This window comes from Aulonocara stuartgranti (assembly GCF_965226115.1).
Source record: "Aulonocara stuartgranti genome assembly, chromosome: 10".
NCBI classification, from domain to species: domain Eukaryota; kingdom Metazoa; phylum Chordata; class Actinopteri; order Cichliformes; family Cichlidae; genus Aulonocara; species Aulonocara stuartgranti.
The window spans coordinates 10,018,477-10,071,547 of record NC_138946.1 but is presented as its reverse complement, the minus strand read 5'-3'; the positions used below and the strand labels follow the sequence as shown (position 1 = coordinate 10,071,547).

Genomic DNA, 53,071 nt, shown 5'->3' with positions numbered 1-53,071 from the left:
TTTTGCATATTAAGTAGCTACTACCTAAAAATGCCATTTTATTTTACTTATTTCAGTCACATGGAGGTAATATATTCAAAAGTACATATTGCTTTTTTGATATTTCTCAAATATTGATAGTGCAGTGTGTTATTGGTGGACGCCAAGAAAACAACGTTGAACTAAAGAAATGTACTTAAGGCGTTAAAATTAGTAGTACTCAGCGCAATTGTAGCTTTTAGTTCCTTTCATTTTTTTTTTAAGTTTTGCCTGAAATGTTTTGGAGTTTTCACTAGATTTTTAACTTTTTTTTTGTTTAATTAAAAATGATTACAAAAGTGAACAAGAGTTTTGCTAAACCGAAAAAGTGCCCCTGTTATACTCATTCCTTTTAAGTTATGTCAACTTATTTCCATGGGAGACATGACTGAAAACTTTAAGTACCAGTTACTGAATATTTTTTGAATGTAATGACTAAACATCTTAGTTTTATTGTCGTCAAAATATATTGAAGTTCCAATAAGCTTCAACTTTTAATAAAAACATTAAGACAACCCGTTTCCCAAATTTCTTTAAGTTGTGCTAACATCTTTGGGTTTACAGTGTGCCGAAGTTGGTAATGGAAAAAATAGAATACTTTGTGTGCCGTTGGACACCTGACATTACATTTAAATAATTTTGGGCTGTAATTTCTTTGTATCATGACTGTAATGTGTTTCTCTAATAGTTATGTTGTTAAACACAGTGATGTTTCCACAAAAAAAATCACCACTGTTTTCTTTGTGTATACTTTACCTTTGATCTGCTCCTCAGACTGAACATTGCACTTGAAGAACAGAGATCTCTTTTCTCCATACTGTTTGTTGAGGGCTTCCTCTAAAGTCTTCCCTGCAGTTTCATTTATATCCAAAAGGGTTACCTGAACAGGTGAAGGCGAGCAGAGATAAACACCTGTGGCTTGCTACATTTGGAATTGTTTATAGTTTACAGATCAATTTTTTTTAATAGTTAATGTTCATTCAGCATTTAAAATTTCCACCCTGACCCACTGCAGCTTGGGGTTCAGATGGTTGCAGTACATTGGTCCAGTGTTTAAAGCACCGAGTTCTGAAAAATAAGTGCCAGCCAAGGACCAACTCAGTGAAAAACAAACATTTGGCCTTTTTTTTTATAGCATATGTTCAGTTTCAGAGACTATGCAAACTGTATTAATAATTTTCTTTGAAGTTTCAAAATAAAAATAATCCTAAGGAGTGCAGTCAAATACTGTTCAACTTGGATATTACATTTTAAGTAGTTTTGTTAATTTCTGTGCCACAAAAAGAAAACAAAACAATGTAGATAACCACAAAAGATATGTGAAACTTTGATATAATCTTTAACGGGATAAAATGCTAAACAGAAAACTGGTTAGCACTTATGTAAAATCATTTCTAGCTTCTTTTTTCCCCTCTACAAAGATATACAGGCGTCCAACTTTACCTTGGCACCATTTTGCAGAAGTATCTCAGTTATTGCTTTTCCTATCCCCAGCGCTGCTCCGGTCACTACTGCAGTTTTCCCATTTAATGCCATTTCTGCTCTTCAGTAAGATGACAGTCAGAGGTGTGCTGTGTGATATCCACATCTGAACAGAGACAAGTCGGTGTGCTTTTATATTAAACTACTGCAGCCTGCTGGGAAAGCTGTTTAACCCTTTAAAGCTAGTCGGAGCTGGCATGCTCCGTTTTGCGTAACTATTTTTAAATCCCGGTAGAACTGCAACTTGAAATGCTCCCAAAAATGGTACTACAGCATGTAAAAAATATAATATAAGCTCTGGCGGAGTTGATTCTATGGTAGGTCTTAAAGGGTTAAACATCAATAAGGTAAATTCTAGGGCAGGGCTGGACCTGGACACAAAATCGGCCCTGGCATTTTTGGTCCAGGTGGCCCATCATGATTGCTTATGCACAGAGATGGGCAGTAACGCGTTGTTACTGTAATCCGATTACTTTTTTCAAGTAACGAGTAAAGTAAGGGATTACTATTGCAAAAACGGTAATTAGATTACCGTTACTTTTCCGTAGGAACGCTGTTTTTTTTTTTTTTTTTTTTTTTTTTTTTGCGAGAACGTCTCATGACAGTGACGTAAGCGAGTGCGACGTTCGTGACAACAGTGTGCAGATCAACAATGGATAATATATCGAGTGCGGGAGAGAGTATGAGCGTGCAGCGTTTAAAGCGTGGAAGTACTGACCTTACTTTGAGTTTGATTCCATAAAAAGTGACAAAAACATTAGCGTCCGTTCTGCGTGGGAAGAAAACTTCTTTTTACAGCGAAAAACCCCCTAAACTTCCAAGCAAGCACCGAGTGCGCTACGACGTAATGGGAAACTCACAGAGAAACTCGCGGATTCTTCCACTGACCGCTGCGGCACACCTGCACCAGGGTAAACCTCTGCCTACCCCACTCCTGCTTTACAGGTGAAAATAGAGCAACAGGACCGCTGAGTCTTTGACTTTATTTATTTTCTGCTGTGTTTTACTTGCATCTATTTGAAAGAGTGAGTGTAAACACACACAAAAAAAATTATTTTATGTGCTGGAATGTGCAGAAAATAGGTTTAAATATTAAACAAATTTCTTCCAGTCAGAGAATGTTGCATATAAAATTTAATTAAATTTTTGCTTATGCATAAAGTTAACAGATTAAAACTAATAAAATAAGTTTTAAAAAGGGACTTTTCCATTTGATTACATTTTGTATGATGGATTATGTAGAAAAAGTAGAATTGGGCTGAAAGATCTATCGCTTTATCACCTCTTCAGGTTGTAAATTGTGTTTATAAAAAGTAACTAAGCAGGGCTCTAGACTAACTTTTTGCCATGGGCGTACCGGTACGCCTAACTTTAAAAAGTTAGGCGTACAAAAGTTAGGCGCACACAAATTTTATAATAATTTATGTAATATAATGTGTTTGTCTGGATACACTGTGCTTTTTCAGCATTCAAAGATTGATGACACCGTGTCAGAGCACTGGCTATGAATTTCAGAAGGATCAGGCCTTAACTTAAGAGAAAAGTTAGCAATAGTTCTTTTCCTATTACAGCTACATCCACTTCTGTCGTGCCTAGGCGGCTCACTAGGGCTGGGTATCATCACTGATTTCTATAATCCATTCGATTCTGGTTTTCAAAGTCCCGATTCGATTCAACTTAGCCAGAAGAGTCAGAAATATTATAATTCTGATCACTTATCAGTACTGACTTCATCAGAATTGTGAACATCACAGCAGATGCCTTTGTGTGAAAGTAACTGAGAATAAAACACAGAAAAACATGAAGGAGATTTTCCTGGTCTGGCTTTTTATAGCAGATAACCTTAAAAATATTCTACAATGTTCTGCATATAAAGTTTAAATTTCTTCAGTATTGAACAACAGAAAAAACAGGCTTTCTTGTCCGAGGTCATTTAAGTGAAAAAAAGAAAAGAAAAAGACAGCAGCCACAGCGCTGTAAACAACAGTAGACTGGTGGGTAATAAGCGAATGAATAATACAGAAAACAGAGATTGGAGACGGGAAACTGTTCTTGAAGTACAGAGAGAGAGAGAGAGAGCTAGCTGTGCATGGAGTGTGATTTTAATAGTCGTGGAAGCAAAACAGCAAAATTCATGACGACATTGATCAAATGTGAAGCGCAGTTTGCTGCTTCTTTTGCTGCTGGCTCTGTGAATTTTGGCTGGAGAGACAAAACCTGCAGCTCAGAATCAGCGCAAAAAGACGTAATCACAGCGCGGACCGGACGCATCAGGATCACTGAGCTCCGACAGCGTGTCCGTCTGCGGGCCGTCGGGTGAGAAAGCCGAGAAAGACAAAGTTGATTCTGATGCGTCGGGTCCGTTCTGTGTTTACGTCTTTGTGTGGAGTCCGTGTACCTGCTCTCATCTGCTGTTAGGTTGTTGTTGAAATGTAGTGATGGGACGTTCTGTATCGAGGCTTCGGAGCGTGTGTCGAGTAATGGAGGGGGCGTTTCCGCGAAGCGCGTATCGAGGCTTGCTTCATTTATGGGAGGAGCTGAAAATGATGACGTCCGAAGCCTCGCTGCCCGGCTGTACCACGTGACTGGTTCATGAAGTGGTTCGAACTTTGCCGCGAGATATGACAGCGATATAAACCCCTCAGACTTCATTCAAAATGTGGGTGTTTGATGGAGAGTTGCGGTTAGTGAGAGTTTGGAGACCGTTTGGAGGTTTATGAGAGTGAGGAGAGAAAGTCAGGAGAGAATGGAGCCAGCTAAGAAGAGGAGGATGTCCTCCCCTGTGTGGGAACATTTTGATCTTATTCCTCCCAACAAGGTATGTAAATTTCTACAGAAGATGTATTTTCATGATACTGATGGTGCGATACAATTTATGTTGAGCTGTCTTGACTTTTGTACAAGGTGAAGTGTTTTCTATGTGCCAGGGAGCTGGGATATAACAACAACACCTCATCCATGCTTAGGCACTACAGAGCTTTGCATGAGAATAAGGGGGACACCGATTGTGGAGCAAGACCAGGTGAGCCATCAAATGCAATGATAATATAGGATGCAGTAATGTTACTAAATGATATAACAATATTATACAGCTGTTATAAGTTACGTGTGTGATATTTATATTTGTGCTTTATCTTTATTGTCTTTCCTCAGGAGAACAATCTCAAATAGATGAAGACCTGGTTAGCATGGTGATTGAGGACTCCCAGCCATTTAGCATTGTGGAGGACAAAGGATTCAAAAGATTTGTTAAATCATTAAATCCTAGCTATGTTCTCCCCACTAAAAAGGTCATAAAAGCAGTGAAAATTTAGTTTTTACAGAATAAAATGTGAACAGGCAGTGTGTAGCTGTCCATACCTCAACGTTACAAAAGCACAACCACTGTCCACACCCCAACCACACCTCACCTCACAGTAAATGATCATTTCCATTTCAAGCATTTCCAAATAATCATTTCCCATACTGCCACTATAAATATACACAGTATACTGCCATCACTACAATATACATGTTTTACACACTCCTTTTGTTGTTGACATTTACAGGCTGTGTGCAAAATGCCACACTCTTCAAATTCATGCCAGCTATTATTTTTACGTCCAGTAGGTGTCCTGCTAGAGCAAATGAAGCTTCATGAAGCTTCGCGTTGGGGTGAACCAATTGGATGAAAAGCTTCAGTGCTTCATGGGGCTTCATCTGCCCATCACTATTGAAATGGTTTTGTGAGCTTTAATCTGAGAATCTGGCGTTTCTGGCAAAACACAGTTATATTTAAAAGTCGAGTCAGGATCTAATGAGTTGATATGGCTTTATTCAAGCTACTCACCGCCCACTTCCACCTGCACTTTCAACTGGACCACGGCCAATCAGAGAGGTCCCGCCCCTTACTATCTCTGATTGGTTTAGTCCACGATAGGGGCAAAATGTGTGTCTGTTGACCACAGGGAAGGTTACAGATTTTTTTTTTTTTTTTTTTTGCTACCGGAACATTTGGTCGCACAGGTGCAACCAAATTTTTTTTTTTAGTCGCACCACTGAAAAATTTGGTCGCATTTGCGACCAAATTGGTCGCACTCTAGAGCCCTGCTAAGTAATTAATTACTTTTGAAAATAAGTAATCAGTAAAGTAACGGGATTACTTTTTTGGGGAAGTAATCAGTAATTAGTTACTGATTACTTTTTTCAAGTAACTTGACCAACACTGCTTATGCACTGCAGCAGTGCAGCACGTGACAATTAAAAGCTACAATTAACGCTGTTAATGGTGACTCACTCATTGTACTTGAATCCATCTATTTTCTTACCTTGTTAAGGTGACCTCGCGCTGTCTTGTCCTCACTGTCTTCTTGGGACTGCTGTCCATCCTCCTGCACTTCTCCATGGAGCCACTGCATCCCTAGCAGCTAACATTTCGGTTAAATTCACACATTTATTCTGCATTTATTTTCAGTTTTTTTTTTCTGTCATGGCTCTAAACTTCTTCAACAAGCTGCATGAGAGCAGAGCGAAGGTAGGGGAGGGGCCGTTGGCGTTAAGTGATTTGATTAGGTAATAGTGTCAGCGATGAAAATGAACATTTTTTTTGTGTAATCAATCTCTATCCGGCTTTAACTGTGGATCCCAGTTTCTGTGGTCAGCTTTTCTTCTGAGTAAATCTTCCTTGTTAAGTTGCTCCTTTTACCGTAATTAACCTGAGTGACCTTTGCACATGCCCATCGACAAGACATTTCTTTCACCCCGGACCAAAACTGTTTCCGCCCGGTTTCGAACCGGGGACCTTTCGCGTGTGAGGCGAACGTGATAACCACTACACTACGGAAACCATGTCGTGATGACTTTCATCCCTGACCATTAGAAGACTCAGAAGTGCGAGAGTCGCTGTGTGCGATATTTTACAGTTATGAAGTGCATCTCTGAAGAAACAACGCACACAGTTTGAGTGGCACAGACCGTCTGATAAACTGGCACGGTAAGCTGCAGTTAAGTTTGACTGAATCCCCTCTGAACACAAACACATTACACTGAAATTGGCATAATTTAAATAAAATAATATCGCTGCATTCATGTGTTTGCAGGTTCAGCTGATGTTCATTATTTGTCTGTGAAGGTTCTCAGTCATCCAGGTCATCGTAGTCAAAGGAGCTTGCAAAGAAAAGCGTCTGGACTTCTTTAAGTTGCTTGAAGACGTTCATTAAGATGTTCATTATTATTGTGTCCAGTTTCTGCTGACGAAAATTCAGCAGAAACTGTTTTTTCTGTGGAGTGACTGTTACATATGTAGTATATAACACATATACAGTACATATTTTGATTGTGATTACGTAACTCATAGTACTTGCACGTCACATCTTGATGCATGCTCAGTGGTCCCGGTAAGTAAATCCCCAAAAGTTGATTCTGTTCATCTGGACGTAGCGTTTTCAGTGGGAGATACGTTTCGTCACTCATCAACGTTATTTCTTCAGTCTCAGCAGGTTTCCAAAATCTTATAAACAGTATATTTGCATAATGAGTGAAACTAGCACCACTGAAGGAACAATGGGCTGGGAGGTCAGTGCCTTGATCATTAATATGCAAATTCTCATGACCATTGATCAGTGGTCAGTCATTATGCAAAAGTACTGTTTATAAGATCGGGGAAGGATAAGAATGAAGAAGTCACTTGGATGAGTGAGGAAACGTGTCTACAAATGATACGCTACGTCCAGATGAACAGAATGAAATTTTGGGGACATTTTCACATAAGACTTTTGTATGTATTGGTATAACAATGAATATACTGAAATGTAATATAAATGTGTTTCCGCCCGGTTTCGAACCAGGGACCTTTCGCGTGTGAGGCGAACGTGATAACCACTACACTACGGAAACTACTCGAGAGATGTCAAAGGGTCCTTTCTCCAAAAACTGAACTATAGCTAGATCACTGAACTCAAAGACATCCTACAACGACAAGGACGAATGAGCGAAAGTAGTTTTCAGTAGTGATGGCCCGCTTGAAGCTGAAGCTCCGGTGCGTGTGTCAAAAAAATCAACACACTGCTTCAGAAGCACTGTATCGAAGCTTGATTCGTTTGGCCAGAGTCACGTGATCAGTGACGTCCGAAGCTTCATTTAGAACCTAACTGCTTCGGTATCTGATTCAATGGTTTATAAGGAAGCGAATCATTCACGGGATTTGTGGAGTGTTTTGATGGTGACAGATAGCGAACCACTGATCATTCCACTGAGAGATTTGGAGCCAGCGAGGAATAGAGGAGGTTCTGTTGTGTGGGAGAATTTTGAGTTGATTTTTGTCAATCGGGTGGGTTTTACAGCTTTGTGTTCTGGCCGTTTACTTTTGTTTTGTGCGTGTTTATTATATCTGAAAATGGGAAAAAGATAAAATGTCAAAAATCTGCCTCCATAATATAAATATCATTAAATAACTTTAGAAAAACTTCCACTTGACTCTTTACATGTAATGTTGTAAAAATATATATTTTATTGTTTAATTAATCTGAAAATGTTAGTCTGCCAAATGTGCAGCAATTGAATTTATTTATTCTCTTTAGCTGATAGTTTGTGGGGCCCAGGTAGACTGTAAAACTGCATCTCTACCAGTTTCTCTGCACTCCAGCCTCCTCTGGGCCATGTGAAGGGATTTTCCTTAAGGCAGGATAAATGATCTCCACCAAAAGGAACAGGTTCGGCCATCGCACATTAGAACAAATTCTCTTTTTAAATAAAAATGAAAAAGGGTTACCTTAAATGCATCATGTTTTTAATTTGCAATTTCATAAGCATTTTTCCTTTCCATTTCACAATCAATTCTACCCACAGGTCAAAAATATGTCTGGGAAAATTTCCCTAATATAATATTATTTATAAATACACCTGTCTAGCGATTAATTGCATAAGTGCATGGAGGCAGGACCTCAGGGCAGAAGCATACTCCATAATGTGTTGTACATTATTATATGTATATATTATATTGTGGCGTGTTGGGGGAGCGGCTAGTTCTCTCCCATCATGCCTTGGGACGCGTGCTGCTGTTTGGATGTTCTTGTTTTGTTGTTTATGGTTACACTACTTTTAACTGTTATCCTGAATGTTGTGTTTGTACTGTGGTTCAAAGGCACTTACAGTTGTTGTTTTATAGAATGAATGAAACCATGGGTGAGTTCTGTTATGCTGTTGATGACCCTCGAAGCACAGTGTGGCATCAGTGTGTGTTGTAATAAAGAGCTCCCCCTACCAGCTTGGGGTTGAATAACAATCTCTCTCTGTGAGCTTCTTTGTAAATTTTCCTCTGCATGCCACAATATGTAACGTGGTATTTTTCAATTATTGTATTTACTAACATCAAGAAGTCACAAGCAAAGGAAGACCACACCATGGTGCATGTTTAAACAAGGACACCTACACCAGGAGATGCCGGACTAGAGCAGCGCAGATACTGAAGGACCCGTCCCATCCTGGCAACAAACTGTTCCAACTTCTGCAATCTGGTAGAAGGTTCCGCATCTTCCGGGAAAGGACAGAGAGACTCAAGAGGAGCTTCTATCCCCAAGCCATCCGTGCCCTAAACACACACACCCGCCCTCTCACATCATCTATAATTGACTGAGACAGGACTCTTCCAGACACTAAACCAAGGCACAATGTACATTTCAATTCCTTTAATTTTAAATATGTTTATATTGTCTATCCTGTAAAATAGTCAGATGTCTATTCATATTAATGTACAGAATTCACCTGCTTGCTGCTACTGCTGCACATTCACCCAATGTATATTGGGTGAATATATATATATATATATATATATATATATATATATATTTTGCACATGTCGAGGAGCGTGTCAGGCTACATTTCATTGTGTGTTATACTTGTATAACTATGCATGTGACAAATAAAGAACCTTGAACCTTGAACCTTGAGAGTTTACTGGTAAAAACTATTTATTAAACAAATAAAACACATTTTTTTAACCACCAAAAAATACACGTTCAAAGCAACACAACAGCGGCCCAATATCAGACAAAACTCCACTCTGTAGAGTAGGCAATCGTAATGAAGCAGTTGGTTTTATTTTGTGGATTCAAGCTGCTCTTTGTATTTTTGGCCACCAGATGTCACCAAACAGGACTGTGTTGAAAAGCTTCGAGTAATGAACCGTTTTTCAATACAAGCTTCAGTGCTTCAGAAAGCTTCATTTGGCCATCACTAGTTTTCAGCATTGTCTTCTATTGTTATTCTATATGTAACAAGTGTCACCTGGCAGTTTGTTGCTCTGCCAGGTGATTGGCTGAAGAGCTGTGAAAAGGTGCCTTCCTCCTGCTGCAGAGTCGGGGCGGTCTGCCTCCCCCCACCGTAGGGAAAAGGGTAACACCACCTGGGTCTGGGTGCAGTTCCCCCCTCCAGGGGCAAGGGCACCTAGACCCGGTTTGTAGAGTACGCTTGGGGAGTGTGATCGTGTGTACAACGTCTCTTTATGTCTGTCTCCACGTTGGGTGAGTGTGGAGTAAGTGCATATGAGAGCATGAGGGTGGGAATGGATGTTTGTGTCTGTGTGTGCCTGTATGTCTGTGTCTATATGTCAGGTTGGGTGTCAGGCGCCACCTCTCTGGGAACATCTCAGGCCCTCCAAGGTATGGAGGCCTATCTCCCCCTACCACCACTTCCCCTGCCAGTGGCGGTCCCCCTCGGACATCGGTGCGTTGGTGGCTCTTTGTGTCCGGGGGTGGGCGTCCAGGTACACACCGGCTCACTCCTTGGCGGCCGCTTATCGGGGCCTGGAGCCTGGGGCTCGCTCGGGCCACTTCGGAGGTGGGGTGCCCCCGGCCTCTCGGCCTGGGGCTCGGTCACTCAGGCGCGTCACTGCAACTCCCCCTGGCTTCTGCTCCGCGGCTGCTGGGTGACCCCTCATCTGTGGCTCTCCTCAGCTCTTTCTGGGACAGTGGCGCGGCTGCCCCTCTGTTGGTCTTCCTTGGTCTCTTGTGTTCTGGGGGCCTCTGGATGTCTGGAGTTTTGATCTCCTCCATACCTGCTTCATGCCCTGAAGGACGGGGCTGTGGCCCCCCCACACCCTCTAGCAGATTATTACATGAAGGAACCTTTTAAAAAAAAAAAAACAAGCGCGTCCATGCTCACAGGTGTATACACGGGTGATCACACCCACAAACTACACCCTTTTTGGCTCCTACCTCAAAGCACACTGTGTTCTGTTGATCTTATGTGCTGCACAATAATGTTTAACATTTAGTATTTACTGTCATATTCCCATATATCATTGTGATGTTGTTTATTCTATTACTCTTGTTCTCTTCTGCTTGTTTTCTTTTTTCTTTCTCAGCAGGTGACCCAGGTGATTGATATATGCATTTTTTTTCTCTGCCCGTTCTGTTGGTTTTTGTCTTTTGCCCTTCTCCCCCGTCCCTCTTCTCAGCTGTTTCTCTTTCCCTCTTTCTTTCTCCCCTTCTTTCCCCCAGTCAAGTCTGTCCCGTATTCAGTAAGTGAAAATAAAATAAACAATAAAAGGTGAATCAAATGGACCATTACGGCAAGGCTGGGATGGTCAATTTGGTAAAGTAAATCCATTGGGCATCTTTCTTTGCCTTTAGACAACAATTCTGATGGCAAAAGAGCCAAACGGGACAGGCAAAAAAAAAAAAAAAAGAAAAAAAAAAGAAAAAAAAAAAGAGCTGTGAAAAGGTAGTGGGTGTGTGGAAAAAAAATCAGAGGCAATTAATTCACTCAGGTGCGAGTGGGTATACTGTCGGTAAGAGACTTTTGCCATTTTTGTTTGGATCGTTTGCTATTGCATGTGCCTATTTTTAATGTGTCATTGGACTTTTTTAGTGTGATCACGAATTTTAATAGAAGAATTGATCAAGCCCTGCCCTAGATCGACTGCGCGCAGGGAAACTGATCAATATTGTAGGTATATTGAGTGTTTGTTTTAGCTTCATGATTTTGAATGGTTTCCTAAAATTGATATTTTATTGGGTAATATTTTAATTGATAAAGTTGTTTGTTTTTCAGCTGTGCTGTCTCTGCTGTCCTTTTTTCGTTCTTTTGATTGATTTGTAATTTTGTTTTGGTTAGTCTGTCCAGCCGTAAAGGCGGTTATTGATTGAGAGTAAGTTGTGTAAGGGCGGACTAACCTCCCTTTTGTTTGTTTTTTTGTTTAATTGTTTGTGCCACTTCCCTTTATTTCCCAATCGCAGGCCATGCATAGCACTGATTCCCAGCTGCGCTGAGACCCGAATTGTTTCAATCAATCAAAGCTTTATTCGTCACATGCAGGTTGCCCTGCAGTGAAATGGGACCCCTACCCACCCTTACACATATGGCACAAACATTACATGGGGATACAGGTCGGAGATTGGTAGAATCAGAGGGAAAAAAACATTGAAATGTACACTACAGTGGGGAAAGTACAAGAGGAAAAAAAGAGACCCCTACTCATGCTGTGCTTCCATGGTAGGACAGCACGAGAACAGGAAACAAAAAACTCCTCTGCACAAAAAAGCACATAAATGTCCACAGCACAACATTGTGAAGACATGACAAGCCACAGGGGTGGGTGAGGAGTAATCCGAAGCGAACACAGAAGCCCATTCCAGCGCGGCACATGTTTGCAGTGTGTGCCACGATTGCAGTGTCGCTAAGCGGGGTGTGACGGGTTGCAGTGTTGTTATTTTCGCACAGTTTGTGTGGTAAGTCTCATGGACAGCTGGGATATCAGCAGGATGTGTTGTAAGTCCTGTCTGGAAATGACTGGGAATTTGTATGTCTAACTCATGTAATAAATAAATGATCAATTTATTTCTTTGCCCCGTTTACTCATCCCTTGTCCTCGGTTACATATACATTATACATTCTCACTCAGGAGAGTGCACTTTCTTTATATCGTGACTGTAATGCCTTTTTCTAAAGCTTAATGTGTTAAACACAGTCCGGTTTCAACTAAATCATGACCCGCACCGAGCCAGCAGAGCTACAGTACTCTGACAAACGAAGAATGTGGATGAAAACAGAACTGACTCTCAAAACACCCAACCCTTCAGATAGGGCTGTGCGATATAACCAAAATCTCATGTTAATTTATGAACACAATTCCCAGAAACGTCTAATTTTAAAGATAAAAGTGTTCTGCCAGTGGAGATGCTTTAATGTATCAGATTTTTGAAATTAAAGGTCTACTTTTTTTTTTTTTAATTTAATTGAACCTCTGACAATAAAAGTATCAACTGCTGTCTCTATTCAGATTTGTTTGGCCAGCCTGTTTGCCTCCTCTTTTCAGCAGCAAGCCACAGATCAAGTGTGGCAGAAGCAACATTCCCACCGTAATTTCTGTGGAAATTGTGAAGTCTAATTTATTTAGCAATCTTGCAGCTTTAGAATAAATGGATTAAAATACAAAGCACATTCTTCACTGGCAGCTCTAAACAGCCCAAGAAAGTCCACCCCAAAATGAGTGCAAGCCATATTTGGCTCAGTTAGACTATAGTTGGCCAAGCTGTGTTCTCCAGAACAAGACAAGTCTGCTGACTGTGGTCCATTGATTTATTGACACATTGTTATTGTTTGTACATTCACTTGCTCTCTCTTGCATGTCAAACGTTAGAACCTGCTAGTCTTCCTGATGGGTGGTGACAAATAAAAAGCCAGCAACTTCTCTTTGTTTCACATTCTCTTATTTCTTTGCAGGCATACGGACGCTGACCTTCTCAGTCCCTTCTTCTACTGAAATGGCTCTGAGCGGTAAAACTGCAGTAGTGACTGGAGCTGCGATGGGAATAGGAAAAGCCATAACGGAGATTCTTCTAAAAAATGGTGCCAAGGTACGTGTGGCATTGTAGGCATTGACTGAAAAGGTAGACACATCATCATTTAACAGTGTAGGAAGAGATATTTATTATATATAAGATAACTAAAGATAACTAAGCAAGTTGCCTGGATTCAGATATTTTTACACTAAGTTACAGCTCATATGATCAGCTCAGGAAAAGGGCATTGGGGATCAATATTAGTTTTCTTCATAGATAAAGATATCATCTTATTAAACTAATCTCAACTGTACGTGAAGATGCTGCAGCTTTATTGGTGGTGTACGTTTCCACAGAAAACTTACCAACACCCTTTAGTTGGAAAAAACAACTAAGAAAGTTGTTGTTGACATCATGCCAAAAGCGAGGTGAAAAGTAAAAAAGTTGATTTAGTGGTTGTCAACCTGCGAGGGTGCGGGTGGGGGGTGGTGGAGTTGTGGTGCAGTTAAATTAAACTGAATGATTTTCCCAGAGAAAACAACCAAACAAGAGTTTGTTTTTTTTATGATATCATGCTAAAAGAAAGGCTAAAAGGCTGAATGTGATTCTTTACTTCTGCGATAAAAGAGGGACATGGCCTCAATCTAGTCTTTAAATCTTTATTTGCCTCAAGCAGTTCAAACAAAACAAATACATGGATTCTCCTTCAATCAGAAAACCAGTCAGTCTGCAAGCAGTTCACTGTAGCCAACTTCCTGAAAGATGAACCTACTTATTATTACACAGGATTATATATAGAACTGTGCTTCTTTCACGTAAGTCTAAAGTCTTATGTGAAAGTAAGAATTGATTCTGTTCATCTGGACGTAGCGTATCAGTGGGAGACACGTTTCGTCACTCATCCAAGTGACTTCTTCAGTCTGATCTTTTCCCAATCCTACAAACAGTACATTTGCATAGTGAAAGATCAATTGTCATGAAAATTGGCATATTAACTTACCTCCCAGCCCATAGTTCCCCATTTCTGTACCGGCCTCGCACTGGTCTGCACAAACAACTTCTAAATATACTCAGGCATAGCGTGGCCAAATATATGTGTGCAATAAGATTCAGAGATGTAGGTGTGAAATCTAACTATGTGTACGTGCAGAATTAAACTACGAGCAACAGTAACAGTGGCCTGCATGCCCAACCCGGGTTTCATCACAGCTCACCAAGCTACAGGCAAAATCACAAAAATAAAGTAAGATTTATAAAAAATGGTCGACCTCACAAGGCGGTGTCGGAACTTACCAACACCCTTTAATTACTGCAAGTCTGTCAAAGTAGTTCATATGTTTTCAAATAGCCTAGATGGGTACCTAACAAACTGACAGCATATCTGTCCTTTCTGTCAACAGGTTGTACTTCTGGATAAGAATAAAGCCGCAGGGGAGAGTTTGGTCGAAGCCCTGAGCAAAGAGTACGAACCAGATCGAATGCTGTTCAGGGAATGCAACATACAATCAGATGAGGAGTTCAAAGGTAAAACACATGACATTGGAAATCAGATTATAAATGTTGGAGGTACAAAGGTTAGCATAATTGTAAAGCACTGTTTTCTCCTCTCTCAGCTGCCTTTCAGAAAGCCGTAGAAACCTTTGGAGGAATCGACATCTTGTGCAACAATGCCGGCATGTTCGATGAGTCTGAGTGGGAGAATATGGTCTCCACAAACCTTGTGAGAAAGAGAAAGCACAACAATTAATTATATTTCTAATACCTCAAATTTATGAATTGCTGATTCATTCAGAAAGATGTTGTTCCTTTTATTAGTTAGTCTGAAATAAACAATTGGCAACCTGAGAAAGTCCAAATTTAGTAGGCTTGGGTTACATTATTCTTCCTGTTATTCATCACAATGTTTTGTATGCAGATGACTGTTTGAAGTGTTTACAGAGAGAAAACAGATTTTCACTGTATGAACTGATGCCAAAATGACGGGGGTTTTTTTTCCTGTAGGTGGGCTCTATTAGGGGAACTTATTTGGCTCTGGAGCACATGAACAAATTGAAGGGAGGTCAAGGAGGGGTCATCATCAATGTTTCATCCTTGGCAGGTAAATACTGTATATTCAAATTGGAGACAAATTGGAGACATACCAGACTAGGATTGTAAATGTCATTACATTAATAACACTAAACTTAAACCCTGTACAATGATTGATATAACCCATCCTACAGGTCTTGGACCTTTGCTTACAGCTCCTGTCTACTCGGCTACTAAACACGGGCTGGTCGGATTCACTCGATCCATTGCAGTAAGAGATTCTCCCATGAGATTGTTTAAGAAGATTTAAAAAAAAATCTATCAAATTTCTGCAGAAATTAATTGAAACTAGAGCAAATTTAATACTAATAAAATGTTTGCCTTACTTTTTCATTTTTAACTTTATTGTTTGGCATTTCCTGCACATTGACCTCACAGTTCAGTCTGAGCCAGCGCTCGCACATAACATCAAGTGAAAAAGAAAGCGTTCACAGGACTCTGCAGTGAAAAACACCACATTATTCAACAGCTTGTAGAGCCACCGTGTAGCAGCAATAATATCCAGTAACCATCCACGTATGACTCCCATTGTTGGGGAGAAATTTTAACTCACTCTTCTTTACAACATTTTTTCAGGTTTATGGAAGTTTGCAGGTATTTGTCTATGCACTGATCTCTTTGACTGCAAGTCCTTCATTACTTTCTGTTTGGGCCATTCTGTTGTAGATTTGCTGCTTGGGGAGCATTGTCCCGTTCCATGAACACATTTTAAACAAACCTGTACTGGTTCTGGACAGACAGCCTGAAATTTGACTCTGGTTTTACGTCTACACTGGCAAACAGTTTGTGGTAGTTTGTTTAATTACTTTTGTCTGAAAATGTTCCTAAACGGTTACTACAATTCTTTGGATGGTTAAATTTGTAATCCAGTGTGGAGGTGTAAGAGGCAAAATTAGAAAAATGTGCAAACATTGTGCACGTGCACGATATGTGCAGAATCTTTCAGACTTCATCTTTAAATTTGGAATCTTTGGACACTGAACTTCAAAAATGCAAATGTTGAAACAAAGAGCACTTGTTGTTTATCCTCACACTACGCTTTCTATGTAGATGAAATGTAACTTAAAAAGCCTAACTATGTGTTGTTGTTTTTTCCAATAGGCTGCCTTTGCAGCATCAGACTATGGTATACGGGTCAATGCTATTTGCCCAGGTTTTGTTCAAACAAACCTGATCTCTGAAATGAAATCTCAAACGGGCCAATTTGCCCACCTGGTAGATGCAAGACTTCAGATGCGAGAGAATCTTCGGGTGTTAACGTAAGTCTTTGTTTGTAGTAACCCCTACAACATCAACATTTTGGGGGGTTTCCCCCTCTACAACTGGATTTAAAATCATCTTAAAATGCATATTGTATCTTTTTGACGCAGTGCAACCGAGGTAGCAGAGTGCATCCTTGAGCTGGTAACAGATGAGACCAAAAATGGAGAGGCCCTCGTGGTCGTAAAGGACTCAAAATTTTATGTGACTTTCCCAACACTGGATAAGAGCAGTGACAAACCATAAAATCATCATGTCAGTATCTGATATCATTCTTTAAGTATACTTGAAGTTAAAACACACACACACGCACGCGCACGCGCACACACACACACACACACACACACACAAAAGAAATACTGCTCAAACTATGTTTTGTTTTGGTTTTGTCCCCCTCATAAGATTTTTGGTATTGTGTGTCATTATTCTGTACCTTGAAAAGTTTTGAATGAATTCTGGTAAAACTTTGTAAGGGTTTGGAGTGGGGTCATGTCAACAACCTATTAAAATTTGGCTTACATCCAACAAGGTTTTCATGGTCAACTTAACGATTTGTTGGTTAAAAATGGGCAAAAATCCTTATTACTTAGAGCACCTCATAAAGATTTTAAATATCATGTCACATTTGATGTCTGACCTCTCCTTCAAGGTCAAATAAGGTTAAAATATTCATAAAATGTCTTTTATCTTTAAACTATGCTTAAACGACTGTAGTGTGGTATCATGTTCACCTTACACAAGAAAGTCTGGTTTCAGATCAGTGAACTAACAATCTTCATGAACAATGAGGCTTCTGAACTGTGTCCTGATTCCTATTTGAGAAAAGAGACATATAACTGAAGGTCCATAGTGCGTCAAAACAATGATTTTATTAAAACACATATATGTGGTGAAGATGGGCTCTTTTTATAACATATGATGACCAGTAATCTGCATCACTGCAGATGCATGTTCCAGTAATTCCAGGTAGGAGATATTCTAAAAAAAGAACAGCTACTTCCTTTGTTTCTCCAGATGCTTCCTGTTATTCCACCCTCTGCACTTCAGAACAGAACTTGAGCATGCCATTTACAAGCAAAACAAGTCTGTGTGCAGGCAGACTTATGTCTGTGTTTTAACCTCAGTACATGACCTCACTCAACAAAGACCTTTTAGAAGTATACTTCCTGACTCCGTTTGAGTCATCTGTTACCAGGCAAACTCAAATGCAGCAGGCTGCTGAATGCACCCACACAGGCCTTTATTCCATCTCTAGACAACATGTATAATATGTGGTAAATTGTACTGTAAACATGTAGGCAACCTTTCAATAGCTGTACTTGGCTCCATTGATCGGCCAGACATCGCACTGCCCGTAGCTTCAAACCATTAATTAACTTGACCTAGCTTCAACTCTTTAATTAGCAATATGTGTATAACATGATTACAGTTGCACCTGCAATGAAAGATTATGTGCTTATGCTAACACCTGAAATACAGACTTTAATGTAACATCAACAGTTTCAATAAATGTGTCAATGAAATGATAATGATAAATCATAAGTGATGCAACAATAATAATAATGATTATGAATAGTAACAGTAAAATAATATTTCATCTCTACAACTGCTTAAAGTCCTCCGATTGGCCTCCCTGCTGCTGCGGAGCCTGGGATGGTCTGCTTGCCTCCACCCCGGGGGGAAGGGTAACATCTCTTGGGTCTGGGTTCTGTTTCCCCCTCTGGGGGCGAGGGTACCTGGACCCGGGGTATAGAGTATGTTTGGGGAGTGTGATTGTGTGTACATGTCCATTTATGTCAATCCTTACGTTGGGTGAGTGCTGAGTGTTTGTATATGTGTGCATGATGGTGGGAATGCATGTTTGTGTCTGTGTGTGCCTGTTTGTCTGTGTCTGTGTCTGTGTGTGCCTGTTTGTCTGTGTCTGTGTGTGCCTGTTTGTCTGTGTCTGTGTGTGCCTGTTTGTCTGTGTCTGTCTCTGTGTATGCCTGTTTGTCTGTGTCTGTGTCTGTGTGTGCCTGTTTGTCTGTGTCTGTGTGTGCCTGTTTGTCTGTGTCTGTGTGTGCCTGTTTGTCTGTGTCTGTCTCTGTGTATGCCTGTTTGTCTGTGTCTGTGTCTGTGTGTGCCTGTTTGTCTGTGTCTGTGTGTGCCTGTTTGTCTGTGTCTGTGTGTGCCTGTTTGTCTGTGTCTGTGTCTGTGTGTGCCTGTTTGTCTGTGTCTGTGTCTGTGTGTGCCTGTTTGTCTGTGTCTGTGTGTGCCTGTTTGTCTGTGTCTGTGTGTGCCTGTTTGTCTGTGTCTATATGTCAGGTCGAGTCTTAGACTCCACCTCTCTGGGAACTCCCAGGCCCTCCAAAGTGTGGAGGCCTATCTCCCCTCACCACACTCCCTGCCGGTGACTGATGCCCTCAGGGGTCGGTGCATTGGTGGTTCTTGGTGTCCGGGGCTGGGCGCTCAGGTATGTACCAGCTCACTCCCGGTGGCTACTTGGCGGGGCCTGGCGCCTGTTGCTCGGTCAGGCCTCCTCTGGGGTGCAGGGGGCCCTCAGGGCTCCGGCGTCTTGGCCTGCGGCTTGGCTCACTCTGGCACAGCTGGCTGCCGGCAGAGCCGGCGGGCACGCCGGTGCAGCCCCCTCTAGCTTCTGCTCGGTGGCTACTGGGTGACGCCTCGTCTGGGAATCCTCAGCCCTTCCCATGAAGGTGGCACGGATGCCCCTCCGGTGGTCCTCCTTGGGCTCTCGCACTCTGGGGCCTCTGGATGTCTGGGGCCTGGATCTCCTCCATGTCTGCTTCATGCCCTGGGGGACGGGGCTATGGCTCTCTACATCCTCTTGCAGACCATTACATGTGGAAACCATTTGAATACAAGCACGCTGATCCACACAGGTGTGCACACGCGTGTTCACTTTTGTAGACTTAAATTACACCTTTCTTGGCTGCTACTTCAAAGCACATTGTGTGCTGTCTGTCCTGCGTGCTGCACAACAACATTGAATATTTAGTATTTATTGCTGTTTACACTTAGCTAGATTAATGCGATGGTGTTGTGTTTAGTATGTTGCTTTGGGTTTTTTTTTGCTTGTTTTCTATTCTTTCTCTCTCAACAGGTGATCCAGGAGATTTTATTTTATTTTATCCCTTTCTCACTGTCCCTCTCCCCTTCTGTTTTTCTTTTCCTTCCTCTTTCTCTCTCCCTTTCCTATCCCTCACTCATGTCTGTCCCGTCTGTAACATCTGAAAATAAAATAAAATAAAAAATAAAAACAAAGGTCGATCAAATGGACCAATACGGCAATGCCACGATGATCCATTTGGCAAAATAAATCCATTGGGTATCCTTGTTGGTCTTCAGACAACAATTCTGACGGCTAAAGAACCAAATGGGACAGGCAGAAAAAAAAATCCTCTACTAATACACTATTAAGTATCATGGGAAAATAATGTAAGTTATACAAACAAACAGCCAAGACTAGATTCTTTTGACTCATTTTCAATAAAATATTATCTGTCATTGTTGGGAGAACATTTTTGCGACTTCTATTCTTATATTTTAGAACACATGACATTTTTAATGTTATCTAATCATTTTCTTCTTCGGATGCTGTCATAAATCATATTTATTTTAGAACATATGACAATTTTGCATATCATTAATATAATATAATATTGTACAATTAAAACATGCATCATATTCGCTTGTTTCTTTACATGTGCTGCATTTGTATTCCGATTGACCCTTTAGTGGCGCATGCGTAGTTTCCGTAGTGTAGTGGTTATCACGTTCGCCTAACACGCGAAAGGTCCCCGATTCGAAACCGGGCGGAAACATGTTTTTTTTTTCTTTTTTCTTTCTTCTTCTTCAAACATGGCTTCACATGTACAGCGAGAATGCAGTGTATAAATATTGTAAACTTTGTTTCAGTGTTGAGATTTACAAAAACCATTGTTTTTTTAAATTCTGTTTAGGTTTTAATCTGATTTTACTCTCATCACCTGCAAATCTGATACAGTGTACAACAGTGATAGACAGCATACATACTTCTCCAAAAATTCTCTCTTTATCTAAGTTTTAGTGACAATGGGTATTAGTACTACAAAATAAATAGTGTGTAGAAAAACATATTAAATTCCCAAGCATCCTCCTGCAATTAGACACATTTTTTGACATAAATAAACTCACCTGCTTCTTCAGATATCAGTGGGACTGGTTCAGTGTCTGGAGTGTGAGTATGGGGAGATGGGAGTGGGACAGCTAAGCCTCATGTCAATATCTGATATCATTATTTAGGTATTTGGCAGATGCTTGGAAAAAAAAAACAGCAACAAAAAACTCAAACAAATAAAACAAACAAAAAATTCCTCAAACCATGTTTTCTTTTGGTTTTGCCTTCTTTGCCAAAAAGGTTATGTTTTTGGTATTGTGTCTCATTATTCTGTATGTAAACACTTATAGAAAGTACCCCATAAAGATTTTTAATATCATGTCACATTTTACCTCTGACCCCTCTTTCAAGGTCAAATAAGGCCAAATTTTCATAAAATGTCTTTTATGGACGATCTGATTTCCTCGTGTCAGCATTGTTCCCACATCATCATAATTAATGTTGTTCCAGGTTCAACATTGCAAGTGACCAATCACCTTCTTGTGACGTCATTCCTTTGCGACTTCGAAATACCCGCCTTCGAGTATTTCGAAATACAAGTGAAGAAGCGAAAAACCGCCACCTGTCCGCCGAATTTGAAGTCAATTCGCCTGTCCGCCGAATTTGAAGTCAATTTAGGATACTTTCCTTTAATAAACGGTAAGCATTATACATATGTTCCTCACTTGGCTTGCTGTTTGTTTGCTAGCGATAGGCTACTTGACGACAGCATTAGCTAACCAGTGTTCTCTAGACCAGCGTTCCCCAACTTTTTGGGTGTTTCGTGGCCCGGGGGTTGGGTCAGGCAAAATTGCAGTAGCTTCCCTGATCATTTTACAAACATAAGTGAAGAGAATCTGGACTAAAAGGCCTAGACTTATGGTTGTGTGCTGAATCTATGAATCAAACTATCACCTGGAAACATAATTAACTGGTCCATAGCTGTGAAACTGGACATGAGTTCTTGATTCTATGGAGATTAACAGTAATCCAGAAATTTACAAATTTGTCCTGGTACATCGCGTAAATGTTGTCCCTGGGACATCATGTAGAAGTTGCCCTGGGACATCGCGTAGATGTTGTCCCTGGGACATTGTGTAAATGTTGTCCCTGGGACATCGTGTAAATGTTGTCCCTGGGACATCGTGTAAATGTTGTCCCTGGGACATCGTGTAGAAGTTGCCCTAGGACATCGTGTAGATGTTGTCCCTGGGACATCGTGTAAATGTTGTCCCTGGGACATCGTGTAAATGTTGTCCCTGGGACATCGTGTAGATGTTGTCCCTGGGACATCGTGTAGATGTTGTCCCTGGGACATCGTGTAAATATTGTCCCTGGGACATCGCGTAAATGTTGTCCCTGGGACATCGCGTAAATGTTGTCCCTGGGATATCGCGTAGCTGTTGTCCCTGGGACATCGCGTAGCTGTTGTCCCTGGGACATCGCGTAGCTGTTGTCCCTGGGACATCGCGTAGCTGTTGTCCCTGGGACATCATGTTAAAGTTGCCCCTGGGACATCATGTTAAAGTTGCCCCTGGGACATACCATATAAAAGTTTAGCTTCTTTTAGCCCCTGTTTGTTTTATATTTAATATTTACATTGTATTGCAAAAAACCCCACAACAAGTTAAAATGAATTAATGAATATTGACTAATTAAACCTTCGTTATTTTTCCACCAGAAATGGACGACATAATTAGAAGAAGTGTTCTGAATGACGAAAAAAAAAGAACTGGAAAAGACACACAACTTTGTGTGCATGTGTCACAATGCCAGGAGGACCCATTCAGTGTTGTGTTAGAAAAATTGAACTCATTAACCCTTCATGGACATTATAAATGTTTAAATGTTGCCTCAGGTAAAGACAGGAAAAGAGACTATTACAAATTCAACTGCATCAGAGCTGGGAAAAAAAGTCGAAACAGCTACAGAGCAGTGGGCTGTAAGGCCTATGTTTCATTTAAAGTACTCAAATGTTGGAAAGACCACACAGTCATCGTGCAGCGTACATATGATAAGCATGATGGGCATGATCCTTCGGACCCAAAAGACGCACATTTCAACAATATTTCCAGTGATTTAAGGAGGAAGATTGAGGAACTGCTTTCCCTTGGAACTAAGCCAGCCATCGTACTAACCGAATGTCATAAATGGGCCAAAGAACATGGACACAGAGATCTTCACAACAGAGAGCATTTTGTCACACCACGTGACATTGACAGTGTTAGAACCTGCATGATGAGGAAGAAGCACTTTAACTGTGGAGACAGTCAAAGTGTACATACCTTACTTAATGGAAAACATCAAGAACATGTTCTCTTCTATCAACCATACACATCTGACCAAGAACTAATGATTGTTTTGCAGACACCTGTAATGAAATCAAACATGGAGAACTATGCAAAACAGTTAGTATTTGTTGACACCACGCACTGCGTTAACCAGTATTCATTTCCCTTATTCACACTTGTTGTAAGAGATGATCATGGGCATGGAGTCCCTGTGGCCTATGCTATTGTCAGCAACGAAAGTCAGAAAACCCTGGAAACTGTTCTTGGAATAGTTTGTGAGCATTTCCCAACTTCCCCGAGGTAAATAATACATTGACAGCTATTGATTTTGAAATAATTCCTTTTCAAAAAAGTTATAACATGCCAGAATCTAATGCTATAGCTGCAGCATGGGCTGCAAAAAACTTTCCTTTCCAGTTGTTAAAGTTATTCCTATAGGCTGTATGCAGTATTTTATATATCTACTTGTGAGTTGAAATGTTTAATTTGGCATTGAAGTGGTGCTTTGAGATAGCAAAAACATTTTCATACTGTTTAATCTCATTTAGTGTTTTCTTTTTTTCTGTAGAGCATTTATGGTTGACAAAGACTTTGCGGAAATAAATGCTTTGCAGAAGGTTTTTCCAGAGTCAGCTATCCTTCTATGCTGGTACCATGTCTTGCAGGTAAACCACATTGTTTTCTTTTCACGTTGTCTAAGATGCACCTGAAACACATTTTTACAACAGGGTCCTGTTGTCATGATTTGCCTTATTGTGATATTCACCTACTCAGGTTAATGAATATAAAGGGATAAAATGTTGAGTGACTATGTCCATCCATTTAAGACCACAGTGCACTCATCTTCTGGTGGCTGCTTCTCAAAGCTCTTTTTGACATTTAAAAATATGTTTGCCTGGTTGATTTCTGTAATGCACAGGTCCTCTTGTCCAGTGAGTGACAAAGTTATTTTTGGACGTCAGCTTTCTTTTATGCTTTTTGTACAGCTGCTCCTCTGTCTCTCTCTCCAGATTAACTTTTTTTCTCTTACATTCACAGGCTGTTAATCGATGGCTTTCAAAATCAGAGTCCGGGGTCCATGGGCTTTCTAACACCCAAAAGAGAAATGAAATCATTTCTTTCTTTTGTAAGCTGAAAGCTTGCACATCTGTAAGTGTAATTTGTCTATTTCACATTTTGATTTCTTGATTACACTAAGAGCATAATAACTTTCAGTTGCTAAAAAAAGTTACAGAGAGATACAAAATAGATTTTTGAAACAATTTCTAAAACTGGCTTCTTATCTTGCTTATCAAAACAAGTACTTAAGCTGTGCAGAACATCATTGTGTCACCCACTGTGCAGTAGAACTTGTGAGTGGGATTCTTTCACAGACAGATGCTGAAACCAAATATGCTTATAGGTTTAGTGTTCCTTCTTAGCCATTGTAAGGGAAGAAATAATTGCTTCTTAATACAAAAACACGACATATTATTAATAACTTAAAATTCTTAATGTTATTCAATAAAAGGAAAAGGGCTTCAATACATAATATTAAAGATTTCAATAGGTCTGTTAAATGGATTGAAATATATTCTGTTGCATCCAATTCTCTTAGGAGGACGACTTTAAAGCCACATCAGCAGAGTTCTGCCAGACATTTAAGCAATACCCTTTGGTGTGCCAGTATTTTCAGAAGCACTGGGAAGGCATTGGCCACATGTGGTGTGACTACGGCCGTCGCTTCAGTCACGCTCGTTCTGAAACAAACAATGTGATTGAAAGGTATGATTTATTATTTTGACCTCATTCAATTGTATTGCTGAAAAAAAGATATTATGCTTTAATCCAAGAGGCTAAACTGAGTAGGTTCGTCATGTCATTGCCAGAACAGGTTTTAGGCAAATCCTTTAAATTCTAGCAGCGTTTTTTATGTTATCACAACAAAAAACAGAGTAGGTGGATTTGCCTAAATCAGCTAAACCGGCACAGAGCATTCCTTTATAAAAGACGTGTGCAATAGGTATTCCAATTTTTAAAAAAATAATACAGTCTTGATTAAAACTTTAAATTCCTTCAATTACAGTTACTAATCATTTCAAATAACTTTTGTTCAGATTTTTCCACCGCCTGAAATACCAGTTTTTATCTGGCTACACGAATAGGCGTCTGGATGATCTGATTGAAGTGCTCCTAGGGAAGGCCGACGACTACTTCTCAGTCATAAAAACCCTGCAAGATGTGGGCCGCATGAAAAACAGGTTTGCTGACACCTTGTCTCAAGTTTCAGACTCTGCTTCAAGACTGATGGAAAGTGGTTGGGCTCTTAAAATTACAGTCAAGAACAGCCATGGAGTTAATGCATATCAAGTCCCATCTGAGTCAAGAGAAGACATGGTGTATGATGTCTGCCCTGTTGAGTCCTACTGCAACTGTACATATGGCTTACGAGGACTTCTTTGCAAGCATCTAGTGTTACTTGCAAAATTAGCAGAGGCTGACAATGACATCTATCCAAACATGGAAACAGACATTTCTACCTTGGCAAGAATTGCAGTGAAAGAAAGGCATTACTTTGTACACTGTGAGGACTTGAAAGTGATAAAAATGCCAAGTTTGTTTGGAAATCTGTGTTTTTTTGCATCGGCTGAAACACTTCAGTGCACTTGTTGTACGTTCTCTCACTATAACACATGTGCTTGCCTGAAGGTGGCTTGCCATTTTAAACAAATGAAAAACTCTCTGAAAAGTCCTCTATCAACTTTGAATGACACTCCTGTAGTTGAAAGCACAGACAAAAAATGCACAGAAGATGCAGTTGGAAAACTAAATGCTGTTTTAGACACAGTTAAACAGTGGGCATTCATTCCAGAGGGTATTACTCCAATGATAGATGAACTGCATACAAATGTCTTAAAAACAAAACAAGTAGGCAAAAGTATATGCCAGTACGAAATAAAGACGACAGATAATGCACGCAAAATTAGGCCATTGTATTCTAGCAAGAAACGTTCGGCCAGCATCGACATTCCAACAGTCTGTGAAAATGAATGTGAACAGTCGATAACCACTGAAAGAGAGACATCCTCTGGAGAAAATGAAAACCTTTTGGAATACAAAACAAAAAAGAGAAGAGTTAAAGCTAAGTATATGCATAAGTAGACTTTTGTGTGACATTTCAAAGGGACTGCATCCATTACTTCTGTTTATTGAAACCTAAAGCTGAATAGCTGTCTTAACTTTCTGCCAAGGAACAGTTGAAAAGAAATTGTTTGGTCTCTCAAGCAGTTGTTATTTATGTGTGTTATTCATTACTTTGGCTTGGTTGCTGTTTTTGATACAAATTCATCTGTGCCCATTGTAATATTTTCATATGTTACTATTTTTATATTGCTATGCATTATAAATAAAGGATTACTTATTACTATTAAAGGTCTGCATTTGTAATTGTTGGTATTATTTATAAAATATGCGCTCTTAAGTTTTTTGCTCCATAAAACGATACCTGTCACTTTTTGGACATAGAGTATCAGCTGTTGAGAATCCTGGCTCATACAAAATAGAAGTAAAAGGTTTCAACATCCAGCCTTTTTATGATTAAATACAAAGTGTAATAACAGAGTTATTGGGGTGTGATTTTGTTAATAGTTAGTCTTAAGTATAAGTTTAATAGTAATGAGTAAGAAAATATAGCCAGAATAATGGAATGAGACTAACACCTGACCTCACACTGAGATTTGGTATGAAGTGGCATGTTTGTGCTAATGCTGACATTGGGGCTCAGAGTTCCTCTGTGTGTATATATTTGTGAACGTTAACTTGGCTAATGTCCAAGGGTTTGACTGCTTTCCTGTTGGATTGTATCACAAAGAACAGGGATAAGAGCACCAGTGGCCGTGCACACCCTCATCTCTCTCCTTCACCCGATCATTAGTGTTGGAAACCGGCATTAGCTCAGAGTAGATTAGACTTCAGTATAGTGCAAGTGATTTGATTTTATGATTATTTGATTCAGTTTTTTCTGTGTTCAAGCTCAATTACTTTAATAAAATATGTTGAATTCAAACAAATAAATAAACAAATAAACTGTGGACATTACCCTTTTAAACCTTTCTGAAACAAGACAGGTAAAAACCAGTGTATAAAAGTTTACATAGGTATAAATAGCTCTAACACTTTACTCCAGCCTGGCGTCCACACATGTGGACATCACATTTTGGGTTATTTAGACCAAAATACTAAATCTTGATCAACAAGTGCCTGATATACAGTTATGAGGACATTATACTGCAACTGTTCTATCGAAATTTCAAATTAATGTCCTCATATGTGGCTCTCATTTTTCTCAGAAACAAAAATTAGGTAAAAAAAAAACAAAACCTGGTAATTCTTTCTTTTTACATTCATCGGGTTCCAATCGGCCCAAATATCAAAGAGAAATTAAAAATGCATGCCATGGAAGATTTCGGGTCTTAGGGGGTTAAAATGACCAGACCCCTCCGGCCTGTTTTCCAGGCCACTAAATTAAACCCAGTCAATTACCAATTGAACAGAATAAAAACCTACGAGGTCCACTAATAGTCCAAAAGTCCAAATCTTTAATAGAAAAGACAGGCAGAACTCAAACAAACAATAATCCAAACGAGGAGCATATATACACACTGGAAAGTAAATAATTATAAGTTATTAAATCAGACTAATTAAATACAGTAAAACTAATAAGGGAAGACGAACACACGGGAAATAAAAATAACAGTGTAAACATACCAAAACTCAAAATAAAACAGGAAAGCTACTACAAACCGAGTGTGACACAATTACATTCATATTGAAACATATGTGATAATTTTCTTTCTTTGTAGCATTTTTAAGATATGTGTTAGAACAGTCATTATGCTGTTTGGATTAGGAACCAATCATTTTTGCCAAATAGTTAACACAAACTTAGAACAACAGTGAACAATTTTCAAGATTCTGATTTACAGAACAAACAAAAGTCACAAAAGGTTTCATTATTTAAGAGACAAGATCAAGTTTTTCACACAGGAATGAAATGACAGAATCCAGTGCAGCGGGGCCAAAGGTGTGTGTCAGCAAACTGAAGGTTGAGGAATCAGTCAGCTCATGTTTAAGATTGTGTTGGATTTTGAGAAGAGTCTGTCTGTTATTAGAAAGTAAGATTAACAATGTTACACCAATAACCCAAATACGGGGAAATGACAAATAATACCAAAAAAGATACAACTTTCATATTGTTTTACTAACTTACTTTGTCATATCAGCACTTGAATGGTCGATGCCTTTACAGACCATGTCTGTTGTGACATCGCAGGCCAATCTTCCGGCAAACCCGAGGGCTAGCTCCCCAGCCTCCTCTTCACTCAGAACACTAAACACTGTTACTTTAGTTTTGGCCTTCTTAGGCCTGTCAAGAATCATTGCGGGCAGTTTGGCTTTACGGCCCTAAAAAAGAAAAAGTGCAAACACCAAAAGAGCAGAGAGAGACACACACACGCGCACAAAGTTAAATGCTTTTGTTTACATGGTGTAATTGTGTATATGTTGCAGCAAATGCACAATTTCCAGCCACATTGTCACTTCATTGATACGAGTAACCCGGATTTATTTCAGGTGACATCAAAATCACGAAATGTATACCTACCCCAATCAAACCTCTGAAAACATGAACTGACATGTTCTCTGCATTGATTCTGCGCTTGATCTCGTCTTCTGTTATTGTGTAGGTTTTCTTTTTTGAGCTTGGTACAGATAAGCGACCATGCACTCTGTAAACTGTACTAGTTCCTTCTGAATCAGTTTGGAATTCTGTATCTGCATCGATCCTGTCAACATCATCAGCAGCAGCATTATCTGTACTCAGACTTGTGCCGTACACTTCTGTTTCTTTTTCTTTGTCTTCAGTCTGTGTACCTTCATCTCTGACTGTCAGTCTTCCTATCTCACTGTTACTTGTCGATTTGCTGCAGATGTTCTCTCCCTTAGGAACTTTTCCTTTGTCATTCGCTGCCTGATGCTTTCCCTGATGACATTCTTCACTGGCTACTTCTATTGCTCCTCCTGTATAGCCACCCACTATGCTGCACAACTCCTTTCCCTCTGCTGTGCTGCACTGTGCTGTTACATAAAGAAGAATGATATAAACAGCACTATATCAATTTAATTGTGAAGAGAAATCCCCACAATACGACACAGTTATGTCTAAAATAGTTTTGTGTAAAAAATGGATCTTGAAACGTCCACTTTAATTACACAGTCCTGGTGTGCAAAGGCAAAATTACGAAAAAAAAATTCACTTTAAACATTTTTGGACATTGTTTAGTTATATTGTGACTTACTCTCACAGAAGATACAGATGCCACAAACAGACTTTGAACAACGCATGTGCTTGTATGCACCACATTTCTGGCACTGCACCGGTGAATTAAAAAAAAAAAAAAGAAGAAGAAATAAACAAACAAAAAACAAATGAACAAAGTCCATTAAATAAACAATCTATATGGCTAAGGACATGTCATAGTGTACCCGGTCTTTGGCTGCAATCACACACACCAGCACTGACTGCACTTCCTAGTTCGATCTGCAAAATATAATTTGTTTAAGTACAAGTTACATTTTCCAATGTTAGAGAAAAAGAAGGCAGCTAATTTTATCTTTACCTATTGAGGAAAATAAGTAGTGGCAAAGTCGGGACCTGAGCTTTGTGATTTCAGTGTTGTACTCCTCCACTTGTGTTTTACCGTCAATGAGAGATTGGGCAAACTAATAATTGACGAAGAAAAAAAAAAGAACAAAAAGAACAAAAAGAATTAGATTAACAAAGAAATGTTTGTTTTGTGATAAGAACATAGTTACCACAGTCCAAGTCATACCTTCAAAAAGTATGCACTTTGTGCTCTTGTGGACCCATCCAAAATTTTTCCAGTGATTTGGCTTGGTATTGGATAAATGTGAGGGAAATTCTATAAAAATAACATAAATACACCTATGTTTTCAAGTACATTACAAAAAACGTAAACATGCTATGTCATTATGATCAAACAAGCTTTTCAACATACCTCACACTGCAAATAGATTAGGCCATCTATTACCTTATAAAACAAATAAATAAATACATATAAATAAAAACAGAACTAAGGAACACGATTCATTAAGTAAATTGTACAATAAAGTGTATTTAAAGCAGAATTTAACATTAGTTTTATGACAACATAAAAGGATTTTTATGTCAAGAGGTACCTCATCTGAAATGTTAGTCTGGTCAAACAGGGATTTCAAACTTGAAATACCAATAGAGTTTGGTCCAGCTACTCCCACAAGGTAATCTGTGAGAAAGCATATGCTGTAGTCAACAGATATCATTTTCTTTTTGCATGCTGCAACCATCATCCATTTCAGTCTTCTAGGAGCTTTGTCTGGTTGTAGTTCTTTTTTCTCCTCCTCTCCCCTCATCTATTAATTAAATTGTTTTCTGACCTTCCTAACTGTTTCCGACCTGTCTTCCCAATGTGATGTTTAAGCAATATATGTATGGTCAGAAGGGGGTGAAATTTTCATTGCAGTTGTACGTGTAACATTGCATGTGATAATAAAAGGCTTGATTGGTTGATTATTCAACATGAGTTGACATTTACCTGACATTGTGAAGGAGTCACAGTTTCTGTAAGGGTGTAAGAACATAACATGTGGATTTGTTACACTTCTTTTTCACAAGTTAATAACAATCAATAATTTTCATTCCATTATTTACAAGCTATCACACGATGTCCCAGGGACAACATCTACACGATGTCCCTGGGACAACATTTACACGATGTCCCTGGGACAACATTTACACGATGTCCCAGGGACAACATTTACACGATGTCCCTGGGACAACATCTACACGATGTCCCTGGGACAACATTTACACGATGTCCCTGGGACAACATTTACACGATGTCCCTGGGACAACATTTACACGATGTCCCAGGGACAACATCTACACGATGTCCCAGGGACAACAATTACACGATGTCCCAGGGACAACAATTACACGATGTCCCAGGGACAACATCTACACGATGTCCCAGGGCAACTTCTACATGATGTCCCAGGGACAACATTTACGCGATGTACCAGGACAAATTTGTAAATTTCTGGATTACTGTTAATCTCCATAGAATCAAGAACTCATGTCCAGTTTCACAGCTATGAACCAGTTAATTATGTTTCCAGGTGATAGTTTGATTCATAGATTCAGCACACAACCATAAGTCTAGGCCTTTTAGTCCAGATTCTCTTCACTTATGTTTGTAAAATGATCAGGGAAGCTACTGCAATTTTGCCTGACCCAACCCCCGGGCCACGAAACACCCAAAAAGTTGGGGAACACTGGTTAGCTAATGCTGTCGTCAAGTAGCCTATCGCTAGCAAACAAACAGCAAGCCAAGTGAGGAACATATGTATAATGCTTACAGTTTATTAAAGGAAAGTATCCTAAATTGACTTCAAATTCGGCGGACAGGCGGCTGTTTTTCGCTTCTTCACTTGTATTTCGAAATACTCGAAGGCGGGTATTTCGAAGTCGCAAAGGAATGACGTCACAAGAAGGTGATTGGTCACTTGCAATGTTGAACCTGGAACAACATTAATTATGATGATGTGGGAACAATGCTGACACGAGGAAATCAGATCGTCCGTCTTTTATCTTCAAACTGTGCTTAAAGGACTGCTACAAAAACATTACAACATCAAAACCAGTCTAACTATAACCCATGTCTGTGGCAGAAACTGACCCCAGAGTGACACTCCACCAGTGTCTGTAGTGTGGTATCATGTTCGCCTTACAAGTCTGGTTAATTAATGCAGTTCTGAATGCAAGAGGAGGTTCAGGTAGCAGGGTGCAGATAAAAAAAAGTGTCCGGAGTGTAAATAGAAACCATCCTGTAATAAAGAATCTTGATGTATTACGTTACTCAGGCATAGAGTTGGATGTCTCGAGACCCGCCTTGGTCTCGAGACCCGTCTCGAGACCACTTTTACGTGGTCTTGGTCTCGTCTTGGTCTCGACGGACTTTGGTCTCGGTCTTGTCTTGGTCTCGCTGTCTCGGTCTTGCTGTCTCAGATCAACATAGTGGTCAGGAGATTTGGAGTCAACAGTATCCATGACACACAGCGTAACGTTCGATAATGCATCATGCGCAAAAGCTTTAGCTCTAAGAGCCGTGCTTAGAGAGTGCTTTGTAGTGAATCAGAATAGTCGACTCCCATTGAGCGAGAGCCGGCTCCTCACTTAATTTCCTTGCGCTGCTCAGCTGTCACGCAGCGACACACAGTGGCTCAGCCATGCTCAAATCCCTCCACATTGTGGATTATAATCTTCAGTTTGATGTTGCAATTTTATCTATATATAAAGTATAACTGAAACCAGTTACATATTTCCCATTCTTTAGACAGTTGTTGGAGGTGATCGCTGTTTTGTCAGATGACTTTGGGGCCAGTCAGTACCATCATGTCAGCCCTCAAAAGCACACAAAAGTTAGTCTTTTTTGTCCCGGTCTTGGTCTCGGTCTTGGTCTCGCCTCAACTTGGTCTTGGTCTTGGTCTCGGATTAGGCGGTCTTGACTACAAGTCTACTCAGGCATTACATCTGTGGGTGTTGGTATATTGTGTGCATGATCAAGTTTGAACATGTTGCTTGAGCTCTGGGAAACCCGCACCGTTTAATCCCAGCATGAAGAAAAGGAAAAGTGTGTTTCAACTTTGACCTTTAACATGTCAGGCAAGCATGAAAACCACTACTCTATTTATGCTCCATTTAATCTTCTTGTGGCTTCTGTTCTTGAATAGAGAGATCTAGAGAGGGAGAGGAAGACAGATCTCCCAATAAAAATACATTTTTAAAAAGCAGAATGGAGTTTTGCATCACAGAAAAAAAGAAAAACATTTTTTTTCTGTCAACCAGAAATGCAATTTTCAGCTTTTTGATTTATTACTTTTGAATCGCTCAGAATCAGAATCAGAAAAGGTTTTATTGCCAAATGTTGGGCAGGTTTACAACATTAGGAAATTGCTGCGGTACTTAGTGCAAAACATACTGTAAGACAAACACTTAAATAACTCATAAAAATAAAAATTAAAAGTGCTAAGCAGATTGATATATACATGTACGCAGGTAATGATCAGTGCAAAAATGGAACAGATGCAGAGAACACAGTATAGGGTTGTGTGCTTGTGGTGGGAAGAGTCATATGGTTATTGTTCATTAGTCCAACAGCAGAGGAGAAGAAACTGTTCTTATGGCAAGAGTTTCTGGTCCGAATGGACCAAACCTCCTGCCTGAAGGGAGCAGGTAAAACAGACTGTGTCCAGGGTGAGAAGGGTCAGCTGTGATCCGAGCTGCATGCCCCAGTGTCCTGGAGGTGTACAGGTCCTGCAGAAATGGGATTCTGCAGCCAATCACCTTCTCAGCAGAACACACAACACGCTGCAGTCTCTGTTTGTCCCTCCAGCGACCACATGGTGATGGAGAAGATGTCGATGGACTTGATGATTGTAGAGTAGAATTGCATCATCGTCCGTGTTGGCTTGTTGCATTTCTTCAGCTGTCTCAGGAAGTACATCCTCTGCTGGACCTTCTTTATGACGGAGGTGATGGTGGGCTCTCACTTAAGGTACTGGGTGATGGTGGTACCCAGGAAGCGGAATGAGTCCACAGTGGTGATGAGGGTGTCAGTCAGGATGATGGGGGAGAGTGGGGCTGTGTGCTTCCTAAAGTCCACAGTAATCTCCACTGTCTTCTGGGCATTCAGCACCAGGTTGTTGTGGCTGCACCAGGACACCAGACGTTTAACCTCCCTCCTGTAGACAGACTCATCCCCGTCCGAGATGAGTCCGATAACAGTGGTGTCATCTGAAAACTTAATGACAGACTGGTGGTTGGAGGTGCAGCAGTTGGTGTACAGGGAGAAGATCAGAGGAGAAAGAACACAGACCCGGGGGGAGCCAGTGCTGATGGTCCAGGAGTCCGAGACATTCTTCCTCAGCCTCACATGCTGCTTCCTGTCTGTCAGGAAGTCAATGATCCACCGGCAGATGGGATCAGACACATTCATCTGGGAAAGCTTGTCTTGGAGATGGTCTGGAAGCATGGTTTTGAAACAAATAGGCACAAACAGGCTCCTGGCGTAGGTTCCCGGGGAGTCCAGATGCTGCAGGATGAAGTGTAGAGTCATGTTGATAGCATCATCTACAGACTTGTTGGCTCTGTATGCAAACTGCAGGGGTCCAGGAGGGGGGCCGTGAGGGTCTTGAGGTCTTGATCTCTGAAGGGGTGAACGCTCTTCCTTCAGTGGAGAAGTCAAGCTGGGCCAGTTGTATTTTGCAGAAAGGATGGAAATTACTGTGGTGAACATGCCCTTTATGAAGAAGAAGGAACACAAGGTGACACAGAAGAGTGATTGAAGGTGTACACAGGAGGATATCTTATGCAGAAGGTGCAATGTGAAAGAGATGGGTGAGAATGTATGTAGGCAGCTGTAGGATGACTTTGGAAATTGAAAAGAGGAAGAGAATAAGAGGTGGAAGAAACTGGCCTGACTTCAGTGAGGGGTTGAGACAAGTTTTTGTTAGGAGAGTTACCAGATTGATACCTTAGGTTTCCAACAATCTTGTGAAAACTCTAAGCCTTATCTTAGGGGCTAATAACTATACAACATCTTAGGAGATTTACCATTTCACATCATGGAATACTTATGAAGACTGAAACTTTACTGTAGTTCTTTCAAGTAAACCAAATAAATATGTTTCCGCCCGGTTTCGAACCGGGGACCTTTCGCGTGTTAGGCGAACGTGATAACCACTACACTACGGAAACCAGCTTAACTCTCGTGAAGGGATATTTTGAGAAAATGAATAACGTTTAAAGAAAATTGATCAGTTGTATGTTATATAGTCATACCCTGTCTGCTGTATTCATTTTCCATTTTTCATCTCGTCTCACACACGGACTGCGCAGATTTGCCTTAGTTATCGCTCTGTTAATACACTGCATATCATAGTAGGAGGCCATAATAATCACCTCACTATAAAAACTCTGTATAGCCTCGTAAAGTTGCACTATGCTGCAGAAAATATTATGCAACAGAAACTTCCAAAAGCATTTCCATTATCCAGTATATTGCCGCAGCAACTCTCCTTCGGTCTCCGTTGAGTGTTTGGTTAATAGTTATTTGTCTCCACCTAGTGGCTTACTCAGATTCAGCAGAAACACGTGTGACTGCGAACTGTGATGTGCTGTGATAGCCTGAGTATCTGCGTTCCCATGACGTGAGAGGGAATACAATTCGTGTTAAAGATGGGGCATCTACTGTCTGGAACTGTTGTCCAGTTTTGTAAACGTCCCTTGCCATCCACCCCCAAAGGTTCTCAATTGGATTTAGATCAGGGGAACACGTAGGGTGGTCCAAAAGAGTGATGTTATTCACTTCAAAGAAGTTCCTTGTGTACTGTAGAATTGTCCTGTTTAAAAACCCAGTCGTTACCACACAGGCGAGGGCCCTCAGTCATGAGTGATGCTCTCTGCAACATCTGGACACAGCCAGCGGCCGTTTTACGCCCCTGCACCTCTTGAGGCTCTACTGAAGGAAAAAGCACTCAGACTATATGGTGTTCAACAACGTACGTTCAAAAAGGAAAGGTTTATTTGCCTTGCCATCAGAATGTCATGACAGTGTGACTACCTGAAAGAAAATGACAATGAATCCACATTTTTGAACAGATTTGACCTTTCAAATGCATGCGATCCTAAACTTTTGATCAGCTGTCAAACAACCCGTTTCATTTTAAGCGTCATTTTCAATAAATTGCATGCTCAAAAAATGTTTAGTCTCACTTCCACTTCTTCTTGTTGCATGTTGAAGCTCTACTTCGAACCTCGTTATGATCCAACCATGGGTTTCAAATGGTCTTGAACTTTTGTTCGGGACTGTATCCCTAAATTTAGAGTCCCTAATCGCACCTCACACTCCTGCCTTTCCTTCTTTCTTACCATCTCCTAGCATACCTTCCTCCTCTCCTCTTACCTATTTTTAACCAGCAGTATAGTTTCTACAACACCCTGTTAGCCAGCAATAGTGGCTATTGTTGTTCAAGATTGCATCTTTCTTTATGATTTGCATGTCTGATTTGGCTAAGATTTTTGGATATGATTTTTTGACACAACCCTTCCTATTTATGCAAGATTGGGGGTGTGCTTGGAGTATACTGGATTGTGCTGTATTGCATGTGTTTAAAGATTAATGTTTAGTTTCTCATAGCCAGGCGTTGGGTGCTATATTAATATCGAGGATATTTTAAAAGGCTTCCATGAGGGAATTGAATTCAGTAAATCCCCACTGGGTGACCGTGGGTCAAATATGGCTTGTTACTTCAGTTAATAACGTAATGTTTATGAAAAGTGTGACTCAGGGAAACCAAATAAATATGTTTCCGCCCGGTTTCGAACCGGGGACCTTTCGCGTGTTAGGCGAACGTGATAACCACTACACTACGGAAACCACTCGTAAAAGCTCCAAGAGGTCACCGGGAACAGGTCAGTATAAAAATAAAAGCTCACAGTTAAAGTATTATCTACTAAACCTGTGTATTACATAGTCATACCCTGTCTGTAGCATTCATTCTTCATCTCGTCGGCACATACGGACTGCGCAAATTGACTTTATTTCTCGCAGAGTTAATACACTACTGTATACTGCTAAAACTCATATCACCGTAAAGCTGCACGATGCTGCAGAAATTATGCAACGGAAACTTCCAAATGCAGTTTCCATTAACCAGTATATTTCTACAGCAACTCTCCTTCCGTCTCCGCTGAGTTTTTTGTTAATAGTTATTTGTCTCCACCTAGTGACTGGCTCAGATTCAACAGAAACACGTGTGACTGCGATCATTAAGAACAAATCGTATAAATGGTTGAATGTTGGAGAAAATCAGACAATAAGATATGATATAAACTGTGCTTACTGTGTAGTCTCAGTATTTGCTGTGACACAGATGGAAAGCATGGATCTGTCCTAGCAACAATTTAGGACCAGTGTGGACCCAATATCTGCGAGGTGTGTTTCCAGCAACTTGTTGATGTCATGAAGAACCAAGGGAGATCTGAAGGCAATATGTACCTAATAAATTGTCAGGTGGCTGTTTAGTATTTTTGTGTTTTCTTGATAATGTGAAGAATTATAAAGAAAAAGTAGTACTGTTTCCGCCCGGTTTCGAACCGGGGACCTTTCGCGTGTGAGGCGAACGTGATAACCACTACACTACGGAAACTCGCTATGATACGACTTTGTCATTTTACAATAATATATATACATGTCACGATCTAATATTGTCACACATGATTTGGCGACAAGCAAAAATACTCACTTTTATAAAGTTACAGGCCTGCTGTTGCGAAAATACAGTCCAAAAGACATGTTATATAGACATTTTCGAACCGGAAAGTCATTCAAGTCATACAAGTCGTTACAGAAGAGGATTAGGTCCACTGGAAAAAAAGGTGGGCACCTCTTTTTTCTTTTCCAGAATTCTGAGAAAAAAGCCAGAATCCTGAAGTTAGAACTTTAACTTTAATCTCAGAATTCAGACTTTTTTTTCGCAGAATTCTGAGGAAAAAAAGTCAGAATTCTCAAATTAAAGTCAGAACTGTCGGTTCACAGTCAAAATTCTGACTTTTGGTATTCTGAGAAGAATACTGAGAGAAATTCTGAGAAGAATACTGGGAGAAAAAGTCGGAATTCTGACTTTAATCTCAGAATTCTGGTAAGAAAAAAAAGACATTCCCACTCCTTCTTTTCCCTGGGGCCCTAATGCTCTTGCGTAGAAACGATACAACACACACACAAAAAATACACCTGACATGTTTCCGCCCGGTTTCGAACCGGGGACCTTTCGCGTGTTAGGCGAACGTGATAACCACTACACTACGGAAACCTCCACTACGTAACCATTGAACAAACACACAAAAACGAATACTACATACGGAAAATTTGTTTTTTAATGGCCCGAAAAAGCATCGAATGCCTTGTCATTTGTAACAAATCATTCTCCATTGTGGAGACCACTGCCTGGTCTGTATGCTACCGGGGAAATATTCCCACATGAGATGTGAATAAAAGGTATTTCTACAAGTGGTACTCCAGTACGGATATACGCAAGTCTAAACTGAGTGTGACAGCTAAGAAACAGGCTCAAATGCACTGAAAACTGTCTGTGCTGGCTGCCTGTTAGAGAACAGACCACTTATGTGTCTTATGTAGTCTGGAAGATGAGTGGATGATGGGGTGGGTGAAGTTTTCTCTGTGGTGGTGTTGGGTGGACTGTCCCGGGCTATGTGGGGCCGGGCGGCGCTGCTGCACTGGGCCCCGGTCCGGATGGGCCTGGGCCCCCTTTCCCTGGCGGGTCGCGGAGTATGGGGATCCCTACTGGGGTCAGCGGGGGAGCTGGCCCCAGGGAGGGGTCACTTGCCCCTCCCTTCCTTCCTTCCCTCCCCATCTCCAGCTGCCTCCCTCTTCCTGCTCCACCACAACCATCCACACATGCAGGGCCTTGGAGTAGGGGTGTGTCACCAGGTTGAAGAGGAGGCAACCCCCCCCCCCCCCCTCCCCCCTCTGTCCCCTTCTGGCTGCCTCTGCCTCAATTTTATCCCACAACTTAGACATTCACATTACTCCCACTCTCATTACACATACATATAGGATCTTGGGGGTGGACATGCTACACGGAATTCAAATTACCATCAGGGTGTACACCTCACCCCTGGCGTCGTTGCCCACCTCTCAATTTTAAATACACATAGACATTGAGGGCTAGCAGGAGGGGCTATGCGCTTACCTGCTGCTCTCTGGCAGGTAGCTCCATGCCCTCCTGGGTTTTAAATGCACCTTAGAACACACATGCATCAACACTACAATGAGCGGGTGGAGGGAGGTTTGGAGTCTTCTCTCACCCCCGTTCTCTGCGGCCTGCTGGAGTGGGGGGCTAGGAGGAGGAGTTGGCCGTCCGACTGGGGTCTGGAATGTGGGGCCTCCCTGCTGCTGCGGAGTCGGGTCGGTCTGCTTCTCCCCACCGCAGGGAAAAGGGTAACACCACCTGGGTCTGGGTGCAGTTCCCCCCTCCAGGGGCAAGGGTACCTAGACCCGGTTCGTAGAGTACGCTTGGGGAGTGTGATTGTGTGTACAGTGTCTCTCTATGTCTGTCTCCACGTTGGTTGAGTGTAGAGTAAGTGCATATGAGAGCATGAGGGTGGGAATGGATGTTTGCATCTGTGTGTGCCTGTATGTCTGTGTCTATATGTCAGGTTGGGTATCAGACGCCACCTCTCTGGGGACATCTCAGGCCCTCCAAGGTTTGGAGGCCTATCTCCCCCTACCACCACTTCCCCTGCTGGTGGCGGACTCCCTCAGACATCGGTGCGTTGGTTGTTCTTTGTGTCCGGGGATGGGCGTCCAGGTACACACCGGCTCACTCCTGGTGGCTGCTTGTCGGGGCCTGGAGCCTGGGGCTCGCTCGGGCCACTTCGGAGGTGGGGTGTCCCCGGCCTCTCGGCCTGGGGCTCGGTCACTCAGGCACAGCTGGCTGCCGGCGGAGCTCACGGGCGCGTCACTGCAACCCCCCCCCTGGCTTCTGCTCCGTGGCTGCTGAGTGACCCCTCATCTGTGGCTCTCCTCAGCTCTTTCTGGGACAGTGGCGTGGCTGCCCCTCTGTTGTTCTTCCTTGGTCTCTTGTGTTCTGGGGGCCTCTGGATGTCTGGAGTTTTGATCTCCTCCATACCTGCTTCATGGCCCTGGAGGACGGGGCAGTGGCTCCCCCACACCCTCTAGCAGATCATTACATGAAGGAACCTTTTAAAAAAAACCAAGCGCGTCCATGCTCACAGGTGTACACACGGGTGATCACACATACAAACTACACCCTTTTTGGCTCCTACCTCAAAGCACACTGTGTGCTGTCGATCTTACGTGCTGCACAATAATGTTTAATATTTAGTATTTACTGTCATATTGCCATATATCATTGTGATGTTGTTTATTCTATTACTCTCGTTTTCTTCTGCTTGTTTTCTTTTTTCTTTCTCAACAGGTGATCCAGGTGATCTATATATGCATTTTTTTCTCTGCTTATTCTGTTGGTTTTTGTTTTTTGCCCTCTTTTGCTGTTTTTCTTTCCCGCAGTCAAGTCTGTCCCGTATTCAGCAAGTGAAAATAACATAAACAATAAAAGGTGAATCAAATGGACCATTACGGCAAGGCTGGGATGGTCAATTTGGTAAAGTAAATCCGTTGGGCATCTTTCTTCGCCTTTAGACAATAATTCTGATGGTAAAAGAGCCAAACGGGACAGGCAAAAAAAGAAAAAAAAAATAGAGAACAGACCACAGTGGGAAGTCCTTTTCCTCTGCCTGCGAGTTGCGCATGCGTAGTAGGACGCCGCTGGCTGTGAGTAGAATCTATGGCCGTCGCGATGCAGACCGACGATTTTCCTTACTTACCTTCGGGACCAGCAGAGAGTATGTGCTGTTTATTTAACAGTTTGACGTGTGTTTTAGAAGAAAAGGGCGCGGTTGCACTGTGTAAAAGCCCTCCCTGTTATAGCTTAAAATACCGGCGCTGTTGTTACCTTCGCAAAGCTAACGTTAGCCGGTACTTAAGCAATAAGCGCATCGAGTTGCTAAAATGTGCTATGCTAGCTGTAGCCGTTTCGGCTCCAAGGTCGACAAGAGCACGTCTGCATCCGATGTTGCTTTTCAGTGACTGTGAAACATTTCGCCTGAATGGTTACTAATATGGACAGAGGGAGGCATCTTTGGCTTGGCATCAACTGAAATGCGTCTTTCACGCCATGCGGATTGCACTTCTGCTGGTCTTGCTTGTGTGTTTAGTAATGCAAGCAAGATACATGTGAGATTTCAGCTCGGGACAGTGTCATAACCGCAAGTGTATGAATTATGTAAAAGTATTTGTTTTAAATTTATGCGTGTCAATATCCGATTCGATGTATTTCCAGATAGTTATCCAGGGTGTAGACCTTAGTGTACATACTCTTTATGTTAGTCTTGGAGAGTCTGTTTTGTTTGTTTCCCCCCCCTCTACTTTGGAAAGGATGCCACGACCATCCAGTGTGTTTTCTTTGGTGGACATACAGATTTTTTTCTCCAGTATGTTCTTTCAGTCTCGGAATACATCAAATCGTTGATTGGGCGACTTATCTTCCCACTATACACTCTTTGCAGCCTAAATGGAAATTGTGACTGCGATCCAACCACAGATTCAATTGTCCATTTAATTTTGATGCCTCGAAAAAGACTGGCTTTGTAATTCCTAAAACCTTTCCACAGTTTGGTTATGAAATGATAATAAAAAAAAAAAAACTGCATTTTTTCCCCTTCTGATCCTTTTTCCATTTTGGTTCCAAATTCCACATGAGCATTGCAGCGTCTTCTGTTGAGGTCCTGTCATGTTCAAAGCTGTGAGGAGTGTTTGCATAACAAGACGCCCAAGTCTGAATAACAAAAAGCTGTGACTTTAACAGGATTCCGAATCCTCTAATGTGACACATTCAGATTGTAAATACTTAAAAATACACTGTGCTCCTACATGTGTAAAGACGACGTGACATGTCATGCCATCCTCCTACAGAGCTGTAACCAACCAATTCGGCTGCCTGTCACGATAATACACCACCTGTTTAAAAAAAATTATTTATACATATATATTTTACTTTTGAGATATCAATGTGAATTAGTGATCTGCTTGGTATGAGCCAAGAATGACTAAGACTAAAAATGTTGTTCACAGATGTTTGCACAGGCATTGCCATAAACCCATAGGCAAGATAATAGTTAATCCAGAAAATTGTTTGTATTTTCCATAACACTATTAAATAAAACCAACACAAAATAGTGCATTTAAGCTCCTACATCCTTGGTAAGTAAAAGGAGTAGCTCGAGCAGATATGTTGTTTGAACTGCTGCCACAAATAGTCTCTTCACGTTGTGGTATAATTGCATTTTCCCAGATGATGTAACCTGATTTGAAGTTTCTCTCTCTCCCTTTCCTCTCCTTTGCAGTAAATAAGATGATAAAGGAGCATGGCGACCTGTTTTCTGACTCCCAGTGTAAAGTCTGCAGTGCTGTCCTAATTTCTGAATCTCAGAAGTTGACTCATTATCAGGTCAGTGAGCCCACGGTCTGCTGCGTGCTGCTGTGTTGGTGTCAGGGGACTTAGCTTTCATTAGATGGTGCTACAGTTTTCAGGAACGAGAGAAAAAGTGCACACTTATCACTTTTTAAGGTGTTATTATTGAATAGACTTGGCACTACATTAAAAGTTTATTTAAGCTGTAATAGCACATCATCATAAGGCTGTCCAGTAAATCACAAATATAGCAAAAGAGGGCAGAAGGGCTGTCCAACCAGCTGAGAGTAAGTGGACCTTTGGCCACACTGTTGACCAGATGTTTACTGTGATGCACTTCTCTTTTTTTCCCTGCTGTAAAGTGGATGATGAAGAGGAGACAATTCTAAGTTATTCTAAATTTTGACAAACCTGCAGATGTAAACAGCTTTTCAAATACTAATATTTAGTTTAAGTAAAATGGTTGGACATTGTTTGATTTATACGTTCATTTGTGATTGCTGGCTCTCATTGCAAAGAACCAAACTGAAGAAAAGAAGGAAATACTTACATCTAAAACCGTGTAGTTGCAGTGTTTGGCATTTATTGTGTAGTAAATTAGCAGTAGTAGATTGATGTCGATCCATAAATGCAACACTGAAATGGTTATATTAAATACAGTTATATTTTAGTTGAAATATTGATATGTTAAAGTTTGGAGACATAAATGTGTTAGAAATGTGCAGTGAATGTTTGTGTCCACTGTGGAATAAACATTGTGCTTGTCCTTTCAGAGCAAGAAGCATGCCAACAAAGTGCGGCGCTATCTTTCCATCCAAAATGAAAAAGAGCCAGCACTCAAAAAGCTGAAGCCCTTAACGTCTGACAGCGTGAGTAAAAAGTAGAGAACTCAAACCAGCACGAAGAAAACTTTTTATGAGTCACTATTACCTCGCCAACGATAAATCTGAAACAAAGTACTTTTAGAGATATCTTTGATCTTGAGCAGTTGGCTCTCCCAGTGTGTCTTGCACTTTTTCAGCGGGAGGTTTGTGTATTTTAAGACCATCAGTGAATGTTCCAGTCATATCTGCCTGCTCTTCAGTTTATATAAAACCTGCTCACATCAGCTAGCTGGGGCTGTCAGGTTTTCAAAAATTGTGATGAAATTATTCAGATGAATTTAACACAGTCTAAATAGTTTATCCTGAAAAGCTCCCCAGCAGTCGTGGAACACACTGAGAATTATTTCATGATTGCTTCATTCACCATCAGGATGCCTAAACTAGGACTAGACTAGGATGTCCTCATGAACTGGGGGAATAGTTACAGCCATGTCCCACCGGTAGGAGGCCCAGGACAGGACACTCTATAGAGATTATGTCTCTCGGCTGGTTTGGGAATGCTCAGGTTGCTGGGGTACAGGATCTGAGTATCTCTGCCTAAATTGCTGCCTCTACAACCTGAATCTGTATAAGGGTTGATGGGTAGATAGGTGGATCTTTTATTCAGAGATCAATTATTAAGTCATACAAGTTGTGGAAATTAAACTTGCTGATAATCTACTGAAGGTTGAGGCTTTTTTTTGCAGTAATATTTGATTGATTTATGTTCCTGTGCAGGACTGTAACAATGGAGACACAGACCGGTTTAAGGTGTGTCATGTATGTAACATGACCTTCTCTGCTCCAGTAGTGGCTGAGTCTCACTATCAGGGCAAAGTTCACGCCAAGAACCTGAGGTTGAAAGCAGTTGGACCTCAAGCTCTAGGTATTTAGCTTTTGGTTTTATTTCCTGTGTGTATCCTTTATGTTACCCTTTATGAAGTCTTTTTTTAAATTCTATGTCTTCTTCTGCAGTAAACTCCCAAATAGCGCCAACTCCTCAACTAAAGAAGAAACCTGCAGATGATTCAAGCGGCACTCCAGTGACAGGAAACAACAACAATCCAGACCGTTTCTGCTCCATATGTCAGGCCTCATTCAACAACCCGCTCATGGCCCAGCAGCACTATGTAGGCAAGAAGCATAGAAAACAGATGACAAAGCTTAAACTGATGGAGACGTACGGGCCATCCACAGCACCAGGTCCGATTGCAGAAGCATGAGTTTGTGCAGTTCTGTTTTGTTTTTTTAAAAAAAACAACAACTAAACTTTCAATATGCAATAAGAGCACATTGTTTGAAATTATTCCCTACTTTTCATTGATCTACAGCTTCCACAATAAATGGCTATCCATGCACCATCTGCAACATTGAACTGAACTCTGTGGAGCAGTATCAGTCGCATATCAGCGGAGCCAAGCATAAGAATCAGTAAGTACAACACTGGGGTTAGTTTTGTTTTGAAAACAGAACTTTTTGGCACCATGTGGTTACCACAAAGAGTCCACAGAGTCCTCAAATGAGCAAACAGAACATAACATAGCTACTTTTCTGTTGGCTGTGTACATGTTTGCTTCTCTCCTACTCTCTACTCTCACTCATTCTGCATTTTGATATAGTCGAATTCACAATAAATCTTTTATCACATACACATTTTCTGTTCCTGTTGTCAGAAAACAAGATGACAATGAAATGCTGATTGATTGATTTCTTTTATTTATTTATATTTTAGCACAGCCCAGAAACTACAGGGCGCCATAACACTGACTAGTCCACTTTGTTCTGCTGTGACATCAGACAAACCCTACACTCACATGTGTTAAAAACAAAGACTGCTGAGAACTGGGCTGTATGTAAAATTAAAGTTATTGCTCAAAGAGAAAGTTAACACACCATGGAGCTGGAGCCATAGCAGTTAAGTGTGGCAGTATATACTAAAAGAGCTGAGTAGCTCCCGTTGGCTGCATCTCAGGGTTACAAACAGACCTGAAGGCAAGCAGCTGTTCCAGTTTGAGTTAAAGTTACAGACACTGAAACTGAGCCCGAAACCAGGCGTATAGAAACATATTATACAAAATGATATATATCGTTGTATTTTGCATTGGAATTTCAGATATAGAATCAGGGCACCGGTGAGACTAATATTAATATAGGAAACTAACTTGGCGCTGCAGCCTCACAGCAAGAATGTTTCTGGTTCGAACTTACCAGATCTGATATGTCTCTGTGTTAACCCTGAAATAGACTGACACCCTTTCAGGGTGTACCCTGCCTCTTGCCTAATAATAGCATCCATTCATTTTCTTCTTCTTATCTGGTTTGTGGGGTCCGAAGCCTAAGCAGAAGAGCCCAGACCTTCCTCTCCCCAGCCACCTCCTCCAGCTCTCGGCTGGCCTTGGTCTACCCCAGAGCCTCCCCCAGGAGGCATCCTTGTTAGATGCCCAATCCATCTCAGCTGGCTCCTTTCAAATTTACCAGTGTAACCCTCCCTGGGATAGGGTTACCAGCCCCCCACCCCCCCCTTCAGCCAGGGGAGGGAGCAGCATCTGGTGGCCTGGCCCGTCCTTTTGAAGCCCCACCACCCACAGGGGGCGCTGTAGGGGTAGGGTGCAGTGTGTGTCAGGTGGCAGCCGAGGGTGGATGCCATAGCAGCCTGATCCAGCTGTTGAGGCTGGCCATCTGACCCTTTGAAACAATAGTAACAAAACTGAAACGAGTAAAGCCGGCACAGAAATTAAAAGTAAACTGAAAAATAAAAATAAATACAAAACCATCAAACCACAGATGGAAGACAGTGGACAGTCTCCATTCTTTACTTGACCACAAAGAAGTTCTTTACATATTGTGGACCCTGTCTTCTCTGTGGCAGGGACTAAGCTAAAGCACCAACACCCACATGAAGAAGTGCATTTTTGAGACCCAAGTTGATGGTGCACAGCTAAAACATGTAGACAACACATCCTCTGGAAAAAGAGAAATGTCCTAAAAATAATTTTCTTTTATTTCAAAGAGTGAAGAAATCGAGCCTGAAGATCACAGAGAACAAACACCCGGCAGATCAATCGTACAGCAGCGATAACCAGTATGCTGCCCCCGATGACCAGTACCCGCCCGAGGAGGAGCAGTTTGGCAGAGACGACAACTACGTAGGCGGAAATAACCAGTATGCTCCAGAGGACACGGCGTACACAGAGGAGTACCAGTACACTTGAGGCTGGACTGGGATGGACTAAAGAGGTTTCAGTCAGGACTTGGAATGACACACAACAACCAGCCCCTTTAACGTATTAACAAAAAATCAACCTCTATGAACCTTCAGCTCCTGTCAGTCTCTTCTGAGTAGGTGTTTCCCTGGAACAGAGTAATGTAGCTTTGGATACTGGAACAACATTTTGAGTTTCTCACCGAAAAGGTTTTTTTTTTTCTTTTTGTTTGTTTGTTTTTATTTATTTCTCTTTAAATGGAAAAAAAAAGAAGCTTTTCACTCGTGGAAAGTTATTTAACCCTTCAGTGCGTGATAAAGGAAGTGTAGTTCAACATCCGGGCTTAGTGTACAAACACCAAACACTAACAGGGGAAAGTCTGCTTTGAAATTTTGTCTTAAGGGTTGGCAGCAGTCATCCCATGTTTATCCCTAAACTAACCCGTATTAACATCTCATACCTGAGCCACATGCAAGCAGTGAACTCTACAAAGCAAAGCAGCTTCATACTTCTCATGTCACCTCTTCGGTTTGGTTTGTAGGTCCTGTAAATGCATTTATTGAGACACGCGCCTTTTTCATGTCTCAAGACACAGTAACTTAGTCAAACTGAGGCTTTATGTCTGGATTTAACAGACTAAAGCTGATGTTTTAATGTCCTGGACAAAGCTGATATTATTGTTCAAGTGGCCCACAGTTTTTCTTTTTTATTCCCCTTGTCTTGGTAGCTGCAGTTTTTACTGTAAAAACACAAGAGTAGGTGAGCCTCAATTAGATAATTTTAGTACTTCAAATGGTATCCAAATGTGTCAACAACAACAACCATTGTATTCAAAGTATTTGATTATTATTATTGTTTTATAAAACATTATCTTTCTAGACTTTAAGCATACAAATGTTATCATGCAAAGTTTGAACATCATCACTGACTTTTGAAACAAAGTATAATTTTCTTTTTTTGTACTGTTTAGTTAAAGTCTAATTTTCTTTAAGAGTGTGAGGTTATTAATTATCCCAAGTGTCCAAACTCTGTAGAGACTGATAGATGCTTTCTGAGCTCTGTAACTACTGTCAGTAGCAGAGATCACAGTATTTACCACGGAGAAGAAAAGAGTGATGTCAAATTAGGAAGTGATGTCAACATAAGAATGACAATAACGTTTTATTAGTCTGCTTTTCCTCATAAAGAATTGGTTCAATATTTTAATAATGAATGTCTTCAACTTTTTGGCTAAAGGGAAAAAAAGATTTTGTTTGGATGTAATTTATACCAAGAGGGCTTGTGCATACTGTACAGTACATCCTGTATTTAGCAAAAAAGAAAACAACAAACGTGGGCTTTTTGTTTTTACCCTCATCGTTTGAGTGTTCTGTGTTTTTGTGATTAAGATTTGCTTTCGATAAGTTATGTATCGCTGAGGGTACAAAAAAATGCTGCAAAGGTGTGTATAAAGTAGAGACATGTTTTAAAAGAGCTCACAGTTTCATGAGTCTTTTCAAGAAGGAGGAACACAAAGGAGATTAATGTCGGGAAATAAAATGATTAAATGCATCTGCTTCTAAAAAGCAAAATCAGTGATGTGTGAGGGCACGGCTCAGTGGAGAAATGTGCATGTAGGTGTGAGGTGAGGTAGGGGAAAAACAAAATCACAAGGGAGACGAGTGTCTGGAGACTTCACAGACCGGCAGCATCAGTGTGGCTCGCACCCTGTTATCCACTCTAAAAGAAGGAAGGAGTTTAATTCAGGCTCAGTTTAATAGTTTATATCTATGAAGTAGAGCGGGAACATTAAAGGAAAAAGGTCTGTAATGTTTATATGCACCCACACGCTCAATCAGTTTATATGAATCTGTTTAACAGATGAATGTCAAAAGAAAGTCTTTATCTTATAAAGCACTTTTCAAATTCCATTGTACAAAGTGCTTTACAAGGGCAAGAGAATAAAGCAGTAGTAACAGGAAGCACTCCGAGATCGCGAACTTTTGCCAAGGCAGCTCACTCTGTGGCCAGTATTTACTTTAGGGTAGCATGACTTATGTTTATTTTGATTATATAAACATATGTAGGAGTAGGTAATGGATAATGGGTATTGGTTTGTAAATACTGACATGAATAAGTTATTATGTAATAGACTACAGTATATCTCTAACTAGGCAGCTCATGACAATCCTTTCTTTAAAGATGTCACACATTTTGTGGTCATCTTGAAAGAAAGGCACATCTGAACCGCAAAAGTGAAAACGGGAGAATTTTAGGTGCAGTTTTAAAGATAAAAATTTGACCTTCAGATCCCAGATCAAATGTGATATATGTTGACAATACACAACACACTTGTATGACTCAAAATTTGAAAGTATATTCTTTTTAAGTCAACTTTTAAGTCATTTTTTCCAAAAGTTACAGTTTTGAAATAGGAATCTGAAATTTTGACTCTAGGTTGGCACAAATTGTTTTGTTTGTTTTCAGTGGCAGAAACAAGGTTGAGTAGAAGCGAACAAGTCGACTGACCTGATTTCCACAGACGGGCTCTTCCCAAGCCTCTGAGCCCTGACTGCAAATGCTCCTTCCCCCTTTAGTTTTCAGCTGGGCCACTAAAACAGAAAAAAGACCACAAGCTTAAAAGAGGATAAAACCAACCGAAAACAGAATACATTACAGTTAATGACATACAGCAGTAACATGTCAACACAAGGGGAGTGGAAAGAGGTGAAGAAATCATCAGTCCATCATAGCTGTCCCCTAGTAGCCTGAGCCTATAAATTAAGGACTAGTTCAGGGTCACCTAAACCTGCCATAATTATACATAGAGATGGTGTTAAAGATCTTTTTGGGTTTCTACTGAACCAGTCTGAGAGAAAAGTACTTTAGTGGGTAATATAATATGATGCCTTTAAGATACGACAGGACCCAAACATGCAGGGCCTTGAGGAAAACATACTTTTAGGTGAAGTTTGTTCCAGGGGTTGATCATGTGCTTCATTCTCCTCTTTAGCATGGATAAAGTCCATGGTTTCATTTGGGGTGTGATGAAAGTCCACCCAGGCGATGAGAGGCCTTTCTCTTGTATATTTAGATAAAGTTTAAATTGTTTTTAGACGTTTAAAGGCCATCACTGTGAAAAATAAACTGGTTTCAGGAGACTGACATTACATCCTTTGTGTTACATTGAGGAGGTGGAACAGACTGGATGAAGATCATCTCCTATCTTTCTCAATGCATAGCTTTCCATAACTTACAATGAGACACCCGCTGAACTTTTATTGCTGATAATTTCCCAGTTTGATGTGAAAGAGCTTGACCGGTCTCCACAGAAACTGTGATCCAGAGCGGTTCGAGCAGTTTGACCTCTCTCACACTTGTGTGGTTGTTGAGACAGTAGATTTGTCTTTGGAAGGAGAAGTTTAGCTCTCACACATGGGTGGATTTATTTTAAGGATTATAATAAAAACAAAGAGAATAAAACTGAAACATTTAAGGTAAAAAACCAAAGGCCAAACAGAATCTGTGCTTCAAAACTGATCAAGTGTTTATAACTTGAGAAAATTGTGTCCCAACCTTTGTGAGCTTCCTACAAGATTATATGCAAGACTTCACCCACCTGGTGGCGCACTTGCTCTTCGCTAGTGCTGGGTCAGAATGAGATGAGACACTTTTCCATAAAAAAGAAGGAAAAATGCTAGTGGTTCCAGAAAAATACTTGAAATTAAAAACAAACATGAATGTTTTCCTTAATGCACTGCAACTTGTTTTATTTCTTTTCAATTCTAATTTGACATCATCGCAGGATTTTTATGCAATTTCCTGGTTCTGCATAAGCACAAACTAACAAATTCTGATTATGCAGCCTGTAGATTTGCATATCGTTTGACAGAATCTATAAAACTATAACCAAACAACCCAAAATAATTATTTTATTTGGGTTTAAATCCAGATTTTTCACACTTCAACCCAGTCAAAAAAGGACAGGTTTGTACAGCTATGTCATGTGAGACCTGCCATGAATGTATCCCAAAGAAAGGACACTTCACTGACACATTTTGAACAAACACCTGCATGCTGTTTTATTTTTCACCTGGTCCTGATGCAAAGGAGGTCAGGTTGGCACGAATTTAAACATTTTCCTGCAGTAAAATAAATGTAAATTAATGCTTCTACAAAGACAAAAATCATGCACTGCATGTCTCCAAAGTCCTTTCAGACAGACATTTGAAATATAAAGGTTTGCACTCTGGAAGTTACAGAAAGCCTAAGGAAACTATACAACTATAACAAACAAACAAAGTTGCGAGTGGCCTAAGTTGATGAATATCACAAGTCTCACTAATCTTCTATTAATCACTTATTAATGTAATAAATATCAAATAATTTATTACATGCAATTCTGCTACTCAGCGTCTGAACAATGCAGAAACAAGAAGCATCACCTTCTCCCCTTTTGTGCATTTGTATCATTTTTACCAGCGTAAATGTGATGCTCAGAAAGGCATTCATAGTGCAGCACTGCAGCTGTTTGTACAGTACGTATGAGTGTCTCGCATACAATATGTGGAGCACACAGGGTGACATCGGGATAATGTCTAAGAGCTGCCAGACAAGATGATTTGTCTTGGTCCGCTGCAGGCTGAATGGGTTTCACCAGCATTGTAATTCAATTAAAAGAGGAATGTCAGTTTAAAATGCTCCCAGTCTGGTTTGTATATGGCATCTGTATCTTTCTTTTTTTTTTTTACAGCATCCGCCAACAGACAATGCTGAATAAATTGTGTTTTATTGTCAGTTAAATTTGTCTACTTGCCGTAAAAATGCTCTGGTTGCCAGATTGTGTTTGAGAGACACTTTAGCTGCCTTGGAGCTCTAAATTTCATCATTGTCTGTATGTAAACACAATGCGGGTTTCTACTGATTTGCATTTTAAGTGCAGCATATGTTGCATCCAGATGTTGCTTCTGCTTTAGAGAGAAACAGATGCATTGGATTAGGAGTTCAGCATCAGCAAGCTACAAATAGAGTGCTCATTGTATCATAAAACTGTCTTCTGTTTAGCGATGAGAATAAAAGAACAGAAATTCCCTGCATGTTGCTCCAGTTATCGAAGCGTCAGAGAAGAACAGTGCGGTGAATGCAATTAGAGCACCGTACAGCATGTCAAAGTAAGTCTGATAGGGGCGGACACAGCGCCCTTTGGTTTGTTTTTACATGACCCAGAAATGACTATTCTGATGCTGCTTCGGTATGTGATGACAGAGGGAATATAAAATATGACACTAGTAGTAGTTTTTGGCATATTAGTGGTGCGTGTACCTTTGGGTGGTTATCAAGACCAACTCACATTTGACATTTCATATCATCTCCAATCCAACAAACAAAAAAAATATATACAATATTTTCATAATTTGCCTGGTTGCAATAATATAGAGCCTGATTTTTCATGGTCAGGGTAACTATCAGTAGTGTGGTAGAGAAAAGTCATTGTGGAAGTCCTATTAATGTTTAATTGGAATTCTGTGTTTCCTTTATTTATTATACCAAAAACATTTACCTGTAAAGGTATATACTTAGACTCAAGATATGAGTTGGCTGAGCTTGTTGGTGATATTTAAAAACCTGCAGCATCAGTGGCTCCCCTCAACTCTGTGTTTATTAGCAGGTAAGTTAAATTAAAGATTGCGTAGTGGTCTTTTTGATCCCATTTAACTCTCAGCTGGTCTAACAGCGCAAAAGCATTTTACTCAGGAGAATTGGTAAAATTAGCGGTGACCCCTGCTGATGTTTTAAGTCACTTCTGCATTGATGTTCATCCATTTTTTTTTATATACAGTCTCTGATTACACCTGACTAATGTAATTTGATTGTCAGGACATAAATTAGATTTCAAGTAGACTTTGGTGGATTTAATTGTCTAAAAACAAAACTTTACTGTTTCCTTCCTGTTTCCTGTATAATTTTTATTTTACATAAGATATTAAATTTTTGCAATATCCAGAATGGCAAAAGCTTGCTTGGCAAAAGTGGGCTAGTCTTTTAATCCAAACGATGATTTATCTCCAAACAAATGAATGTGACATCACTAAATAGATCTATTCTTCTGCAAATATGGTTGTGCGTCACTGAGAGAGGTGTCCAATCAGAAAAGGCTAATGTTTATCTATGTGGACTTTTTTGTATTTATTGCTTATTACTGCATTTAAGCAATAACTTTTTGATTACTGATAATTTCTTTTAAATAATGCAGTGAGAAGCAGCTCATGTCTCAGGGTTAAAATGGAGGGAGAAAGTACAGTATGTGGCTTTTTCCCCCCCAATCTGGTGTCTTGTTCCATTTCCTGCACTGTGTAAGCCGTGTCCTCAAAGGATCAAAAGAAAAATCAATCCGGCAAAGTTGCTGAAGGTTTTCTGCCATTGGATCTTTGCCTCTGTTTGCAGGATGGGGGTTTCTGATTTACATCTCAGATACAAAAGAAAACATCAGTGTCTGACTCTGTTTTATTTAATCACGCAGAACTACACACTCAGGAAGGAAGAGTATAAACCTCCAAAATCCTGATGTAACTCTAGATATTTAAAACAGACCCCTTTTCCCTCCCTCTGACACTGTGAAGCAGGAGATACTCTGCATGTTTAGCGTCACTGTAGAGCTTTTTAGGAAGGTCCAAGCACCATAACTAAAAAGATTTGCTTTTATTTATTTTTTTATTGTTCCCTTCATTAAAGTCCGTTTGTTCTATGACAGAAATGTTGTATTTCATGGCTTTACATGTCTTGTTGCATAGCTTGTTTGCGAGTTTTTGTGAGCATATTA

At 40.5% G+C, this 53,071-nt stretch overlaps 4 protein-coding genes and 1 long non-coding RNA gene across 9 annotated transcripts; 4 read left to right on the top strand and 1 right to left on the bottom strand.

Moving 5' to 3' along the window:
- Window positions 1-13,029: 13,029 nt before the first annotated feature.
- On the top strand, window positions 13,030-16,951 carry LOC309716264 (15-hydroxyprostaglandin dehydrogenase [NAD(+)]). The gene is made up of 7 exons (XM_082549971.1): window positions 13,030-13,334; window positions 14,660-14,783; window positions 14,873-14,979; window positions 15,261-15,357; window positions 15,482-15,558; window positions 16,449-16,606; window positions 16,718-16,951. Exons 1-7 carry the CDS (start codon window positions 13,242-13,244, stop codon window positions 16,851-16,853), a joined length of 792 nt encoding a protein of 263 aa, XP_082406097.1. The 5' UTR covers window positions 13,030-13,241; the 3' UTR covers window positions 16,854-16,951.
- Window positions 16,952-21,150: 4,199 nt separating this feature from the next.
- Window positions 21,151-25,109, top strand: LOC309715735 (uncharacterized protein). The gene is made up of 5 exons (XM_082549084.1): window positions 21,151-21,402; window positions 22,424-23,333; window positions 23,602-23,698; window positions 24,072-24,182; window positions 24,631-25,109. The coding sequence occupies exons 2-5, from the start codon at window positions 22,426-22,428 to the stop codon at window positions 24,814-24,816; spliced, it is 1,302 nt and encodes a 433-aa protein (XP_082405210.1). The 5' UTR covers window positions 21,151-21,402; window positions 22,424-22,425; the 3' UTR covers window positions 24,817-25,109.
- On the top strand, window positions 21,155-31,768 carry LOC309715737. Its single transcript, XR_014279277.1, has 3 exons — window positions 21,155-21,223; window positions 30,626-30,692; window positions 31,490-31,768. It is a non-coding gene; the product is annotated as an uncharacterized lncRNA (long non-coding RNA).
- LOC309715736 (uncharacterized protein) lies at window positions 27,588-30,867 on the bottom strand. 5 transcript variants are annotated; one of them, XM_082549085.1, is made up of 9 exons: window positions 30,665-30,830; window positions 30,270-30,355; window positions 30,089-30,121; window positions 29,903-29,992; window positions 29,690-29,792; window positions 29,369-29,610; window positions 28,675-29,147; window positions 28,282-28,475; window positions 27,588-28,173 (listed from the first exon to the last, which is right to left on the bottom strand). In XM_082549085.1, the coding sequence occupies exons 6-9, from the start codon at window positions 29,511-29,513 to the stop codon at window positions 28,029-28,031; spliced, it is 957 nt and encodes a 318-aa protein (XP_082405211.1). In that variant the 5' UTR covers window positions 29,514-29,610; window positions 29,690-29,792; window positions 29,903-29,992; window positions 30,089-30,121; window positions 30,270-30,355; window positions 30,665-30,830; the 3' UTR covers window positions 27,588-28,028. The 5 variants fall into 5 exon arrangements, 3 of the variants coding, with proteins under 3 accessions (XP_082405211.1, XP_082405213.1, XP_082405212.1); XR_014279275.1 differs by having other exon boundaries at window positions 28,944-29,610; window positions 30,270-30,846; XR_014279276.1 differs by lacking the exon at window positions 28,675-29,147 and having other exon boundaries at window positions 30,270-30,840.
- Window positions 31,769-40,471: 8,703 nt separating the features above from the next.
- Window positions 40,472-47,745, top strand: znf346 (zinc finger protein 346). Its single transcript, XM_082549626.1, has 7 exons — window positions 40,472-40,578; window positions 42,139-42,242; window positions 42,980-43,075; window positions 43,808-43,955; window positions 44,045-44,272; window positions 44,401-44,500; window positions 46,080-47,745. The coding sequence occupies exons 1-7, from the start codon at window positions 40,521-40,523 to the stop codon at window positions 46,279-46,281; spliced, it is 936 nt and encodes a 311-aa protein (XP_082405752.1). The 5' UTR covers window positions 40,472-40,520; the 3' UTR covers window positions 46,282-47,745.
- The last annotated feature ends 5,326 nt before the right edge of the window (window positions 47,746-53,071 follow it).

Excerpts from the sequence above, each read along its gene's own strand:
- LOC309715735 (XM_082549084.1), top strand. The coding sequence starts at position 22,426 with ATGGACGACATAATTAGAAGAAGTGTTCTGAATGACGAAAAAAAAAGA. Across the intron at positions 23,699-24,071 it reads GCTGGTACCATGTCTTGCAG|GCTGTTAATCGATGGCTTTC; the intron begins GTAAACCACATT and ends TTACATTCACAG. Across the intron at positions 24,183-24,630 it reads AGCTGAAAGCTTGCACATCT|GAGGACGACTTTAAAGCCAC; the intron begins GTAAGTGTAATT and ends CAATTCTCTTAG.
- znf346 (XM_082549626.1), top strand. The coding sequence starts at position 40,521 with ATGGCCGTCGCGATGCAGACCGACGATTTTCCTTACTTACCTTCGGGA. Across the intron at positions 40,579-42,138 it reads ACCTTCGGGACCAGCAGAGA|TAAATAAGATGATAAAGGAG; the intron begins GTATGTGCTGTT and ends TCTCCTTTGCAG. Across the intron at positions 43,956-44,044 it reads AGTTGGACCTCAAGCTCTAG|TAAACTCCCAAATAGCGCCA; the intron begins GTATTTAGCTTT and ends CTTCTTCTGCAG.
- LOC309715736 (XM_082549085.1), bottom strand. The coding sequence starts at position 29,513 with ATGGACTTTGTTCATTTGTTTTTTGTTTGTTTATTTCTTCTTCTTTTT. Across the intron at positions 28,476-28,674 it reads TTTTCAGAGGTTTGATTGGG|GGCCGTAAAGCCAAACTGCC; the intron begins GTAGGTATACAT and ends TTTCTTTTTTAG. Across the intron at positions 28,174-28,281 it reads TCAAGTGCTGATATGACAAA|ACAGACTCTTCTCAAAATCC; the intron begins GTAAGTTAGTAA and ends TTCTAATAACAG.
- LOC309716264 (XM_082549971.1), top strand. The coding sequence starts at position 13,242 with ATGGCTCTGAGCGGTAAAACTGCAGTAGTGACTGGAGCTGCGATGGGA. Across the intron at positions 15,358-15,481 it reads CAATGTTTCATCCTTGGCAG|GTCTTGGACCTTTGCTTACA; the intron begins GTAAATACTGTA and ends CCCATCCTACAG. Across the intron at positions 15,559-16,448 it reads GATTCACTCGATCCATTGCA|GCTGCCTTTGCAGCATCAGA; the intron begins GTAAGAGATTCT and ends TTTTTCCAATAG.